The sequence below is a fragment of the Saccostrea echinata genome, unplaced genomic scaffold, assembly GCF_033153115.1.
Source record: "Saccostrea echinata isolate AGI-Se365-2 ecotype Australia unplaced genomic scaffold, CSIRO_AGI_Sech_v1 ptg000056l, whole genome shotgun sequence".
Classification (NCBI taxonomy): Eukaryota; Metazoa; Mollusca; class Bivalvia; order Ostreida; family Ostreidae; genus Saccostrea; species Saccostrea echinata.
The window spans coordinates 22,103,224-22,174,948 of NW_026889805.1; the positions used below are offsets into that span (position 1 = coordinate 22,103,224).

At 32.8% G+C, this 71,725-nt stretch overlaps 1 protein-coding gene and 2 long non-coding RNA genes across 3 annotated transcripts; 2 read left to right on the plus strand and 1 right to left on the minus strand.

Moving 5' to 3' along the window:
* Positions 1-22,057: 22,057 nt before the first annotated feature.
* Positions 22,058-23,573, plus strand: LOC133173959 (uncharacterized; the record flags this gene model as incomplete). Its single annotated transcript, XM_061309020.1, has 2 exons — positions 22,058-22,124; positions 22,940-23,573. Coding segments are annotated over 2 exons (639 nt in total), but the record flags the coding sequence as incomplete, so codon positions are not given.
* Positions 23,574-24,464: 891 nt separating this feature from the next.
* On the minus strand, positions 24,465-25,248 carry LOC133173366 (uncharacterized). Its single transcript, XR_009719032.1, has 3 exons — positions 25,068-25,248; positions 24,754-24,967; positions 24,465-24,643 (listed from the first exon to the last, which is right to left on the minus strand). It is a non-coding gene; the product is annotated as an uncharacterized LOC133173366 (long non-coding RNA).
* A 6,877-nt stretch (positions 25,249-32,125) lies between these two features.
* Positions 32,126-60,556, plus strand: LOC133173628 (uncharacterized). Its single transcript, XR_009719052.1, has 3 exons — positions 32,126-32,170; positions 52,898-53,114; positions 60,067-60,556. It is a non-coding gene; the product is annotated as an uncharacterized LOC133173628 (long non-coding RNA).
* The last annotated feature ends 11,169 nt before the right edge of the window (positions 60,557-71,725 follow it).

The window sequence follows — 71,725 nt, forward strand, 5'->3', positions numbered from 1 at the left end:
CTTTTTCTAAAAACTTATTATGTAATGATCTTTTAGAAAAAGATAACTAAACATTTTCTGGTTTAAGTATTGAAATAAATAATGAAATTGGACACAAATTAACCATTTGCCAGCGATTGAACTATATGCGGTTTTCAATAAAATATATAAAGAAAAAATAAAATTATCTTCACTTTTGGCACAGGTCTGTGTTTCTTCATTTTGTTTCCTTTGAAATTGAAGGGAGAGTAAACATTGTCTTTGATTTAAAAGTTACTTTTAAATGTATTTATTCTATTGTAGTTACTAAAAAGCTGGGATATGTCATGTGGTAGAATAAATTTTTAAAAAGAAGGGTTTATGATATACATGCATGTATACTGAAGTAAAGGTTTATTGTTTGATCTTTACATTGAAAAAAAAACCCAGTTTTATTGAAATTTCTTCATAAAAGCTGTAAATGGGAGATTGGATATTCTTCCAGAAAATCTTTTTGAAAAGCTATATAGTTGTCAAGAAATGACAAATTTCTGAAATGTCAGTTTGAAACAGATTCAAAGAACATGGACTAAAAAGCAAAATAAAAAAAAAATCAATGATTTAACAAATAAGAAAGTAAAACTAAAATTTCAACCATGTTTAAGAACATTTTCCTGTAAAATCAAAACAATATTGTACTATGTTTCCCATAAGTATTGAAATTATTTAATATGAAAATACCATGCATATACCAAAGAGGGGGTTATAATTGCCCATTTCTGTACATAACAATTTTCCCCTTTGAGTGTATTTTCATTCTTTTATATTGAAATTATACTAGTTATTTGAAGAATGGGGGAAAATGCAAATTTTTGGTTATAAAAACAGATAGCAATGGTAAACTAAATCTTTAAATTACAATTTTTTATCTTTCATTTGTTGTGAGTTGTGTGGTTGAGTTGTTCCACTGTCGATGTCACTCATTTTTCATTGATGGGTTCAATCCCCACAGAAACCACAGTGATTTTGTTTTACAACTTGATAAATATTACATAATTTTCTGTAGAAAGTACATGTATCTTTTGTTAGAATTTATTGATTAAAAAAAAAATATTGCCTGAAATATTTTTGTTTTCTTTCATTTTAATGCATTAAGCTTCAATCATTTTTCAAAACAAAACTTAATTTAGCTATATTATTACTAAGTAATCAGTTTTCAACATTTGAAAAAAAAAATATGATTTTATTTGTTTTGTGTAAATGTTTTCCTCTCAAATTTGAATATGTCCATTTTTAGCTGTACGAGTCAAAGACCAGAAGAGCTTATTCAATAGTATGGTGTTGGTCATCTGTAAACAATTTTTCAAAATGCTACTCCTCCTACAGTTTGGTATGATTTCAATATAACTTGGCATACAAGTAGACTACACTGAGATACATAATTCTGTGTATCAGTTTTTCATTTTGATGAACAGTGTTGCCAAGTTAACAAAAAATATTTCTGTAAAATATTTTCAAAATGCCACTCCTCTTACAGTTTTGGTCTGATTTCAATTTGGCAAATAAGTAGATTGCACTAAGCTACGTAATTCTGTATATCAGTTTTTGATTTCTATGAACGGTGTTATCATGGTTACTAAAAATAGAAATTTCTGTGAAATACTTCAAAACGCTACTCCTCCTACATTTTGGTCCGATTTTAAGATAACTTGGCATGCAGGTAGACTACATTATGATGCATAATTCTCTTTATTGTTTTTTGATGAACTATGTTGCCATGATTACTAAAAATAGAAATTTCTGTAAAATACTTTCAAAAGGCTACTCCTCCTACAGTTGTAGTCTGATTGGAATAAATCTTGCCACAAAAAAGACTAAACCAAGGATTATTTTTTTTCTCTTTGTTGCCATTGCAAAGTTTCAAGTTGAAGTGCTACTTTTCTCTTTTTTTGTTATCAGTACAAACCAGTAGAGCTACAGTCTCATCAGAAAATTCTGGTTTAATGATGAATTGTTGATTTGTAGATCTATATCTTGTTTTTGTGTGAAAAGTTTATAAGCTTTTAATTTTGGCTGTGTTATATAATTTTAAGCTTATTGAAAAGGGCATTGTTATGCAGTATGAATAATCTTTTGGAACCATGGTCTTTGCATATTGTAACTACTGGTACTGCCCTTTACTTATTAACAATTTTTAAATGTTAATGAGTCCCTCAATATTTAGGACTCATTGACAATTGAAAATTATCAGTAAAAGAGAGTACTACTCGTATGTAAAATTCATTCTAATCATTATTTTTTTCAATCTTCTTAATTTCATAGAGACTTGGTGCTTTTCATGAGCATATTGATATCTTTATTTCACATTCATGTTTTTTTTTCTGAATATTGAAATCTAATGTCTAGTAATCTTGAAATCTGCTGTAAATTGCTAACCAGATTAGAATATTTAATTAATTTTATAATTAATCCCTGATTTTACTGTGTTAGGTAAGCTCAAAATTGTAACAAATGTGTAAAGATGTTGAATGTATAAGCATTCTATAAAATTCCTCAATTCTGCAAATTTTTTTCTATGTTCCCAATTATTCTGTATTCAAACAAAAATATTTCAGAATAAACAGTTTTATTACATAAAACAAGTGTTTTGTTATAAGTTTGATGTCAGACAAGTTGATTCACTGCTTGATTCCATGGAGTTTGAATCACATAGTGAACAAACAGACCTTCTGGGGATGATACAATTATCAAGATAAAGTATGGAGCTTCAGCTCACAATTTTCTGAAAAAAGAAAAAAAAAAATAGGAAAAAGGTATATTTTAAGTTAATTTGTGTGTTTGGGAACAAAAAAGCATATGGAGTAGGGTGATACCATCTCATGATCAAAGAAAATTATTTTTAGATGCACATAAAATAATCATCATTTCACTATTACCTTCCCAGTATATGATGCTTTTGACTTGGCATGTTCTGAATTTGGCACATGAAATATGGAGATAACGCACAGTATTCACGCTCGAAGTCCATTTAAACAATACGAAAATTGGAAGCAGAGCATACAAAGACCCTCAAAAACATCAGAGATGGGATCAAGTGCCATGGAGGAATGAACATCCCCTGCAGACCGGTCACACCCGCCGTGTGCTCCTTGTCATGATCGGGAAAAACTGCAAAATCCGTAGACAATTCAGTGTGTAAATAATTGCCTAACAATTAGTATGAAAAATGTAAGTCAGCATTTGACTTAATGATAGGTTGTATTTGCTGACAAGGTCATCATATCGACCATAAAACTTCTGAAATGATGACTTCAGAGGAGACTGTTGATATCCTTGTTTCATCAACCTGTTTGTCAATAGCTTACCTCGTTTTAGAAATTGTTCATACGTAGAGCATGCTCTTGCGTATCAAATCAACTGGGAAACGGAAACCCCATATGCAGGTGATTAAGATATATTGCTACATAAGTAAGGGAAGTCAGCGATTGAAAAATTGAAGTCATCACATTTATCATAAAGCTTTGTTGTTAGGTCACCATTAAAGTCTTTTTCTAGTAAAATATACAAATATGAAACAGATGTGTCAGAATCTGTGGTATCTTTTATTTCAAGTTCACTGGGAGTAATGGAAGTAACTGGAAGTAAATATTGTTAATTGAGAATATGTCGTCGATATATCTAAATGTCGAGTTGAAGGCCATAGCAAGTGTTTTCTTCTTCTCATGTAGAAGTTTTTGAATAAATTCTGCTTCTTATGAATACAAAAATAGGTCTGCTAATAAGGGGGTGCAATTGGTACTCATGGAAATCCCAACAGATTGTTGGAAGACCTGATCTCCAAAAACTACTTGGATATTGTCAATCAGAAACTCAAGCATCTTTTTAATATCAGCTTCAGAGTACTTGTGTGTATAATCAGAATGCTTTTTAAAGTAATTTTGCAAATGACCGTTGAAAAGGTAGGTATGTTACGAGTTCCATTTTTATTGAAAAAGCAGCTATAACGGAAGCGTATTAGTGCCACATATTTTTTTTTTTTAAGTTGTTAATTTCAACTTTTAAGTTGGCTTTTCCAGCTTTAAAGTTGGTAATTCCAACTTCAATCTATGCTTTTTCAACTTAAAAGTTGGAAATTCCAACTTTAAAGTTGGTATTTCCAACTTTAAAGCTGAACACGACTCATAAATAGGCATGCTATTTTTAGCTCTTCTGAGCCAAAGGCTCAAAGAGCTAATGCTATGGCCATTTGTGCAGTGTGCTGTGTGCGTAAACTTTTTAGAATATGGGCCATAACTCAAGAACCCCTTGGCCAATTATTTTCAAATGATGACCTCTGGGATAGGGAGGAGCCACAATGGGTGATCAAATTTTTACAAAGGAATATATGGGAAATTTTTTTTTAAAATCCTTTCAAGTACAACAAAGCCATTTGTTATATTGACATGGAAGCATCATCAGGTAGTTTAAAATTCAAGCCCCCCCCCCCTCCCCCTGTAATCTTTTCAATACTGTACTGATTTGTGCTTTTGCCTTGCCAATGTGCTCAGGTGAGCGATGTGGCCCATGGGCCTCTTGTTTACTTTGCAGGCATTTAATTTCAAAGCGTTTTAGAGGCATAATTTGGACATTTTAAGGCCTATGATCATAAAACTTTGTAAGTTGATGCATCTTGGATCCTCAAAAAACGTCAACTGAAAAGTAGGTCACTGTGACCTATTTTTGAAATTTTATGGCTTTATTTAAATATTTAAGTACTATTTGGCATAGAATCATCAAACTTTGTCAGTTGATGCATCTTGTGTCCTTGGAGTACGACAACTGAAAAGTAGGTCACCATGACCTACTTTTGCAATTTTATGGCTGTATTTAATATTTTTGGGTACTATTTGGCTTACAATCATCAAAATTTGTCAGTTGATGTATCTTCGGTCCTCGAAGTAGGTTGACTGAAAAGTAGGTCACTGTGACGTATTTTTCAATTTATATGGCTATGATTAAATATTTCAGGTACTAATTGGCTAAGAATCATCAAACTTTGTCAGTTGATGGATCTTGGGTCCTCAGAGAAAAAAACAACCGAAAAGTAGGTTACTGTAACCTACTTTTGAAAATTTATAGCTTTAATTAAATATTTCATGTACTCATTGGCTTAGAATCTTCAATTTTTGTTCAGTTGATGCGTCTTGGGTCCTAGGGGTACAACAACTGAAAAGTAGGTCATCATGTCCTACTTTTGAAATTTTATTGCTTTATTTAAATACTTTTAGATACTAATTGGCTTAGAATCATCAAACTCAAAGTCTGTCATCTGAAAAGTAGGTCACTGTGACCTACTTTTGAAATTTTATGGTTATATTTTTTAAAATATTTTAGGTATTAATTGGCTTAGAATCATCAAACTTAGTTGATGTATTTGATCCTCAGAGAATGAAAAGTGATAAGTAGGTCTCGATGACCTACTCTCAGGTACTAATTGGCTTAGAGTGTTTTATCTAAATTGTAGGTCATGATGACTTACCTTTGGAATTTCAAGGTTTTATCTAAATATACAGGATACTTAGAGGCTTCAAATAGAAGTGATAGGTTGTACAGTTTATCAGAAGAGCGATTCAATGCCCTTGGGCCTCTTGTCGATATTACTATCTACAATATCAGCACCGGGGTATACTCTTCGCATTCGTTACACCTGACTGCTTTATTGTCACAGGTATCGGCTAGATCTGACATAGATTTTCCACATGAGTGACCAGGTTAAGATTTTGGAGCAGGTCTATTCCCAAGTAACTATAAGCCCTACCTAGACCAAATTTCCATGGATGATGTTTCTAGGGATGTACACTAACCAACCTGCTTTGGATGCTGGATGCGACCTAAATTTTCCACATGAGTGAATTTTAGCCATATTTTTACCAAATTAGCATGGATGATGTACGTATCTAGGGATAGACACTTCCAGACTTGCTTTGGATTCTGAATCTGACCTACATTTTCCAGATGAGTGACCAGGGTAATGCTTTTGGAGCAGCTATGTAATATTTTGGCCTGTTATGATTAAAGTTGCATATTTGGTGCATCTGAGGATAAAATCTTCCAGACTTGCTTTGGATGTTGGAACTGACCAAAATTTTTCTTGATTAGTAAACAGTTTAAAAGTTTTTTGAGCAGGTCTATTTCCAAGTAACTATAAGTTCTACTTAAACCAGACTTGCATGAATATTGATCTTGGGATGTACACTAACAAGAAAAAAAATATTATGTGAGATTTGCCTTACTTATAGATAACATTTATCATCGAGGTCACCTTCGTAACCTTTGATTACCTATGTTTTAACTTGGTGTTATATCTTGGTATAGATATGTCAAGATTAATCAAAAGAAAGGAGGCGTACAAGGCGAGGACAATCGCCTGCTCTGAAAAAAGGCATTTCTCAATTCTAAAAGTTATAATTTTTCAAAAAATTGTATTGTCAATATCATCTTTTAGACATTTGTTTCTTTATTTTATTGAATACCTTATTGATAAATAATACATTTTTATGCCCCCCCCCTTTCGAGGGAGGGAGGGCACATTTCTTTGCTGCTGTCTGTCGGTCGGTCTGTCTGTTGGTCCACCAAAAGTTTCCGTTCATTTTCTTCGCAGAGGTTGCACATACTGAAATGAAATTTGGTAAACAAATTTATCATAAGAGTATCTAGCTCAAGTTGTTCTGTTTTGGGTACAATCGAATAATTTTTGACAGAGTTATGCCCCTTGGACTTCGAAAAATTCCAATTATTTGCAGTTTCCGTTCATTTTCTTCGCAGAGGTTGAACATACTGAAATGAAATTTGGTATACAGATTTATCATAATATCTAGGTCAAGTTCTGTTTGGGGTACCATCGAGCAATTTTTGACAGAGTTATGCCCCTTGGACTTAGAAAAATTCCAATTATGGGCCGGGGGGGGGGGGGGGGGCAGAAGTGTTTCACAAACATCTCTTGTACACATGTGTTTTAAGGCATGTGAAAAGAAAAAAAAGCTTCATACATGATTCGAAAATTATTATCTTGAAGAGGATTTAGTTCTAAAGGTTCAATGCTAAGGCACATGTTGTTTTCTTAAGTATACAGTCACGTAATATTTAGACAAGTATACACGGTAAGGAACCCCCCCCCCCCCAAAAAAAAAAAATCCGGAATATGACAAAATTTTGCGTTTTGTTGCTTTATAGGGGTAATATTTTTATTTGGCATTTTACATCATGAATTTTTTAATATATTTGACTTAATAAAGGACATGATCTCATCTGTATCTGAAGCATATAATTAATCTACATGATGTCATACATGTTTAAAATTCATATTTTTTTTTATTTGTTCATAATTTAAGACTCGTTAGACAACTTTCCTATGATTTATCCCGAGTTTTCGTGTTTCAACATATACATATATATGCTTGACGATTATGGCATTTGGGCAATTTTTAGGGGCCTCACCTGCTATCACAAGGGATCTCTATATACCGGTCTCATCCAAAGGATGGACAACAGGATACTATCTATCTATCTATCGATCGATCGATCGTAAACTCGTAAATTAATTCTGGCTATTACATATTCAGTCGTGAGGATTTGGGAGTAGAAAAATTTTGAACTTGTAGTTGCAATTATATGAAGTGGGTTAAAGAGAGCATTGTTTAAATTAATGAAGTAATGCATTTGCTAGAGCTCTTATTTGTCTACTTCCGTCTATATGACTTTAGAAGGATGTGTTTCGTTAGAAAAGCAGAATAGAATCTTTGTGATAGCGCTAACTAAAAATTTAAGATAACCATTCTTTAAAAGACACTTCCAGAGTAGAAACTTTGTATTAAAGCTAACTAAAGATTTAAGATGGCAATCTTTAAGAGATACATCAGACTTGTTGAATCAATAAACTGTGCAAAATGTTTCACGAAGTAATATACACTTGCATAACTTCATGTAGTTTGCGGCCTTTTCATCTGCATACTTGAAACTTCATTTTTGAATTTGAAAAAATGGGACTGTTGTTTAAATAGCCTTTGTCATTTTTTTTTTTCGAAATAGGAAACATCAAAAAAACTTTCTTATGCCAAAACAAACCGCTGTTTATATCGATGAGCACTGGTGGATTGTTTTTCTCCTCCTACTCCATGAGATTCATATCTACCTCTGAGTCTGTTTTTTTTCTGTGAAGATTTAATTTTATTCCATTGTATAGGAGGCAGGCGCGGATCCAGGAGAAAGAAAAAATTAAACTCCTCTCCCAAACGTATCCACCCCATTCCCAAAAATGCTGGACAAGCATGAAGGAAAAAAACCTAAACTCCCTTCCTAAACGTGAAAGAACTATTTCTTAACAAAGAGGTTCACGTTTTCGGGAGGGGGGGGGGGGTCCAAAGTCATTTTTTATTTGCTTCAGTATATACATTTAATTAATAACTCTGCAAATTCCAGAGGGTCTGGACCTCCCGACCCACCCATCCCTCTAGATCCGCGCATGGGAGAATGGGTACTTCAATGATATATAAAGAATAAAGTCCATGTTTTGCAATGGGAAACCCCGAATATCTTTACGATGGAAACGTAAAATAGCAGGCGCAAAATGGCTATATGTAATAAAGATTCTGTACATGCATGATCTTTATGACATATATGACGTTTTCCAGGCGTTTTCCCAGGATTCTGAGATTTAACGTGCCAGAAAAATCTATTTCTATAATTATAATTCTTTTCTGGGCTTCAACGGCTCCATACCATTGTATGTCTAGAATAGTTATTGCCTTCATAGATTTTTTGTAAATTTGTTAGTTATCAAGATTCTGAAGTTAAAAAATATGATTATTAACAAGGTCATTATAATGACTCAGTAATTTTCAAAATTCCTACTTTGATAGATGCTGTTGAAAGCCCTGTAACATCAACTTATTTGTCAGTATCTGCCTTTGTTTTAAAATTGTTCTACTCAGGCCATGTTCTAGCGTACCGAATAAGTTGCGAGTCATAAACACCATATGTAGGCGATAGTGGAATATTTCTACATAAATAAATGTAAGACGATGAAAAAGCTGTTTGTTAGTTGGCCATAAACTTCTGTAATCAATAAAATATCGTAATATGAAACAATTGATAAAAAAAAAAAAAGATTAAGACTAGAATGTATACTATTGCAAACAACAGACATTCACAATGATCCATATACTAGTATAATGATCACCTGACGTAGATTTTCTACCTTCCTGAAGGAAAAAACTCAAAATATACACTAACGTTATTATTAACTCGTTCGTTGCGTGAAAAAGTTTGTCCAACCGTTTCCATGGCAGTTTTAAAATTCTTAAATGTAAATGCATTTGTGAAGTTTCATAAAGATTGTACAATCCAACCGTGAGAACATTCGTCGACAATTTTAATTTTTTTCCATGGCAGCGGTGGTCAGTTTGAAAAATCAAAATATTTAATCAGGGATCTATATACTATGTAAGAAAATAGGTCCTTGATTTAATGAACATCTAGAGATGCTGATTGTCATTTCTTTAAGTTTTAATTCCTTTTAAGTTCTTTAAGTTTATCCAAGTCAACTCCGAGAAAATGTTCAGATAAAGTAATAGGTCAAGCGATTTCTATATGTCGTCTTGACTTAAGTTCTGGCGGACACAACAGCTTTCTACCGTCAGGTGATCATTATGTATGGATCATTGTGTATGTCTATTGTTTGCAAGTAACCTACTACAGTAACTTTTTTAAATTCAGAGGTTACCTTGTAGAGAATAATTTCGGCAAACAACATAAAAGACTAACCTCTATAAAGTACTTCAAAATTGCTGGTTTATTGAAGCAAAATTAACATCAGAAATTTATTATAATTATCAAAAGTTGAATTAAACTTCAATAATCAACAGTGATTAAAATGGAGTATAAATTTAATTGAATTAAAAAAAAAACTACTAAGAAGTTGTTTTTTAATGACTAGCAATGAAAATGTATTTAAAGAACCATTAATTCAAGTGTTTTTAGCTCACCTGAGCTGAAAGCACAAGTGAGTTTTTCTGATAACCCGTTGTCCGTCCGTCCGACTGTAAACTTTTCACAATTTTAACTTCTTCTCAAGAACCACTGGGCCAATTTTAACCAAAATTGGTACAAAACATCTTTATATGAAGGGGAGATTAAATTGTTAAAATGAAGGACCAAGCCTCCTTCCAAGGGGAGATAATCAAGAAAAGACAAAAATAGGGGGGTCATTAAAAAATCTTCTCTGTGGCGGGGCCACAGTAAGGAATCCAAATTTTACTTTGAAATATGTAGAAAATTTTTTTAAAAATCTTCTTAAGAACCACTGGGCCAGAGAAGCTGAAACTGATGTGGAAGCATCCTGGGGTAGTGTAAATTCTAAATTGAACAAATCATGACCCCTGGGGGTAGGGCGGGGCCACAATGGGGAATCCAATTTTCACATTGAAATATATATTGCACAATGGCATATTGGTGAGATAATTATGCATTCGCATTCAAAAGTATCTGCATGTGAATTAAATTTTGTTGAAAAATTTAGTTGAAATATATATATATATATATATATATATATATATATATATATATATATATATATATATATATATATATATATATATATATATATATATATATATATATATTCAATTTCCTTCTCCTACTGGACTTTATAATTCTGGTGTGCGTAAAACTATATATAAAAAGAAATGCTGGCCTAAATTGTTCAAATCATGGCCCCCAATAGGGAATCCAATTTTCACATTGAAATATATAGGAAAAAGCTTTAAAAATCTTCTCAAGATTATTCAAATCATGGCCCCCGGGAGTAGGGCGCGGCCACAGTAGGTATTACAATGGGGGAAATCAGGTGAAGAACAGCAGGGCCAAAGTTACTCAGGTGAGCGTTGTGGCCCATGGGCCTCTTGTACTAAAGTACAAATCACACTCTCTGAAAGGCGCGTCGTTTCCAAAGTAATAATGCGAAAAATCAATTTTGTTTTTATGTTTTTTACAATGTAAGTTATACCCTTTGCTGTCAATATTTTTGCACGAGTTTTAACCAAATCTATTTTTAAGCCACTTTCCACATTTTTTTTTACAAAATGCTTGATGCGTTACTCAATTGTAGTATGAGACTACGTCTTTCAAAAAGAAAATAATAATAATTCAATGCTTAAATGTTAAATTTCTTTACTCATTTGTTGAAGGGGAGACATAAGGAATTTAAACGCCTAGATGCAGGATCTTTTAAAACCATATATACATGTATATCTGATATTCAGGGAAAAAAAGATAGACCTTAAATGTGCTAAATGAAGGATACGAGTTTAATACATGTATGTATTTATTTTGTGTTTTACGGGAGTCTTGGAATGATAGCAAAAAGCATATACTGCTCGCTCCATGAGATATACTACATGTAACTATGAAAATTCATGCAAAAATATGTACGTTTACTGGGAAATGCTGTTTCAGCCAACTTTGAAGGTTGATTTTAAGAAATTTAAGATTCAAAATGTAAATTTGAAAAAAAATTAGTTATGAAAACTAACTAATTAGTAATGAACATTAATAATGAAATGCGACTTTTCCCCTAAAGTTGTTCTATCCTGTAAGTCTTCTTTTGTTATATATGTATATTGAGTTATCCTTTATTTTAATTACGTCTAGGATCTTCGGATGAGACCGTATAAACCGGAGTCCCGCGTGGCAGTAGGTGTTGGGAAGAAAGTTCCGAGTATAGGCAGCCCTCCACAGGCAAGTTGTGGCGTCTCCATATGAGTGAAAAATTCTTGAGAGGGACGTAAAGCAATAAACAAACAAACAAAAATACCTCTATGTAGCATCAATAGATACATTTGAATCCGAGTTCATTTTTCATATAGCAAATTAAGGAATTTGAATCCTCTGTCGATTTTAATATCAAATTTTGCATAAATGTATAAACATGAATAAAAGGATCACACACATTTGAATCAAAACCGAGCTAGTCCATGATGCATATGTTACCAAGAGTATTTGCGCCGTCGTATTAAAATATTTTCACTTTCAATGCAGCTATTCCTAGCCGAAAGTTTGCTAAAATAATCTTTGATTCACAGCGTTTCCAAAGACACCAAAGATTTTCTAGAGCAGGCCCAAAATAAGTCCTTAATAATGACAGAGAAATGTCCCGATATACGTACTGATAATTTGCTTTGAAATGCACCTTTTTCTGGATTTTAATATTTTTCAAAAAGCCTCTGTGTACCCAAGAGATATACGAGGGTTGTTCGGAAAGTTCTTGGACTACCGTTATAACTTTTTTACTTAACGTCATATTATATCCAAATTTGAAAGAAATATTTCAACAGTAAATTCAAATGATGTGTATTAATTTTTTTTTAAAATATCTTATTTTATTTCAAACCTATTTAGACTTTAAAAATGCGAAAATCGGATCACGGAACAGGTCAAAATTTTGTAATTTACAATCAAGACACTAAATAATGTCTAAAGTCATATCTTCTATAAAATAACACAAAAACGGAAAAATTCTACACGTTCAAATTAAGAATTATTTTTATGGTTTCTGATTCCAAATTATGACTTAATATTTTGTTTTGTTGAAAAGAAATCAGTTTCAGAAGATAGGTAGTCCTCATTGAAAAAGGCAAAAAAGATGACGTCGTAGAACGTCACGGAGCAGCAGATAACCATACAATTTTGTGTTGTATTCTGGAAAACTCCATTAAAAAAAAACTCTGAAAATGCTGGCACAAGCGGTATTTGGATGATAGACTACTCTGCTTAGACGATGGTGATCTCTGAGAAAACGGATTATCTTTAAAAAATTTATCAAAAACATTTTAAAAAGTTAGTAACGTCATGCTAAGAGTTTGGCGCTTCACAGATGCTGATCTTGTGAAAGCACACTTATGCAGTGAAAAAAATATGACATTGACAAACAAAATAATGCTACTGAAACAAGTGTTAGCAAAATAAATTTCAAGTGATACAGAAACGGTTTAAAGAGTGCACTGGTATTAGGCAATACTGTGTGAAATGTACAGGGATAGTATTTTTGAGAATCTCGTGTCGGTATGTTTTTGACGTTACAGTGTTGTTGAGTTTGCTCCGTGGGTACAAAACGTGTTGATTTTAAAATTAATTAACATGAATTCTATTAAATCACATGGAATGGAACTTCACATTTATACAAAATAAATATTTTTACATATGATAATGTGTTCATTTTAAATTTCTTGAAGATAGTATAACGAAGATTGGCATAGTCCACGGACTTTCTGAACAAACCTCGTACTTAGAGATCGAATTAAAAGTGTTTGGGGACACTAATTTTATTGGGTTGAAAATATGTTATTACTAATACCCAATCTTGAAATACTGACAAAAGTAATACCTTAACTATAAATTGTTCAAATACAAGTTATGTTATCATGTGTCGATTTTCTTCAACAACATTTCACATGCTTTACCCATATATTTTTAAAAATTGCTATTTTTGTCATTTTAGAATAATTATTGGGAAATGTACGTACAGACTAATTTCAATGAAGCCAAATCGTTGTCCAATCATCTTTGATGAGACTGTACTTCTACTGATTTGTTTTTATAAATAAAAAATAAATTATAGAGGAAAGTAAAATCTAGACATCAAACACGGATTTTGTTTTCGTTTGATTTCTTTCTTTTTCTTTTCTTTTTATTTACATTGTTTTTATTGATTTTGTTTTAAGTTTCACAAGAGACATTAATAACAATAAATTATTATTTATGTTTCTGGTTTTACATTTACGTATTTATTTTTGAAGTTTTATTGAAACCAAATCAAAGCTGTAAAAGACACTATAAAAAAAATCTTCATATTATTCAATTTCAATAACCAAGGCAACTGCTCATTGAAATGAAAAACCAGTATATAAAAAATTACGAGGGATTATCAAAAAGTTAATGAACTGGTGCGACATTTTTTTTAATTAAAATCATAATATTACCTAGCCATCACATAATATCAATGTTGACATCATATATATTAATTAACAATATACAAAAATGTAATCAATGTCATTCTAATGTTTATACAGAAAATCACCTAAATCATGTTACAAACGATCAAACTTTTCAAGAAATCATTTTGAATATAAAGCATAGATTTCAGCCTAATTAGGAGATTTTTCTCAGACAATTTCTCATTTTGTAATCTACATTTCATAAATAGTGAAGCTAGTGAAGGCTAATAAATTATTAAAAGCAGGGTTTTTTTCCACTACTTTCATCATAAAATCCAAGTACAATTAATTTCCAAGTAATATCAAATTTTAGAAAAAGGCTAACTTTTCCACATATAGGCCTAAATAATTTTACAATCAAGCAGGAGATATTTCGTTTATCTTCAATTTCACAGTTTTCAGACAAAGGAGAAAAATCTTTGTTCCAATTGCTCACAGAAACATTGTTGTTCAAAATATCATGTAATAATTTATAATTAAATTCTGATATTCTCTTCTCATACATATTTATATTCTTGTTTTTATAAATATTTTTCCATCTACAACCATCCGGAATATTAAAAATTCCTTGCCATCTGTTTTCAAACAATGGTTTTGGAATTTTCATATCAATAAAAATTGAGTAGTAAAAATTACTTCAAATTTCCTTATAGATTTTACTACATTATTTTTAATTTTTGTGTGTGTATGTTTGTGAAACACTAATGCCAACGTATGGCAGCTTATGGCAAAGGTAACGGTTTCTCAAATGCAGGTCAAACTCCAAGGTTAAGAGATCAAAAATGTTGTTACCCAGAGAATGGACTTGTGACATTGGATATACCTGGTGAATATGAAAGCCCAAGCACCAACCATTCGAAAGTTATAGTCAATGTTAATGCATGTTTTCTAAAAGTGGGTCAAACTCAAAGGTCATAGAATCAAAGTTACGCAGTGGAGGACCTTGTCATAAGAAATACACATGCAAAATATAAAAGCCCTAGCACCAACTGTTCCAAAGTTATGGCGAAGGTTAAAGTTTTTCAAGTCGGTCAAACTCCAAGGTCAAAATCGTTGGTATCCAAAGGATGGTTCTTGTCACAAAGAATTTACCTGTGAAAGAACGAGGGCGCTTTTGATTGGCATTCGGCAGGAATCTTGGCGCACTTGAAAAGTGAAAATTTCATTGTTCTGTCACATGAAGTTTTAGCATTTTTTTGATGTATCGGGTTACTGTAAAATAGGAAAGGGAAATATTTTCTCTATATTGTGTTTTGATTTGCTAAAAAAATAACTTGAAAATAGGCTAGATGATTCAGTTGATACAAAATGTCACAATTTTAAAAAGCGTTTTTCTAAAAATTAGCTTTCTATGAGCCATCTCTCCATAATTTTCAAAGATTATTTATGTGCATTCTAATTCAAATAAACAAACAATCATTCGTAAAAAATGGAGAGAAGACCCAGAGACCATAAAAAATGAACTTTTTCTAAAACAATTCCAATGTGTAAATGCAGCGCTTCATTGTCGTTTTAAAATCCAAGTTATATGGATGATAGCTCAGTTGTATGCGTTATCCGTCCAGTGCAATAGATTCGATAATTTTTTTGGTTCGCTCCTCGCATGGAGCGTTAGTATTTTATTTAAATGCAAACAATCAATTCTTTTGTCAGTTTTATTATTAATTTTTTGTACTGATTTATTTTAAAATGGATAAATTCTGGTTCTGTTGCATAGAAAGCGAAAGCAATTCTCCCAACCTACTGATACTTTAATATACACATGTGATTGCATTTAACTATACCCTTATCATGTAGGTGTTTATTATTTATGTGAAAGATTATTCTGTTATAGTTTTGATTATTAAGATAAGTGGACATAAATATTACAATTGGACATGTTATTTCAAACTAAATGTAACATTTTCCTGTGTGCGTAACTTTGTAAAGCCTGTCCAGCTGTGGTCAGCCGACCAAATCGTGGACATTTAAACTAAAAATGTTTCGTACACATGATTCCTGAAGATCACACGCATAATACACCCATCTTCTTTGAAAGCCTTAGTACTAACTGTTCAAAAGTTATGGCCAAGGTTAAAGTTTTTTGAAAGTGGGTTTAATTCTAAGGTCAATGTCTAAAAGTCAAAAATATTTACACCCATGGAAAGATCTTAATTGTCATGGTGAATACACATGTGAAATTTGAAAGCCCTTGCACCAACTGTTCAGAAGTTATTGCCAAGGTTAAAGTTGGGTAATTTTTTGCAAAAGTGGGCCAAACTCCAAGGTCATGAGGTCAAATATGTTGGTACCCAAAGGAAGGTCTTGTCACAAGAAGTACACATGTGAAATATGAAAGGCATAGCTCCATTCAATCAAAAGTTATGGGCAAGGTTAAAGTTTTTGCGGACAAACAGACAGTTAGACAGACGGACAGACAGGGCAAAAACTATATACCCCGAATCTTTGATTTATCTGTGATTAAAACCCTTCACGTTAGCTCAGTCGGTAGAGCGCTTGCTCCGTGATCGGGAGGTCGTGAGTTCGAATCTCGGCCGTGACTGACCTAAGTCGATAAAAAAAATGGGTAGCAAATGTTCCTTCGCCATTCGAACGGCACTTTGAAGTGAAAGTTGCGGGTCCTTCGGATGAAACCTTGAAAACCGAGGCCCCGTGTCACGGTAGGCGATGGCACGATAAAGATCCCTCACTGCTCAATGGCCCTAAGTGCCGAGTAAAGGTCAAAATTTAAAGCCGTTCACCGGTATATGGTGACGTCTGTATATGAGTGAAAAATTCTCGAATGGGACGTAAACCAACATACATCAATCAATCAATCTTTGTTTAATGTACTTTTTTTTTTTACTTCTCGTACTTAGCATATGAACAATCTGATTACGAGGGTTGTTCGGAAAGTTTGTGGACTATGTCAATCTTCTTTACACTATCTTCAAGAAATTTAAAATGAGCACATTTTCACATGTAAAAATATTTATTTTATTTAAGTGTAAAGTTTCATTCCATGTGATTTAGTAGAATTCATGTTATTTAATTTTAAAATGAACACGGTTTGTAATCACGGCGCAAACTCAACACACACTGTAACATCAAAAACTTACCGATTTGAGGTTCTCAAAAATACTATCCCTATACATTTCACACAGTATTGCCCAATACCAGTGCACTCATTAAAAACGTTTCTCTATCACTTGAAATCTAGTTTGCTAACATTTGTTTTAGTAGCATCATTTTGTTTGTCAATGTTATATTTTTTTTCACTGCATAAGTTTGCTTTTACAAGTTAAGAGGGCTGGGTGGTCGTGGCCATTTTTAGACTATATTGATCTCCTTTAGAAGAAGAGCTCCATATAAAGATATACAAAAATGATCAAATTTTAAAACTAAAATGTATGATTTTTTTCTTTGCCAAATGACAGTTGACAGCTTAAGACATCATATCTAAAAAAAAAAATAAGTTATATCTGATGGTTAATTTGTTGACCCCCCAGCCTCCTTAAGCATATGTGAAGTGTCGAACTCTTAGCATGACGTTACGAACTTTTCAATGTTTTTGTTAAGATTTTTACAGATAATCCGCTTTTCTCACAGATCACCATCGTCTAAGCAGAGTAGTCTGTCATTCAAATACCTCTTGTACCACGTACACAGACATGCATGGCTCCCTTTTGACATATTTCCTACTTCCTCTGGCATTTTCAGTTTTTTTTTTCTGAAGTTTTTCAGAGTACAACACAAAATTGTTTGGTTAACTGCTGCTCCGTAACGTTCTACGACGTCATCTTTTTTTGCCTTTTTCAATGAGGACTACCTATCTTCAGAAACTGATTTCTTTTCAACGAAGCAAAATATTAAGTCATAATTTGGAATCAGAAAGATGAAACAATTCTCAATTCGAACGTATAGAATTTGTCCGTTTTTATGTCATTTTACAGACGATATGACTTCAGACATTATTTAGTGTCTTGATTGTAAATTACAAAACTTTGAACTGCTCCGTGATCCGATTTTCGCATTTTTTTAAAAGTCTAAATGAGTTTGATATAAACCACGATATTTTGAAAATTTTTAATACACATCATTTGAATTTACTGTTGAAATATTTCCTCTAAATTGGATATAATATGACGTTAGGTAAAAAAGTTATGACGGTAGTCCACGAACTTTCCGAACAACCCTCGTATATGCTTTAACAGCTTTTCGAAGCATTAACTTTATGCCCCCGTAATCGGAGATTCGGGGTACATGTATATAGTTTTTGCCTTGTCCGTCCGTCGGTCGGTCTGTCTGTCTGTCTGTCTGCAAAAACTTTAACCCTCCCTCAACTTTTGATTGGTTGAAGCTATGACCTTCATATTTCACATGTGTATTCCTCGTGAGACCTTTCTTAAGGTACCATCATATTTGACCTTAGAGTTTGAACCACTTTTGCAAAATTTTATTAACTTTTAAACTTGGTCATAACATTTGAGCGCTTGGTGCTAGGGCTTTCATGCTTCACTTGTGTATTCCTTATGAGAAGATATATCTTCAGGTACAAGTATTTTTGACTTTGACCTTGGAGTTTGACATACTTTTGAAAAACTTTTACCTTGACCATAACTTTTGAACAGTAAGTGCTAGGGCTTTCATACTTCACATATATATTTCTTGTGACAAGACTTTCCCTTGGGTGCCAACAATTTTGACCTAGACCTTGGAGTTTGACCTACATTTTAAAAACGTTATCCTTGGCCATAAATTTTCAACTGTTGGTGCTAGGGCTTTCATATTTCTTGTGACAAGACCTTCCATAGAGTACCAACATTTTGACCTTTTGTCATTGACCTTGGAGTTTGACCTACTTTTGAAAAACTTTAAAGGGGCTGGGACACAGATTTGATGCTCATATTTCAAGAAAGAAGATCGGCGTTAAGGGCGAGCAAAGTGCCTATAGTGTGACAAATATGAAGGTGAAAAATTAAAGTATACTTTATGTAAAATATCCACAATTTGCAAAAATCTCACATATATTGAAAATATTTGCCTATGAAATAACATACACACACTAAAGAGGGCAAAAAGGATCATTTCCTCATATTATAACACAATTTTTCGATATGAGTGGGTTTTCGCTCCATTGTTTTGAAAGTTTGTCCTCAAAGTTTGCGTAAAAAGATTCATTTTTTGTTTAACAAAAACATGGAGCCAAGACCGACAATACCTTAAAAATACAATTTTATGACACAACATTCGCATTATCCGAGAAATACTTGGTCCATTTAGTCAAGGGTCATATCACAAACATGATTTAAATGACACTCTTCGTCAGGAGCTGTGTAGCGTAGTGGTTAGGGTGTTAGTCGCAAAGGAAATTGATACTCAGGATTTTTATTGCTAGGGTTCGAACCCCACGAATATCATATTATTTTTTTTGATAAACCTCAGAAAAGTTTTGTTTATCATAAATTCATCAACTGTAATAAAGAGAACTTTACTCCAAATACTAAATTCACTAATTGAATATGAATTTTACATATCTTTGCACTCGTGAAAATATCAAAATATCAAAAAAATCCTGTCCCACTCGTGAAATAAATTCCAAATTCATCTACAAAACATTGAATTTTCTGTTTATTTATCGAATAAAAGTGATATTCTCTCACAGTGTGAAAGCTAGGATAACAAAGTGATATTCTCTCACTGTGTGAAAGGATATCAAAGTAAGTAAAAAATAATTTCTGGCCTATTATAAGATGAAGATGGTAACTAAACCACCTTGAAAGAGAGTAAAACTGCCATTCTAATGCAATTGTTTTGTAAAACACATTTTGATTGGCTAATACACTGATGTTCGAGGCAGTAAAACCAGCATTAACGAGAATGAAAGCTTTTTCATTGAGACAACATAAATAGAAGGACGCAAAAACACAATGCTCCATGACGAATTTTTATAACAAAATCCAAGAAAATAAGACAAGAACATCAAACAAAATGCTTATATTGCATTAGAATGGGAATATCTATCTTTTTATTTGGTATTTGCGATCGTTAATGCTGATTTAACGGTCGCAAACATCCGTTTTACCGACTCTGCTTACGCGTCGCCGGTAAAACTCAATTTGCGACCATTAAATCAGCATTAACGGTTGCAAATACCAAATTAGAAGGTAATTATTGCCTACATTTCTTCCCAAATATGTTGCTAAAATCCATGTTACAATGTTTTCAATAAGCTATGACGTCTCAACCGCTCAACTATGACGTCACAGCCTATGACACTTGGGGCGCTTTCCATTAAACAGGCAACGCCGGATTTGCCGGTGTTGCCGTCGACGCCGGATAATGGAACGCGCGTTGAATGCAAAATTTTGCATGTCCAGGTATACAATACAGGTAAATCAGATCTAATCTATTGTTGTGCAGAGGTATGTGTATATGTATTACATAATACTTCCTGTCTGTGTCAGTGCCAAGATTCTGACTGTGCGTAGATCTACTACAAACTCGAATCTAGCCCAGGGGCACATAGAACCTTCTGTTCCAATTGTATTTTATCAGTGTAAATTAAATTTCAAAATCGAATGTTGGATATTTGCACATGCTGTAACATCCTCTGAGCTATTAATATTGTTTTTTGCCTGTAATTGAAGGTAAATAAATTTAAAAAAAAACCGTAAATTCAGGGAGGGGTATCACATAAATGAGGATAATGTATGATGCCAAGAGCATGGAAAGGCAGTCACTAGGGTAACCGTCACTAGAAAACAATCAACGAATGAAAACTTAAACTAACTTTGAATCAATTTTGATTTTTTGAAGTATTAGTTGATTATGGACCGAAAATTAATTAAATTTTCAAATCAAATTAGGGTGAAGCTTGCTATTTACGAATAAACATGTATCTAAAGTAAATTGAAGTTTGAATGATAATATTTATAAACAGGATAGATATTTTTAAATGATATTTTACACCCGAATCATAGTTTGGTTGTAATACCTGTATAAATACCGTACAAAGCGCACTAGATTAGAAGTCATGAAAAAAAGTCTAGTATACATGTTGCACGTTCATACGTACTTTTTCAAGTTTAAATTTTTCAAGGAAACTTGAATTACGAATAAGGAATACAGAAAAAATATCCATTCCTTTGAAGATTTTATTCTGAGCGCCTTTTTTTTTTAAATATTGCGACTATTTTACTTATTTAAAATGGTTAAATGAAGGAAAAGTTGTTATCATTTGACAATTAAATCATTGAATTATCGGATGATCAATAACTGTGATCTACAAAATTAATGCATATGTATAATTACGGATAAGTTAAGAACAATAAATGAGCACACAGTATATACATGTATATATATATTTAGTTGTCTCCATATCATGCATTCTTCCTTTCCTTTTCTTTCTTTCTTTTTTTTTTATTTTTGAAAGAGGCGTGAAATAAAAAGATAAATTAATCACATATAAAAAGGAGACCTAAATAACTGCCAAGACTGGTTTTATCCTTTTAATTTTTTTTTACTTCTCTGTTGTTTTTCTTTTTCTTGTCGGGGGAGGTAACTCGCGTTTATGAAGAGAATAATTTTTTCACCTGAGACGGATAACGCAAACCGCGATGGTGTGGATTAGTTGAGGACCTGTACCACGAGAACACGCGGTTTTACCTGAGTTACCTGTGTTAAACCGCGATCAATTTCACACCGCGAGGACTCGCGGTAAATACGGAAACCGCGTTGACTGTAGTGTATTTGAATATTAATCTATGAGAAATATTGCTGATTTCTGAAAAAAGTTTGTTTGTGTTATTTGTCCTTAATATACATTGTTTTGCAATTCTAAATAAGTGTTCAGAGAATATATTCTCAATTTATTAAAAAAAAAAGTAACTCATGCCAAAAGTGTGCACAATAATTGATACATATGTTGTTTACCAATTACTGAATTATAAAATTTTGCTATGTATTCATTATATGAATTGCAAATAATTCAATAATTAATTAACAAACATGTATGCCATTGAAAGTTGAATGAAATGATCAGAATAGATTGCATTTTTATTAAATAGCATATAAATTTCTAATAAATATTTTTTGTATCAACAGGGGAAGAAAATGAAACAACTGTCACAGAAATTTCTCCTGCCACACCTGTGCAAGGTACATCATTTCTTGTTGTATAATCTATTAGATAAAATTTTGAAAAATGCTTTTGAAATCTGTTTGTACAGAATGAAAACTTAATGGATTCCATATTTAAAAAGAAAACATACAGCTTCCTAAATAAAATGTATATTCCATACCCCCTGGGACAGAGTTTTAGGCACTAAATTTGGACTCTTCTATTTATATCAGTACATATACTATTAATATGATAAACATTTTCTTTCTCACTGATATCATTGTCCCCTCCCCCCCCCCCCTTTCGCTAAAGCAAGGGGACATTAAATCTCATTCGTCTGTCAGCCTGTCCGTCTGTCAGTCAGTCCGTCTGTCTTAAAAACTTTAACCTTGGTCATAACTATTGATAAAAGATAGGGCTTTCATATTACAAATGTATATTAACTGTGGTAAAACCTTTCTAAATATACCATGATTTTTGACCCAGCTACCTTGACAGTGATGTTTGACCTACTTTTCAAAAATGTTATCTTTCCTTATAATTTTGATTGAGAAGAGATGGAGCTTTCATATTTGACAAGTACACTACTGGTGACAAAAAGTTTCCAAGCACGCTATGATTTTTTGCCCCTTGACCTTGACTATCATGCTTGCCCTAATTTTCAAAAATTTTAACTTTGGTGATTACTTTAGAATGACATATGATAGGGCGTTCATATTTGACACGATATGACATAAATAATAGCATCCCATCTACTAAGACACCGAAAGCGGGGGACCACAATTCTTTGAATTTGCTTGTTGAATTTAATTTTCATGCATTATAAGAGATTATAAAATTGTCTATTTTGTAGATGCAAAGCAAACGTGGACCAACTGTCTCACGAAAGGCCTCATCAATTTAAGAGGCGAGTTGGATGCAGAGTTTGCCTCAAAGAAGAAGACCCATAAAGCTCTGTGGAAAGAAATTGCAGCCAAATTGAAGGAAGAGTATGGGTTTACTGGTGACTGGCTTCAGTGCCAATCAAAATTCAACAAGCTTACTGCCAAGTATAAGGCAGTAGAGGATGCGAATAAGAAGTCTGGTGAGAGACGGCGGTCCATGGAGTTCTATGAAGAAATGATGGAGGTTATGGGTGATGATCCAAAAATAACGCAATTAAAAACAATATCTGTTGGTGTGGGTAAGGGGTTAAGTATTATTAGTGGTGACAAGGGGGAGAAAGTGGAGGGGCATGAGAGAGTGAGTGTTAAAGTAGGGTGTGAGAAAGTGAAGAACGTGTCTAAGCGTAAGAGGGAGGATGAGTTGATAGATTTGTTGACTGAGGTGAGGGATGACAGGAGAAAGTTTCAGGAGGAGCAGATGAGAGTGAATGAAAGAAAGCTGGTGCTTATGGAGAAATTAGTGTCTTTGCTTGAAAAATAAGTTTATTGTGTTTTCTGATATCATAGATCAAATAAGTAAATACATGACCCCAAGACCATAAATTGAGAACTGATCAAAGTCAAAATTTTGCTTTTTAATATTTTTAGTTTTATTGAATGTATTTGCTTAAAAATTTTCAATTTTGTCTAACATTTTAATTCAAACATATGTTGAATATTTTGCTTCATTTGTTTCATTATCAAAATTATTTCAAAAGATATATTGGTTTGAAATTTTGACTAAAGTTTATATTCTCAGTTTATGGTCTTTAGCCCTGAAGAGAATGTTTATCTCACTTCTTCAAAACAATGCAATTTTGTGTAATATTCAAAAACAAAGACATACTGAAAATTTTGTTATGTTTTCATGCATCAAGAGCCATCCATATTTTTTTAATGTACTCTGACCATCATTTTTCAAGGTGTGTTGGTAGATAGTTTTGTTTTTTTTTCTTTTTAAGTTACAAGTACTTTTGATAATTATCTTAAAACTCACACTTTAAATAATTTATTAATGTTCTCATTATGCGAAGGACTGCTATACAGATAATATTTGTGACAGGTTGTACATCAAACAAATCATTTTTTATTGTTCAAGTAGGTACATTAATTTGAAATTTTGACCTTAGTATGTAAGTAGTTTATGGTCTAGAGGCATGTGAGTATTGAAGTTGTTACCCAATAATTACCCTTTGTTTATTGATAGTGTAGACAAGTCCATTCAATTTACGTCAACACATGTAAATATTGATGTTAATCTACTATTAGTTGTTCATTGATACATGTATGTATATGCATTCATTGATGATAATTAAGGATTTTTCAACCCAAAAATTGGATTGGATTTAACTTAATAGCTACAATTTCAGGAGGCATCATCCTGATTATGGAAAAGTTTTAATGTAAATGTTACATAAAAAGCTTTTTTCTTAAATTGTAATAAAAAAGGAAACATTTGTAAATTTAGCATTGTTTTCTTTATTTCGTTGAATTTAATATCGGTTGGTAGACCAGAAATACTGGGCTAGGGCATTCCGTTTTACTGATCCACTCTGGTTCAAAGGCTCACTCACAGCTGGAGCATCAGGAAAGGTACTGGTATCACTGCACATGTCCAGGTCATTCTCATTGTTCTGTAAAAAAAAAAAAAGAAATCAAGTAAGAGCAAGATTCATTTTTACATGTGTTTCGTATGCCAAAATTCACGATGATTTTTTTTTCAAAGTTTGTGGGGGGGGGATACCTCTATGCACATATTGTGAAGTGTACAGGCTGCTGTTATAACACATGGGGCATCTTCAAGTTTGGTCATCTCCAGGAATCTCAGCCTCCTCCATTTTCCTTTCAACAAACCAAAGGCTCTTTCAATCGTTTGGCGAGTGTTGGCATGTATGGAGTTATATCTTTTCTGACACTCTGCCAGATTCCCCGTATCTTTGTACGGTGTTAAAATCCAACTGAAATGTAATACAAATAACTTGAACATAAATGATGTACATGGTTTTCAAAAAAGTATAATCTGCCCATTTCTTTAAATAAATGTCAATTTTTATTAACCTTTGCAGTGGATATGCTGCATCTCCAACAATATGTGTATCGCCAGGAAAAAGGTTTTCACTGCAGCTGGCTTCATAAAGGGGTGAATTTTTGAAGACTCTTGCGTCATGTACAGACCCAGGCCATCCGGATAGAATGTCCGTGAACCGTAAAGTATGATCACATACAGCCTAAAAAGTAAATGAATGAATTAAATCACAGGAATCATGGAGGCGATTAAGAAGTGCTGTTGTTTGCCTTATAGTATTTTTAAACCGAATTGTATGTTCACCTGTAATATTATATAAATAGTGCACGTTTTTGAGGGTAACAGTTGAAATTGACACCCCAAGGAAAACCATTGTCAACCGACGCGTCAGCGGAGGTTGACAATGGTTTTCCGAGGGGTGTCAATTTCAACTGTTACCCTCAAAAACGTGCACTATTTATTTTATTATACTGAATGTCTTATTGATTTCGGATGTCATTAAAAAATTCGGAGATCGTCGTTAACTTCACGCTTAGAGAGCTTTCAAACTCTCCGCTTCTATTTTTCTCAATAGGAAAGCTTCGTAAAAGATTTACCAACCTCTTTATTATTTGTTTGCTACTCAAAAAGTCCTTTATCACCTAAAGTTTGCACTCGCAAGGATGTTTCGTCTGTCGTTTGTCTTTTTCAAGTAAGCTACATCGGACGCAAGCTTTTATTGACGTCGTTTATTCGGCTTCTTTCAAACGCACAACCGACGTTTTGAGAATTCTACGGTGAACCGTATGCGCATGATTTGAACGCATGTGATATTTTCGTAATGTTACCCGTTGTCAAGTGTGTTTCTAACGCTGAGGGTAATATTACGGATTGTTAAATGTGTCTAAACCAATCAGATTTTAGTATTTAACATGAAAGTATAATAAAACCGAATAGTCCCGTTTCCTGTTCAGATAAGACATGGGATGGTATTTTTCTTGTGGAGCTCTTATCTGTATGTGGCATCCGTCGACAGCCCCTAAAACTCGAGGGAAACCCATGATCTTTTCAAAGCTTTCAATGACTTCATTTGCCCTAGCACCTGTAACGATATAAATTCCAGGTTTTTTTTTTTACTGAATTATTTAAATTATATATATATATATATATATATATATATATATATATATATATATATATATATATATATATATATATATATATATATATATATATATATATATATATATATATATATATGAATGCAGATCATGGTATAAAGACCTTATAATTTTTAGATATATTGTATATACTACAGAAAAGAAAGCTACTTTTTCATTTTGTCCCCTAAATAATAATGCCATATTTTTGTGAGGAATTTTTGCTTGGCACCCCCCCCCCCCCTTATTAAAAAAATTGAAAGTGAATTAAGCTTATAAATGAACACTTTTTATTTCACACACACACACACACACACAAATGCACTAACCAGTAGGCCACTTGATTTTTTCTGCAGACAGGCATTGTAGAGCTGTACAAGTCCGCATGAAGCATCTGTACACAGAAGAATAAGTGACGTTAAATCTGTCACTTATTTGCCTGTACCCTTCCATGTTGGCCAGCATCCATATCGAAATCATTATTTGTTTGGAAGGTTCGATGATTTCTCTGCCATGAACCTGTTCTTTTGGAATGTAGCCTGTTGACAGTATCTGTTGATTCAATAAATAAAGTATACACTTCGATGATATATTGGATAATGTTTGCGCGTACCCCCCCCCCCCTCCACCGTATTTGTACACATAAACCATATACGAATTCTATAACCGGATATTCATTTTTTTAATAACATATGTACATTTCACTTTTTTAGGGGGGTGGGGTAAATATTTATTCATAATTATAGCGTGTTCAAAACTGAAATGCAGCAATTGAATAATTAAATTTATCAATATACGCCGCCGTGTTCGTGTATAAACTTAAATATAATCAAAGTATAAATAATCCTCATAAAAATCAACCCGTTTCTTTATTCGACTGAACATAACATGATATTGAAAATTTAATTTTACTTCAGTTAATTTAAAATATATGTAGTGCTTGTAATTCTGCTCTTCTATGGTACTCTAAAAGGAGCGCAATTTTAAAGATTTTTTTTTTTTTTTTTTTTTTTACATAGAAGATTTTGTGAATAGTCCTTAAAAATATAATAACATATCGAACAAAGAATTTACAGAGTTATAAAATTCTAATCTTATTATGAAAAGGTGCATTTTCTTATGTTATTTATTAATAATTTAAAATATACCTGTCTACAGACTTCCTCGAAAGTCTCTCTACGCATTCGAAAATGTGAGGAGAACTCATCTGGGGAGTATGCTGGTACGGTAACGTTAAAATATTCAGCAATACGCTGTCGGCTTCTTTTTTCTGTCAATAAACGACGAATAACATCTGGCGTAACATCGTCGTCACAATCATTCATGTCACTGTCTTCAAATACTTGAAGCAGAAATATTTTTAATATGCGAGTGCTTCGTTTTAATTCGTAGTCCTCCATATTTGGTAATTGTGACGTTACCAACCGTTCCATTAACGTCACCGTTTCCAGATGACGTCGCCGGAAAGGCAACGTTAATGGAAAGCGCCCTTGGTTAAAAAAACTGAGGCAAAGGGAAAATGGGAAAATCAATAAACAGAAAATTCAATGTTTTGTAGTTGGATATGGAATTTATTTCACTCGTGAGACAGGAATTTTTTTTTTATATTTTCACTCATGGTTCGCACTCGTGAAAATATCAAAAAACCCTATCCCATTCATGAAATAAATTCCATATCACAAAACAAAACATTGAATATCCTCTATGTATCCAATTTTTAAAACACAGGGGTTTTGAATCAAATTGAAAACAGTTTATTAGTCCATAAACATTCACCTGAAAATTTGCCCCTCTTTAAATTATTGGTATTTCTTTGCATTTTACATCTGTTAACATTCTTTGTGCCGCGGGCCTATTTTGGGCCTATTTTCAAAAACTACGTTAAGTGCCATAGGCCTATTTTGGGCCTACTGTTAACTCATTACGTCACAGGTAAAACTGATTATGACGTTCCGTCATCATTCTGAGTTTCGCGCCATTTTGGCCTCTTGTTAAAGAAAACAATCAATCATTTTACCATTCTATTACTGAAAAATTATCTGAAAAAAAGGAATTTTAAACGGGTATTTCATTTGTCTTGATCTTTAGAAAATGTAAACAATGCATTCTGATTTGAAATTAAGCAATTTTATCAATATTTTCAATCCTTGTCTGAACGATACAAGCAATCAAAGTTCCAATGGTAGAAAAAAAATATTTATCTTAAACACGAGAATAATTTACCATCACCTACAAGAACTTAGTGGTTTGATCGTGGAAATACTATTAATGCAATATCATATTGTAATTTTTGTAAATATTTTTTTTTATCTTAAATTGGCATTATATAGTATACAGTTTAACAATGTAACAGTTAAGCCTTGAAGAGCCTTTTGAACGACTTTAAAAAGTTTTAACCTCAGGAGCATAACAAGGAGTTTATTTTACACAGGTAAATGTTAAACGAGCATAGCAAAGAGTTTATTTTATACGGAGAAATGCAGTTTACAACAGATTACATGTCACATAATCAAAGAAATTCGGCAAAGATACAAGGAACTTTACAGATAAACCTTCAATTCTAGAATACATGTAGTCAGTGCATGACATTGCCAATTGCCGGAGAAGACTGCTTATGTCCATTGAGCAATTGCGGCTCTTATTTCTGCAAAAAACGACTGCGACATAGAACCTCTGCATGTTTATATGTTCTCATCCAATTAATTCCATACATTCTGTTTGTTCAAATGACCAATACAGGTTTTCTTTTAGGCGCGAATTACTGATTTTAACTGCCGGGGGGGGGGGGGGTATTAGCTGGGTCATACTTTTTTACTTGCATCTCGTGTCATATTATTAAATTAATGCAAGAATTGTGGTAGGTATTTACAATCAGAGGATAGGCAAAATATCTTGTCGGTCGAAATTGGGCAAGTACCCCCCCCCCTCGGCAAATACCCCTAATATCTTGATTTCCTCTCAACGTAACTTAAGTTAGTAGTAATATGTTACTTTATTTTCTAACAGCTAAGCGCGGCATTTCTAATAAATTAGATATGTCAATTAACGTTTCCCTTTGCTCAAAAGTTCATCACCTCTCCGTTGTAATTTTGAAAAATCATAATATACTTATATATACAGTAGTAACCTTGTCCGTTATTTATCTACCATGTTATTTCAGTTGTAGGATCGCACATTAAGTGATGCCGATCGGCAAAATGTTTGGCATGATCGTGTACTCTGTTTGAAAAACATATGAAAACTTATACTTTTTAAGGTCAATTACTACTCATTGTAAGTTACATGTTGACGGAATATTTAGTTTTAACAAATGAAATGCTTCTTAATTTTTTAAGGACCTTGAAGTTGTTTATATATCTAGCACTAAATTCAAAGCACAGGCACTTGTTTCTGTGATATATTTTTTTAACCCATAGCATAAAAATAACATTATTACACTATGGGTCAAAAAATTACTACAGAAACAAAGCCTGTGATTCAAGTCATAACACTGTAGAAAAATGTTGTAATAAAATCACAATAAAGGACAAACTAAGTTTTAATAAATCAAAGTCTTTTCATTTGATTGACTTGAACAATCCACAGATTGCATCCGAGTTGCCGTTCAAGAGTGGTAAGAACGAAGAAAACTTACCATTGGAAGTAACGTACGTCTTAGTCGGTGTATTCCATATTATTATTTATAACACGATTACAAAATGTGACAGGAAAAGATCAACATATTAACGTTTGAACAAATATAAAATAGTAATAATTTAAAATAATACAAGTGGTTCAGGGAAGGGTGTGAGTGTGCACAGGCCCGTATAACGCGCGGGGGGAGGGGGGACCTTTTTTCTGAGTAAAATTTTTTAATATTAAATCTTTATTTGATGCTGCCCCCACATACCTAACCCCCCCCCCCCCCCCACACACACACACACATACGAAATAAGATTTTTGCATTCGGAACGTTTTTTTTGTTGGCTTGTCAGATTTTTTGTGAAGATCCCCACTGTCTTTTAAATCTATTGCTACGGGCCTGGTGCATGTGATAATATGTAAGGTCTACCTTCAAGAATATGTATACGGTGTACGAACCGAAATTAACTTTTTTCAAATCCGATAGAATTTCCATGGTTAAGAACACTTTCACTGATACACGTAGATCCCTAAAACTTATAAGTAGTTATTTATGAATCACTGTTTCAATTACACTGCATTTGTATATTTTTAACTTTACTCGTGTTGCGATCATTATATTATGCAGTATATACTTGATCCACGGGTACTTGACGTTACATATTGTTCTAATCTAAAAAAAAAATATATATATATAACCCCCTACCTAATCTACTAAAAATATTATCTGAGCATAAATTTTGTGTGTTCTGTAAATGTATTTTTTTTTCTGAGAGGCCTGTCGTTGTAGAATTTGTTCTTTTATAATGTCTCTATTTTAACGATTTTCTGCAGAGGCGAAAAATCATTTATACCTAAGTTACCTACATTGTTTGTGACGTCACAGTTACGTTACATCATAGATTCAACGTAATAGAAAACTGTCACGGCAATGTACGTAATTTGAACTGGAAATATGTACGGCAGCAAAAGGGTTAAACGCTGTAAACACATTACCGTAAAACTTTGGCAGATTTATCATTTTAAAAAACTCGGATTCTATAAAGTTATACTCACTAGTTTTGAAAATATCAAATACTGAAATATTGTTTTGTTGCAAAATATTACTAAGAATTTGATGTGTAACACCTAGATTAACTACTAGTATTCTGCTAATTTATGATGCTTTTGCAGCAGAGAATTTGCTTTCAACATCAACGATTCCAATCCCACGGTACTTAATTTACCAATGAGACATTTCTTTTATTCTTATCTCTATTTTTTCCATAAAAAATTTATGAAATTTTTTGAAAAAAAATCGACATTTGGATTTTGTAATATGAAGGCATTATACGATATCTTGGAAATCGTTTATGTGTTTATGGATGTACATTTTCCATTACCTGTCACAAGTTTTTGGTTTTGGACCTTTTGACCACAAACTTAAAGTTAATCCTACATGTACAGTTCTTTTCAATTTTTTTTTACATTGGTAAAAACTTTTGAAAGAGAAAAGATAAGGCTTTTATATTTTATATATACATTACCTGTGACAACATCTTTCAGAAAGCACTATCATTTTTTACTTCATGACCTTGACCTAGAAGTTTTACATACTTATCTTAGATTTTAACTTTCGCCGTAACTTTTGCTTCAGAAGAGACAGGGCTTTCATTTTTTTTTTTCACATTTGCATTTCTTGTGACAAGACCTTTAAAGTTTGATGCGTTTTAAGATCTTTGCCCTAGCTTTTATTCATTAAAAAAAAACTACATCGTTCTTTGTACTATGAACAGACAAGACATCCTCACAGACAGGACAATTACAATATGCCATAAATAATTGCATTCCAACCACTTAGATACCGAAAGCGGGGATTCGTAATTCTTTGAATCTGCTTGTATATTTTAAAGGGGCAGCGTACCTCGTGAGTATATGACGGTGTTCCGATTAGTTTTGAAAACTAAAAAAAAAAAATCATATTCATAAAAACTTGAACCCGCGACCTACCTTAATAAAGGACATTATAAATTCGATAGATCATGATGTTCAAAGTCAAATCGGTTCATATTGTAATTTATAATAGGCCTAGACTACATGTTTTATCTTATTCCATTTGTATTGTATATTAAACAAATATAGTACATGCAATAATTCTTAAAGTATTAGTGATTTCATTGTAATTAAAATAACTTGTCTGCTATTAGACTTCCAGATATCGAGACCCCCTCTCCTCCTTCAAATCATATTTTAATAATATAATTTAAGGGGAAAACATACAGTCATGTAATAAAATGGTGAAAAAGGAAATATTTGCAGTCATATGATGGAAGATGGCGCATGCGTCAGACAATACCTCTGTTCTTGGATGGTGACTAGGATTTTTCTTCTTTCATGTAAGTAAAAAAAAAGATAGGGTGTACAGTAATGTAATAGATAGATAAAAAATCCATAATTGCACATGTAAGCTCTGTATTGATTATAATTGAAATGTATGAAGTCGTAATATTTTCTTGCCTTTCTGTCAGACTTTTTTTTACATGAAGGTATACATCATGCAGCTATATTCTGGCGTGAATTGTTTTTTTTTCTTTTTGTTTTTTTAAATAATTGCAAAAACAGTTTTACAATAAAGTAAACACCGTAATTTATTAATCTGAGATTTTTTTCCCATAGTAATATTATGAAGTCTTTGATCGCCACTTCACGGTGAATTGTACAGGTAAAAAAAAAAAAAGAAAGAACCCTTGCGACATTAAGCTGTTTGCATATCAATATAGTTTAATGTAGCCCTGCTTCTCTCGAAAAGATATCTTTTAACTTTTCCTCAAATACCCATTTAAACTTTGAGTTCCTTTTAAGACCCAGCCTAGCCCTGTGATAGATATAAAAATAAGAATCTACACTATATTCAAATGCTTGGAAATGACTAATTGTGACCCTGCTGTTTTTTAAAAGAATATTTTTAATTATTTTCCCAATATATTCTATGTTTATATATCTTTATCTTATTTTGGCCTCATACTTTTCCCACGGCTAAATTTTTTGTTTCAAATATGTATTTTTCTCCATATTCCATATTTATATTTTATCTTATTTTAGCCCTAAGCTATTCCATGGCAAAATTTTGAGTAAAAAATATACTTTTAGGTCTGGGGCTGCATGCATAGAGATATGATTTATATTTTTGCCCTGCTATCGAGTCTTCTTGATAAGATTTCCTGCACATTCCCATGTATAAAAAAAACAAAACAAAACAAAAAACAAAAAAACTAATACCCTATTATGGTTGCTGATGCTTATTATTTATGACTGAATACGCCCCTTCTGTTTTTGAGAAGATTTCTAAAGATTCCCTTTATTTATTCCCTTGTAGTTATAATCCCTGCTAGACCTTAATGTCCCTACCCTGAGTGAATGATTTGAACAAAATAGAATCTACACTCAATAAGTAAGCTTCCAAATATGTCACATTGTTTTCTGGCCCTATTGTTCTTAAGAATAATTTTCAATGATCCTAGCCCCCTTTTTTCTATCGTCTTGAAACAATATGTAGCCCTCCTTTGGGCAGATATCGATAGGGCCGCTCAGCGGCCCACTTATTTTCATACAAATAAATTTCAATTTACTTTTTTTTCAAAATTAGTTTAGAATTCAAGATAAATATGATAACTTTTGTTACTTATATTCAAAAAAATAATTTGAGACAAATTCACACCGTAGTTGACACATGTACCTTCAACGCGTTAACATTGAGCATATGGGAAAATATAGAGGGGCATTCATCAGTTGATGTTTAGAATATGAAGAGCATGAGGGACACTCGCCCAATTTTGCCCAGTAACTAGATATAGACACTGCACAAAAGTCTTAAAATATGATGAATGTCGACTGCGCACTTCATATCCCAAAAATGAAAATTGTGTAAAATTTGCATAAAATTAAGGTCAGACAACACGTTCCTCGAATATCTCTTCATAATATATATAAAAATATTCATAGTTTTCATTATTCGTGATTTTTAAACTGTGTTTAAAATGTCTTTAAATATAAAATCACCAAAATATTTGATATTGACAATTCTAGAGATTTCCAATAGGGTTATATAGAATACAACATCATCTAGTATCTTGCAAAAATGCCTGGTAAGGTACCTCGATTTTTTGTGAGGAGTGCTGTTTTTAAAAGTGGTAATACTTCAATGACAAATTCTTAGGAAAATTATATATTATTGAGGAACGTGTCGTCTGACCTTAAATCGTTCCTAGTTACATGATCTGACTCAGCGTTATACATAGTCAAAATTAGATTTTTTTTAAATTTAATGGAGTTTTCGAAAATTTTAAAACAGAAAATTTGAAGTATCCTGTCTTGATTTCGATACCTAATTCATCGCAAGTGCATAAATTTTAGCCCACCTCAACGAAGTTATGGGAGCTTATGTAATATATGGCGTCAATGTTGTCATCGGATTCCCAGGTATAAGTTTTTGGAGCAGATTTATTTATTTCAAAATGTTAAAGTATGTGTTTTATTTTGACATCACAAACATTGAACGTCGTAGATGTACAACGTCATAAGCGACAATCAAAATTCACGCTCACATCGAATAGAAGCTGTTGCAAGGATTCTTCCATTAATTGTAACTTACCCGAAAGATAATTCAGGGATTTTGAATTTTGGGATCAAAGTTTTACATAGAAATATATGGGGGAAAATCTTTAACAGTCTTCTTTTCAAGAACAGTAAGGCCACGATTAGTCATATTCATATGGAAGCATCTTGAGGTAGTGTAGATTCAAGTTTGCTCAGATCATGACCCCCGGAGGTAGAGTGGACTGCAATGGGGATCAAACTTTTACAGAGGAATATAAAGTTTGAAAAACAGCAAAGCTATGAGTAGTCGTATTGTTATGGTGGTGTGTTACGAGGGTTGTTCGGAAAGTTCGTGGACCATATACCAATCTTCGTTATACTATCTTCAAGAAATTTAAAATGAGCACATTATTATATGTAAAAGTATGTATTCTGTTGATTTGAGAAGTTTCATTCTATGTGATTTAATAGAAGTCATGATGTTATTTAATTTTAAAATCAACATGTTTGGTAACCACGGAGCAAACTCAACAACACTGTAACGTCAACAAGCTAATTCAGAGAATTTGTGTCCCCCGCTTAGGGAAAAAAGACAAGCATGTGCATTTCGGGGAGGGGTGGATCGGACTCCCCCCCCCCCCCTGGATTTTGTAGAATTATTAAATGTATACATGTATATTGAAGCAAATAAAAAATGCCAATATGGATATAAAGATTTGATTGCTTATTCTTTAATATGTGTATAGAAGATTCTTTTTATATAGAATATATATCACACTGTAATAATGATCCGGGGGTCATGATCTAAGCAAACTTGAATCTACACTACCTCAAGATGCTTCTATATGAATATGACTAATCGTGGCCTTACTGTTCTTGAAAAGAAGACTGTTAAAGATTTTCCCCCATACATTTCTATGTAAAACAACACAAAATTGTATCGTTAACTGCTGCTCTGTAACGGTCAACGACGTCATCTTTTTTTTGTCCCCCGCTTTCACTGAAAGTGGGGGATAGTAATTTGGGTCTGTCTGTCCGTCCGTCCGTCTGTATTTCTGTCTGTCTGTAACATTTTCGTTTCCGCGCGATATCTCGAGAACCCTTTGAGCTTTCGCAATGAAATTTTGCATAGCAACTCCCTATGGCCTAGAGAAGAAACCTATTGATTTTGAGGTCAAAAGGTCAAAGGTCAAGGTCATCAATTCATAAATTCCGTCTGTTTTAACACTTTCGTTTCCGCACGATATCTCGCGAAAACTTTGAGCTTTTGCAATGAAATTTTACATACCAACTCCCTGTGGCCTAAGGAAGACCCCTATTGATTTGAGGTCAAAAGGTCAAAGTTCAAGGTCGTAAATTCATAAATTCCGTCTGTGTGTAACACTTTCGTTTCCGGGCGATATCTCAAGAAGGTTTTGAGCTTTTGCAATGAAATTTTATACCATAACTCCCTATGGCCGCTCTTGCCCCTCTCAAAGTGTCCCGCCCCGTTTTTTTTTTATTCATTGTATTAAAAGTCGCTTGGCACTATTTTAGCACAGGGGCATGTCGAGAGTTATAACGTATAATACGGGTTGTCGGCGGACTTTATATTCTAATTACATCGATTAGAACTGTTTAGTAAAGGCTAAATTAGACAACATTTATTGTGTAAAATTTTGGCAATATCAAACTTGAATATAAACATTATATGTGACTTCATGTTTGCATTTCATATGCTGTATAATCTGGTCTAGTGGTATGTTGCTCGCTTAGCAAGCGAGAAGCCCGGGTTCAATCCCCGGGCGATTCTCTCTCTCTCTCTTTTTTTTAATTTACTAAATGATACTATTCAACATGTGAAATGAAAAAGTTATGATGTCTGGTACAAACTCATAAGATCATTAAACAGTGTGATAAATATTCTGTATATAATAAATAATCTTCTATACACATATTAAAGAATAAGCAATCAAATCTTTATATCCATATTGGCATTTTTTAAAATTTGCTTCAATATACATGTATACATTTAATGATTCTACAAATACAGGGGGCAGGTTGACCCCCCCCCCCCCGGAACTGCGCATGCTCTTCTTTTTTTCCCCTAAGCGGGGGACACAAATTCTCTGAATTAGCTTGTTACGTATATTACAGGTTGTCGGCGAACTTTATATTCTTATTACATCGATTAGAACTGTTTAGTAAAGGCTAAATTAGACACCATGTATTGTGTAAAATTTTGACAATATCGAACATGAATATAACCATTATGTGACCTACTGTTTGCATTTATTTGTTCTAGATTCAAGTGCCTCCGTGGTCAATTGGTATGACTCTTGCTTAGCATGTAAGAGGTGCCAGGTTCAAATCCCGGTCGATCCTTTTTTGGGGGAGAAATTTTTTTTGGACTTACTCAATGATAGTATTCGGCATGTGAAATGAAAAAGTTATGACGTCTGGCTTGTATAAAATCATTATTACAGTGTGATAAATATTCTATATAAAAAGAATCTTCTATACACATATTAAAGAATAAGCAATCAAACCTTTATATCCATATTGACATTTTTTATTTGCTTCAATATACATGTATACATTTAATAATTCTACAAATCCAGGGGGGGGGGGGATCCGACCCCCCCCTCCCGAACTGAACTACTCTTCTTTCTTCCCTAAGCGGGGGACACAAATTCTCTGAATTAGCTTGTATGCCTTTTTTCAATGAGGACTACCTATCTTCTAAAATAGATTTCTTTTCAACGAAGCAAAATATTAAGTCATAATTTGGAATATGAAACGATGTAACAGTTCTTAATTTGAACGTCAAAAATTTTTCTGTTTTTGCGCCATTTGACAGAGGATGTGACTACAGACATTATTTAGTGTGTTGATTGTAAATTACGAAATTTTGACCTGCGCCGCGATCCGATTTTCGCATTTTTTAACTCCAAATAAGTTTCAAATAAATCACGATATTTTAACATTTTTTCATACACATCATTTGAATTTTTTGTTGAAATATTTCTAAAAAAGTTATGACAGTTGTCCACTAACTTTCCGAACAACCCACGTTGTATGTAGACATAAATAAATACAATGAATGATATTTACAGGTAGTGCAAACTCTATTTTTTCCAAATCATGAAACCCAAGTGTATGATGTGGCCACAATGGGGAATCAAATATTTACATAGGAATATACGGGGAAAACTCAGTTGAGCGTTGTAGCCCATGGGCCTCTTGTTTGATGTTGGTCTCGGACTCTAAATCACAGAAATTAAAGACCTACAGTATAACCACTGTGCAACGAAAATATTTACTAAGACAATTTCCTCAATCTTGAGATAGTTATGAGAAAAATTGATGAAATTTTTTCATCATTTTTAAAATAAAGATCACCTTTAACTAAAATTATTCAAATTTAATTAAGTGCAGTCAAGCCAAAATGAAATATTTCAAAAGTTGTTTTTCTGGATATGAGTGGTCTTTTGTAACAGTTTATCAATTTTTTGCACTCGTCTCGATACTCTGTATTCACTCCATAAAAACTGGATGATATATCGTATAAGGGACCTATTGACATTTAACTATCATTATTGTGTAATGTGAGTTAACATGATTCTTTAACAGAATATTGGTAAAGAATTGTGTTTAAGAAATCACTAGTGTAGGCAAATATGCCTACCAAATGTGCTATAGCTCTTTGTTTTAAATTCTTTTTAAAGGCCACTTCACAAGTAGAGTGCAGTAAAAAGGGTGAAGGCAAACATCCCGTAATCAGTAAGAATTCCGGCCCTATCGACCAGTCACACCAGTCGTAACCTGGTCAGATAAACGGAGTAATCTAGGAAAGGAATGCATGTGTCACCTGCTTTATAGTGTCATTAAAGATGATAAAATCTAAGAGTGGTCACCTATGAATTAGCTACTAGCCTTATAGTTCATGCATCTGCCTGCAACTAGAAGAAAAATTCAAGGGTAGTAAGACTGCAATAGAATCTGACCATGAAAGCTAAAATTATTTATCATTTTATGAAAAGGTATTTTCAACAATCCTCCAAAGGAGATTTCAGTCTGTCTTTACTGCAATTGTCTGTAAACATGGTATTTTACAAAAGCCATAGTACAAGCAATATATATATTCAAATTATCATATTAGTCATATCTCTTATAGTTCTGGATATAATATAAGGTGTGACAGACGGACAGACAGACGCCAAGTAAAGTCGTTCCATTCCGCAGGCGACAAAAATATAATGACCTAGCAATTGGTGTAAGTCATCTTTAAATCAGATTGTAAAAAGCCCTGTAACACCAACTTATTTTTCAGTAGCATACCTCGGTTTTTTAAATTAAACGAACTTGGAACATGCTCAAGCGAATCAGCTAGGAGACAAAAACACCATTTGCAGATATTCCTGGAATATTAATATAACATATCATAAAGTGCCCATCAGAATTCCTCTAGAATGTTGAGATTAATATAGATAAGTTTAACTTCATATTGTCTAAAATTTTAATATAACAAACACCTTCGATTAATGGCGCCTCTATTTGTCGTACACTTCTGATATTATTTCTTGAATTATATGCGTTTCCCTGCTAAAAGCATGGTATCCATTAATTAACCATATGTTTTACTTCTCGACTTATTATTTTATTTACCTTTCAACGGTGCCAAACAGCCCTAAGCGGAATTAGAAAGTGTTTAAAAATATTCGCATTCCGACATCAATGTTTGGGTCATGTTGTTTGAGAGTCCGGTTATTTGGATGAGAGCAACTGACTTTTACTGAGGTCCCGTGTCACAAAAGGTGCTGGCACGAAAAGGATTCCTCGCAGCTAATTATAAGGGGTCTTAAAGTGCAACCTTTCACGGGCAGTTGATGGCATCCCAGCATGAGTGAAATATTCTCAGAGAGAAGCAAACAACCAACCAACCAACTTATCTGAGTCAAGGCTCAAATTATCTTTCTGATTGAAGAGTGTCGGGCGTTCGTCTGTCATGTGTTGTAAAATTTTCATATTTTTATTTTTTCAACACCGTCTCAACAATCACAACGCAAATTTCAAACAAACTTGCTACAAGGCATTTTTATTTGAAGAGGATTCAGATTTCATCAAATGAATGGCCATGTTTTGTTTTAAAGGGAGATAAGTAGAAAAATGTGAAAATTTGGAGGCATCGTCAAAAAAATCTTCTTTCCAAGAACTACCAGACCAGAAAAGACAAAACTTGTGTGAATTCGTGCTGTTAAGTATAGATTCAATTTTTTTCTCAGATCATAACCATTTGGGTTAGAGTGGGACCATAGTTGGGAGTCAAATTAATAAAAATAAAGTTAAAAAAAAAATCAAAAAAAAAATCAAAGGATCGTAATTGCTGTGGGGACATATTGTATACAGAAATGAATTGACATTCATAAGAAGAACATGCCGGCAGTTTGTTTGTTTTGTATGTTGTTTAACGTCCCTCTCGAGAATTTTTCAATCATTTGGAGACGCCACCACTTGCCGGTGGAGAGCTGCATGCAAATTTTGTCCTATACTCGGCACCTACGGCCATTGAGCAGTGAGGGATCTTTTTCGTGCCAGCACTTACTGCGACACGGGACCTCGGTTTATACGGTCTCATCCGAAGGACCGGTCTCCATGTCCCACAGTGGGATTCGAACCCGCGACGTAAGGATCAACTCCTTACTTCGCGACTCTAGAGCAGACGCTCTAACCACTGCGCCGCGCGGGCGACCCGGCAGTTTGTAAAATTCAAATTAGTGATCATATGAAATCACGGACTTTAATTCGATAACTAAAATAAGGAGTTTTATTTATTCATCATCAAATATGAATGGTAACACGGGTGAACATTGGTGCCCATGGGCCACTAAATAGATAAGACTTTTGTAAACCCAGAACAAACAAGCAATTAAAACAATCAAAACAAAAAAAAAAACCCACAAATTAAAAAAAAAAGAAATGGATACATCCGCCACAAAACAGTCCAATAAAAAAGGGAATGGAAACAAGGGTAAAGCATATTTGAAACTGGTTGTTTGTTATCTCGTCATTTGATAAGCTTAATTTATTAGACAAGTGTTAAAAAAGGAGTCTGTCTTCTCCGACCAAACAATCGAGTCAAAACTGTGTAGTTTTTTTTTATTGATCCATGTAGCGACAGGGAAGGTTTCCAGTTAAGACAAGGAAGCTTTTTATATATTAAAAAAATCTTAATACTATTGACTTCCTCACGGAAGGCTTAGTTCGGCATTTCTGTCGTGGATCTACTTTAAGCTGTGCTCAAGTTAGGCAAAAAAGAGTAAGAAATATCATCCTCACGGAAGGCTTAGTTCGGCATTTCTGTAGTGGATCTACAAGTTAGGCAAACAGAACAAGAAATATCATCAGTGTTACCCTTAAATCATCTCTTTATAATATGCCAGGAAGTTGAATTTCTATTCTTGGTTCAGAACAATTTATGTCTTATTTTCTTCCTCATTCTTATATTACATAATACATATATAAGTACATAATGTATGGCTAGTTTGAAGCATGTTCTTCCTTCCATGTATATGTACTCAAGTAAAGAGATTTCCAAAATAATGTGCAATATGTTTAGTGAAAATGTTTACATAGTGGAATAATTTTTAACGCTGTAGACGAATTTTGCAAAGCCCTCTCTCCCCCACCCCCATATTTTGCTTTGGAAGATGCCTCCTTAGTTTGAGGGTGTTAAACCGAAGTTTTTTGGTCTAGAAAATTAAGAAAAACATTTTGAACCCGAGAGAGACTGCCAATCCTTCAGTAATCAGTTGCTAGGGCATATAAAAATTGACTACTTTAAAGGTTACTCGAGCGATGATTGATCGGCGTCCGTCTGTCCTCTGTAATCTTTTCAAATGTTCGTCTTTTCCAGAATTACTGGACCAATTTTAACCAAACTTGCCTTAAAGTAACATTGGATAAAGGGAAATTCATATTTCTTCAAATAAAGAGCAACGCCTCTTTCAAGCTGAAGGATCGTTTGCGGGCCACAGTGATTAGATTCACGTAGTAAGGAGTTGTTCCTTACGTCGCAGGTTTGAATCCCGTTGAGGGACGTGGAGACCTTTCAACCGAGGTCACGTTTCACAGTACATATTGGCTCGAAAAGGATCTAGCTCTCAATACTCAATGGCCATATGAGCCGAGTACAAGTCTAAAGTCTTGAGTCCTCATATAATTTTCGAAGCAAGCAAACAATAACAACCCTTTTAAGAGAGTTAAAACGTAATCGAAAGCTTTGACATATTGTAGATTTAAGTTTGTTCAAGAAGTAGTTGGGCGCAGAATAGGGAATCAATGTTTGACAAGGCAATGTTTAGGAAATAAAATCTTCAATATTCTTCACAAGAACAGCTAGGTCATGATTAGTCATATTAATATGTATAATTATCCTCAGGTAGTAGAGTAAGGATCGGGCCATATAAAGTAAGGGTGTGGCTACAAATAGGGGTTTAGGTTTTATATTGGAATATATAAAGAAAATCTTCTAACGAATTAAAGAACATGACCATGATTAGTCAACCTCAGGTAGTGAAGATCCACAAATTTGTTCAGATCATCCCCCTTCCTCCGAGGTAGGTTGTGACCACAACAAAGTATCAAAGTTAACTTTATAATATTTAAGAAAAAGATGAATATTTTCAAGGGCAGAAAGGCCATGCTTAGATCATATAAATGTGGAAGTAAAAGATGAAAACTTGCAATAATCCTCCCAGAAATAACTGAGTCATGGTAGTCATATATATTGATGCTGAAGCATCCTCGCGAAGAGTGGATTCTAGTTTGAATATGACATGACACCTGGGGGATAGGAGGGGCCACAATATGAGATCAACATTTTTCATGGGAATAAGAGAATTTTTGTTGAAAATTTTCATCAGATCGACTCAGGTGAGCCTTGCGATCCATGGGCCTATTTTTTTTTCTAACTACAAGCAACTGATTGATTACTCAGTCAGATAAGTAAGTTATTTAATAACAAATAATGGTAAAGTCATTTCTTTTTTTAGATCAATCAGACAAATCTTTAAATAGCTTTTTAATCATGCTGAGTGCATGGATACTTTCGATCTGATGCAGATCTGCGATTCCGGAAAGTATTTTAAAGGGGAGATTCTCGATTACGTATACATATATTTCATAGGAATAAAAAAAAGAAATTCTTTGAATATTACTTTGAATAAACGAAAAAAAATATTAGAAATAAATTCAAACGGGTTCGGTGTTTATAAATTGTCAAATACAGGAAGAAATTTGGGTTAGGCAAAAGTCCAATAAAGTTCGGCAGAAGCATCTGAGAACTGTAAATAAACGACTTAAAATCTTATCAGATATTTTCCGTATAAAGGAAGTTAAAAGGGGACTGTCATTTTGAAAATCTTTATTTTATGAAAACAAGAATAATATTACTGTTAATACAATTTAATATACATAAAACGAACGAACGAACAAACAAATAAAACGTAATAGGCATTACAAACACATGAAAAAGAACACCTCCCTAGTTTCGTTTACATTTGTTACATTTAATTTGTTAATTCAGTGTTAGCATTGATCAATAAAAATTAAATGGAGAAAAGAGATGGGAAGGAATTACGTCCCATTAAAACAAACTTGCAAAATGAACAAATAGTTGAACATAAGACATATGGAGGACCACAGGCTGAAGCTGCACCTTTCAGTCAACTGAATGGTGACTGAAAGGTCTGGAAAGGTCACTGAATGTGAGAGCTCTGCCATTCAGTCACATTTTAGCAATTTTTCAGTCACCTTTCAGTTAACTGAATGGGAGAGTTTCATCCTGTGGACAGACAAAAAATAGAAGTTATATATAATAAGGATTAAAAATATCATATATAATATAAATGTCATAATTGCATGAATATTTGAATAGATATTTTTAAACGGTTAACTTTAATACTACATGATGTAGAATAAACTAATTGTAATGTGTCAGTGGCACAAATATACATTTTCTATGCAAAATTGTATTTGACAATTAAATGTCGTAGATAAAAATGTCAAGACACTGCTCCAACGCGGAAAGCCGATAACACCGAAAAGGAAGTGAAACAAAAATGTACTTAGTTCGGCATTTTTGTCTACATATTCTTGAACGGTAGCCAGAAAGTTAGGCATTTTGCGCAAGGTATATATATGCGTGTTAAAAAATACATGTATTTTCTTCCTGGTTAAAAACTGGCTTGCACAAGTATGTAAATAAGAATGTCACTGGGCTATCTCTCGATATGGCAGTGTTCAAACTTTGTCCAAGATAAACTTTCAAGAACATATACACCTATGTGTAAATACAATGAAATATATATGAAAGTTTTAAAAGGCTTAATTTATTCTTTAATTGACGCAGTGTTATTTATTCATTAGTTGGAAATATTTACATTCAGTTAAAGAGTTATATATATATATATATATATATATATATATATATATATATATATATATATATATATATATATATATATATATATATATACACATACATATATATATATATATTTCCGTACCACATAATATCATGTAATAATACGACCAGTGAGTAATTATTTAGCTTACATACATACATGCAGGAACGTAGCATCGTTTTTGCAAGTAGAGGGGGGGGGGGAGGGGGGGGGGCAGCCAGAGAAAAAAATTCCAGATAATCTCAAAAATCCTATTTCGTCGGTGGGTTGGGGTTAGGGGGAGGGTGGGGCTGGGTGGGCATTCCAACTTCTTTCAGCTTACAGTGCCAAATTTTATTCATACACTACTACATTATCCTTCTTTGAATGTAGCAACAAACGGTGAGGGGGAGGGGGGACAACCGACCTTGCAAATAACATTTCCAATTGTAAAAAGTTATGTTTGGACAGAAGTGGGGGAGGGGGGAGCCTCCCCCTTCGATGTTACGCGCCTACATACATGTATCTGCTAAACCAATTTCCTCTTTCTAATTTTCTTAACTTTCTGAGAACCATTAGTTATTTTTTTCCATGCTTCAAAAATCTAATTTTATTCTACGCGCCTACATACATGTATCTGCTAAACCAATTTCCTCTTTCTAATTTTCTTAACTTTCTGAGAACCATTAGTTATTTTTTCCATGCTTCAAAAATCTAATTTTATTCTTATTTTCACAAATGGCTTATAAATTTTCTTTAGGAAATCCTGTAAGCCTTTGATTGTTTAAATGTGAGAAGTGAATTCATGTATTCTATATAAAAATTGTATTTTAAAACAGAAAATGTGAAATGTTTCTACGGCGCTTTTCCGTTAAAAAATTAATTCCTGTTTGATTAAAAATATGCAGGTATTTTTTTTAATGCATAAAGTGAGTTATGTTGATCGATTAAATTAAGTTCAATTTTACAATTTCACATTTCCCCCCAAGAATATACTAGGCACTAATACTGTATTCGGCAGTGATGAGTAAAATTTGAATGTGCCATCACCTGCCGTTTAGAAATGAAATGTTTAAATCAAAGTAGTTTAGTATAACCCTTTTGTACATTTAAAAGTGCAAATTAAAAAAGAAAACTTTTCTGTTTGTCGTTCCTTATGTATTTGTTTTATTTTCATATCATGCTTGTTAACATGTTAAGGGACAGGAAGATTTTCACATTATATATATACAAACGAACAGTATTATACCCAATAATATTGTCAATCTAGGTCTGTAAGATTTATGAGGAAGATTTAGTTCGGCGGTCCTACCCTAAACACCTTCTTCGTGTACAATCAAGTTCGGCAAACAGACCAGAGAAGTAAATTACATGATCAGTTCTTGGCAATATGCCGGAAAGTTGAATGTCTTTTCTTGGTACTCGAACAATAACAGTGACGGTCGTGTTAACTTCCTGTTTCTTGCGTTGTACAAAATCTGAAGAAGATAATTTGTATGACTATTGGCTTCTTCTTCCTTATAGGAAATTTACACTCACATGCAAGACTTGCTGTCGAGTACATTTTTGAATGAAAGAAAATAAATAAAATGAAAAATAGTATGGTAAATCACTACATAAAAGTACAAAGATTTCAAACTACATGTATACGGTCAGATCCTTACATCACGAGTTCGAATCCCAGTCCATGGACGTAGAGACCGGTCCTTCGGATGAGACCTTATGAACCGAGGTCCCTTGTGGCAGTAGGTACTGGCAAGAAAAGATCCCTCATTGCTCAAAGGCCCTAAGTGCTGAGTACGGGTCTAAATTTGCAGCCCTCTACCGGCAAGTGTTGGTGTCTCGATATGACTGAAAAATTCTCGAAATGACGTTAAACAAACAAACAAACAAACGGTCAATTATAGGTACAAATAGGTTTTAAAAAATTAAATGTGATTTCACAGATATCACAGAATGATTATGATACATTTAAATAGATATTACCCTGTAATAACTGTATTAAACATCGTCCTCATGGATCATTTGATTAAAATGGTTTTGAGAGAATAAATAAACTTGAAAGACTGCTGTCTTCAAATCATTTGACTATTTTGAAACTGACAGTTATTGTTAGATAGATCTAATGGAAAAGATTTCTGTAGGAACAAATATCAAGAACTCAAATCAAACGGTAATTTTCCAATGACATTACATGCTTACTACATGTATATTGATGAAATCAACATCTACATATTAAAATTTTTGCCACTGTTTAAATCTTAAATTTTGTTGAAATTTTTCTTAAGCTAAATAAATTATATTCGCATTGAGAGGGAATAAAAATTGAGTTTTATGAACCTTCTTAAAACAGTACTGATTATCCTAAAAAAAACCCATCAAATAACAGCAATTAACCTTATATCAAAAAATATCTTGCAATTAAAATATGTAATGGGGAAAAGATAACAGCGGAGGTACAATAGGAGTAAAACGTGGTTCAGGTGAGCTACACCTAACCAATGCACAATACTTCTACATGTAAATCATATACGGAACCAATTTTGATGCACCAGATGCGCATTTCGACACATTATGTCTCTTCAGTGATGTTCAGGCCGAAACGTTGGAAATCCGAAATATGTCAATAGAGCTGAAATAGGGGATGCCAAAGTTTGGAGACAACTACGTCGAAGGATCAGAGCTATGCATGAGGGAGATAATCCTTTATTTTGAAATAAATTTCTAAATTTTACCACAGCAATAAAATACATATCCGTATTTCCAAGCTAGTACCGAAGTATTTAGCTACTGGGCTGTAGCTCTACCGTTTCAAGTTCAATGATTATCTCAAACCACGAAATGGTATATGAGGCTCTGTGTACAATACACGTGAAAAATGGCGCAAATACATAGAAGTCAAGTAACGGAAGTAATTATGGAGGAGAGACTTTATATATATATATAATTTTGATATGTAACTGCAAAATTCAATTGATATACTAGTATTAGAGTATACATGTAAAAATAAGGAGGGATTCTCGTCAGGTTTCTAACTGAATTGGATATTCTGAGTGTGTTTGATTATATGTCTTCTAAATTTAGATAGAAAGGATTTAAAAGATCATATTTTTCTTTCCTCCTCATAGTTCTACAACTTTTAATAGAAATGGTTAAATGAGTTTGAATTCTAGCAGTGACTAATTTTTGGCAGAACGGTGGCGTATGAAAATAACTCCTTTCCTGCTTCTTAAAATTACTACAGATCGATAAATTTAATTAAAATTTTTAAATAATCAAAGATTAAAGGAATTTTCTTTCTTACTAAAATGAATAATAAAGAGCTAAAGTTTTAAAATATATAACATAAATATTGATTTTCTAAAAAAAAAAAAAAAACAATCTTGTTAGCTTTTTAAAGTTTCCGATCTAGGTACAGATTTGAGCAAAAGATCGGTAAAAAGTCTAGTATTTTTCACTCTCAGAAAACAGTCAAAACCTTTTGCTTTTGTATCATTTTGTATACGAAGTGCATAAATATAACTAATATTCCTAAAAATTCAAGAAAAATAGAGGGAATTCGGATAGGCCAATATCTCTTTCCAAAAGATAAATTACTTATGACAACTTAGTAGTATCATCTGATAGGCATTATATGGTAACATTTTTGGACACAAGAAGAAAACATTTTATTTTAGTAGGCATCACATGACTGCAACAAAATTATTTTTTTTATTCTTAATATCAAGGAAAAAGATAATGATCTGGACATGACCTTGCTTCTGAAATAAAACAGTCAAATCTAATCTTGTTAAAACAATCACTAAGTGATATTATCTTCTTGAATCTATGAACATTTCATTATTTTTTACATACAATATATATGAGGAGAATCCCCTCTTTAGACGTTGTTCACTATTGTAATTTACAAACACGTGTTTATTCCATACGTTTGTGTACCCACAAAGATCAAGCTTAAGTATATTTTGAATACATGAAATTTAGGGAGTTCATATGACTTCTAGTACGAAACTGCTAGTACGAAACTGCTCATATATACTGTACATGTGAATATCATATACAGTCTTATTTTCAGGCAGTAATATTTTATCATGCAGTAATAACACTTTATATGACATATAGAGAGAAACGTCCTAGTGTGCTCGGTTTGTTCTTTTTAGATTTAAAATATATTTTTTAAAAATTAAGATGAGTTCAATAACATCATTATTCTCAAAACCCATGTTTCACATCCATACAAACAACCTTATCGGACAAATCAAGCTGACATTCTACTGGTAAATTGAATTGTTTCAATTTTTGATAATGCCATACACATATAGCTTTTTGGGCTTGCAAACTGTATAATAATAACATACCAAATTAAAAAGATTACAACACAAAGAAGGTAGTCATTCTGACTTAAGTTCCTTACTCAGATGAACTAATTACAAGCTAGGAAATATAGAAATCTCGTATGATTTATGTTTCGTACATTACATTGAATATATACTGTCACTGATGTATTTCCGTAGGTTGTCAACCAGTTTAACGTTAAAACCGAAAGAGGAAGTAATGTGTACCTAGTTCGGCAGATTTTTCTTCGTTTCTTTCATATAGTTAAGAAGTTAGGCATTTTGAATGAGAAGTATATCTTTTATCTCTTTAAATAAGATGCATTGGGTATTTTATTCAGGACAATATCCGTCCCGGTGTACACAGTACATTCTAATGTAAGATTATGATACTAAAAACAGAACACTTAAAAAGATGAGAGATTCAAGTCTAAATTTTTAAAATAACAGGATAGCTAGAGCCTGCTGTAAATAGTGTCCATATGATAGTACACGACAAAAAATAAACTGTACTTATGCAGTGGAGAAACATATTTATATCATAAAAAATGCTACCTCAGTTTCCGACGCACAAATACTTAGACATAAAGATTGTATTTCAGGTTCTTGGTTGGAATTTTCACCCCCACCCCCCACCTCCCAGGAAAAAAAAATCTAAAATTATCTTAAACTGCTTTTAAGTGGACCGAATGAAATACCGTATTCTAAATTTTAATGGATGAAATGAGCTAGTGTATTTACAGCAAAATTTTAAAATTAATAACAGGAACATTTTCATATGCATATATTGAATGCGTATGGTGATATATTTAGGACACACATTTTTTTTTTAATTCAAAGATACTAGGAAAAAATTATCTCATAGTATCTCGTGCGCATGACATAATCAATATTGACTTAACCTTAAAATTTTGCATTTTCCCCGAACTCTTTCACATAGCATATTTGTTGAAAATAAATGTTTTACAGATTGTTGATGGGTATTCAGCGAATTTGTTTAAAATTTTAAAATGAAAATTTTAATAACAGTAAACACTACTAAAATGTATGTTCCTGTTACAAGATTATAGCAATTTATGACAGGTATACTTTACATTTGGCCAAGGATGGGGCAATTATGTAGGTCTGACAGATGAGACTATTGTTTGAATTTTACATTGTATAGCCAAGGAGCTGTAGTTTCTATATACATGTACTAAATAGTCTCTATATTTTCTATATGATCGCTGACCTGGGCAAATTTATCATTGGAAATTAAATATACCAGAAAAAGTTTAACTAATTGGTCAAAGCTATGGTTTTATCCACATTTTCACTCTCAAAGAAAAATACGAATTAAATGCCAAAAGAAAAATATCAATTAAATGCCACGAGTATTTGGCTTTTGATCATCATTCTTGAATTTGGACTGTGTCCTGAATTTATTTACAGCCCCCCCCCCCCCCCCCTGTTTAAATCCCTGTTGAAAGAAATCCCTAGTGACCACTTCCCTTGTAATATACGATCTACTTCCATATAAGAAAAGCGCCTTAAAACTCAATCAAAGAAATAATAAATCATAGGTCATGCGCACGAGATATTATGTCGTGCCAATGAGATAATATGTTATATAACATTTTTGAAGAAATTTTCCCATTATATCACAAATATGATATTTTTATCCATATGCCCTGAAAAACTGCTGAATCACGCCGGATATAGTTATATTACACCGGAAACAGTTATATTGCCCTCCCGAACACCGTTATATTCCCTCGCGTGCAGTCATTCTGCATATTGATTAAGTCGGGTTCGAAATTCACAGAGGCAGTACGTCTGCGTTTTTTTTTTATGTTCATTTAAATTCAGAGGAACTAGATAGTTTGATTGGGGAGAAAATTCCGTAAATACAACAAAAATTATAAACACAAATGTCAGCGTGCTGAAAACATTCTGCAATGAAACAAGACGGAATATTTCGGAATTATTTATAAAGGAAGAGAAATCGGCCTTCATAACTTTCAGCCGTCCCCCGTTATCATTTTAACAACAATAGTGTTAATATTCCTTAGCATTATTATCGAAACTATTAGAATCCACCAATCAGCTATGATGATTTGCATGTTTTTTTCTAGATATTTACACAGGTCCATACATGTATATAGTCGTCAATAAATATGTCCGATTTTGGTTTTTTAAAAATGTTATATACCATATATTACATGACTTCTCGGGCAACAATACCAGAATATTTGCCCCTCGGTAACAGGAAAGCCCTGGAGTGTTATGTCGCCCTCTGCCTTCGGCATCGGGCGACATAACACTCCAGGGCTTTCCTGTCACCTCGGGGGCAAATATTCTGGTATGTTGCCCTCGAAGCCATGTAATATATGTATAATGTCGTGTCAGAGATATGTCTCTGGTCGTGTGCACGAGATAGTATGTCTTGCGCTCGAGATAATTTTTGAGAAAAAAAAAACCCTGTGTCCTAAATGTACCGCCGTAAAAGCGAGATCCGGCTTCAAATTGGTGAGCAATCGTCACATGTCGGCGAACTCCGTCTGCCTCGTCATCGTGACGGAATTATACGAAGTTTCCGGTTATTTTCTAAGAAAACCTGGTTAGGTAAAACGTAAAAAAAAGAAAACAAAAGACGATGCTACAGTTAGGCATTTTTAAAAATTTCCTTTATTCAAATTGCTAGTTATTTTGATACTTGATAATTAAACATATCTTCAACTGTTCAACTGAATAAAAGAGATCAACAGAGAGGCTGAGCAATTAGTCCACTACATTGTTGAGCTCGAGAGTTAAATTAATGAGCACACTAATAGATGAGAGCATTTGAATTAATGCGGGAATCAAACCAATTATTGTGCTCATCAATTTAATTGATGCATTCATCTATAAAATGTTATTTCTAAAATATATAGGTCTACTACTTCAATTGAAACATCGGTAGGTTCAAATCGAGTGGAAAAATAAATTAATTAATTTAAAAAATCCCCAAAATGAAAACATTAAGAATATATTCTGCGAATTATTCCATGTTCAATTACTCACAAGTCTGATTTAAAAATTGTATTATCATTCATTTATTGATTAACAGCGGGATCGGGGTTCAAAAAACAAGGTTAGGCAACTAATTCTTGCTTTCTTACGAGTTAGGCAGAAACTGCTCCCCTCGACTATCTTTTTACTTCCTAAGTACCTTGCGAAAAAAGTTTATCTTTATACATAACTTAACGGTCATGTGTACTCAGTTTTGTGAAGTGTATCTTATGTAAATGTAAACTTTATATGCGGAAGGAAAATAAACTTTAAATAAATGCACCTTGACTCACTTTCCTATACACTGTATATATACATGTAAAATTAGTTTTTGATTGCAAATAAGTAGTAAATGTTTCTTAATATAAAACTTACGGTTTTTTTTAAACAAACTCTTCCTCAGGGGAAAAGATGCTTTCAGAAAAAAGGTTTTTATTATAAAATTGTATGATGTATCTTGTAAATAGGCATAATTTCTTTTTGATACTATGATTCAACCTATATTGTTTTATGGTTCAGAGCTATAGGGTTTTGAAATTTCAAAATGTATTGAAAATGTACACTACATGTACATCTAAGATTTTGTAAGAAAATATTAAAATTACCGCGGTACTAAGTGATTTAGGTAGATATCTTCTCTATATATATAATTTCAAGAAGAAAAAAAGAAAATTTATTGGCTTCATTTGTATTCATTACTTTTATTACGTTAAATGATGCTGAAAAAAAGGAAAATGGGCAACTGGGAATAAGAAATTTCTTGCATAGAAATCGAGATCGATGTTTGTATTGTATCCCCATTTTTACGAAAGTCTTTACTATTGCCAAGATATGCAAGATCGGAACTGCTGACGATTTACAGTAAACTTGGTTTTATGGTACATAAACATTTAAAACACCTTTGAACATTAAAAGCTATAGGTACATGTAAGCACTGTGTACTGATAGGGTCATCTTTAAAAAAAAAATGTTTGTTTACCCTCTCTCGACCGACTGGCTAAAAATGGCCCGACTCAAAACTTTTTTTTCTAACCTGCACGAAACGATATTTTTTCTTTTTATATCTAAATCATTTTCTCATTCCGTCAATATATATGTTGAAATTTTCCAGGAAATAAATGTTCCTACCTACCGACCCATATTCCTTTACCTTGAGTCGGGAGAGGGCAAACAACATTATTTTAAAGATGGCCAAGATAAATAATATCTAAACCTAGTCATGATCTTTAAATTAGATGTGACAGGCATAGAGATATTCAAAGAACTTACAGAGTATGTAAATATTGTTTAAAATTGTATTTTATCCGTAATTGAAAATGAAGTCCTCTCTATCATATACTCTGGACTCTATAGAAAAAAAACTAAATTATCAAAATATGTACATGTGTTCTCTAAATATCAAAAACAAAATATTTATTTCAATATGGAGGAAACAATACCTTAAATGCCTTGGCAAAATGGCAAAGTATGTTGTTTTTAGCGGCTTTAAAAAAAAAGACAAACAAAACAAAACAAAACAAAAAAAAAAAAAAAAAAAAAAAAAAAAAAAAAAAAACAGTTTTATGAAGTTTCAAGAAGGTTGATGCAATACTTGTATACTAACTTGTAAAAATAAAATTGCTACATGATTTTTAAACCTGAAAATGTAAATACATGTGGCTTGTAATTATTTAATACGCGTATTTCGTTTTTTTTTTTTCATTTTGAATTGAATTTTTTTTTTTAATTTTTCTTTCAGTTTGAAGTCCAGCCTTTGTTTTCATCCGTGTAAGGATCCTTGGATGAGTAGAGTGACCAGTTATGACTCTTTTTGGCGACCTGGTCCTTCATCTTCCCTGTGGTGAAAAGTAAAAACATAACAACAGGCTAAAACGAATCCATCGTCATACTCACATCGAAGACTGTTGGATATTTTATCTGCATAACCGTCGATTTTGAAGTTTTCAGGCCACATTGTAATCAGATTCCAAAATAATGACCAGATTCTATTTTACTGTGAAGAATAGCATTAATACCTTCTCAAAATATTCCTTCTATTAAGTTTTTTCCTCTGATTTTCTGAAAAGATTACAGTTTATGATAATCATAATCTGGTCATTAATATCCAAAAAATCTTAGCATAAGACCATTTGTATGTGTGCATCATTAAAACATAAACATATTTGTTGTCTCTTAACATAATAATGATCTTCTGACTTGTCTGGTTGTCTTTGCATTAGGTCCATTGCATGGAGAAATTATCCTCACTTATAGAAAACATTGGCATAATCGCACTGTCATAAGCAAATACTACATGTGATTACTCAATGACTGTTGTCTACTAATGGTTTGTTTTTTTTCAGTTGCAATGCTGTCAATCGGATTTTTTGTGAGACACAAATAGGTGTAAATAGTGATTTACCGATTAATCGATTATCTAATCGAAATGACCCCCGATTATAGAAAATCGATTATAATTTTGATAATCGATGTATCAAAATATTAGGTAAAAGCAAGTTATTCCTTTGATTTTTGAGTCATTCTTCTTTGAGTTTAACTACATTTTAATATCTAATAAATGAATCCAATGATACAAAATGCATCAAACATGTACTCTAGAAATCACTCAAGAATTTTTAACCACTTTATTCTTCATTCAAAAAATGAACAAATTTAATACTTGAGATCAATCGATTATTAATCAGTTATTGTGCATCCGATTATTCCGATAATTATGAAAAATATTCCGATTTCCCATCACTAGGTGTAAAGCACATTTATTTTCCGATAGCCCAAATATCTCAATAAATAAACAAACAAATAAAATATGTTTTAAAAATAGGGAAAAAATGAAAGAAACTAAATTGGTTTTGAATATTTTGTTCTTTTTACAAACCACCGAAGGGAGGTTGAACTGTAAAATCCGAATTTGTAAAATTCAAAACTCAAGATGGTAGATACCTAACTGACTTTGAAAAGTTATTTTAAGTTATGAAAGGACAAGGTATGGTAACGGCCGAATCTGGCCCCTTATTTGGTGTAAAAATCAGAACACAGTTAAAATTGTGAGTGTTTGTAGTTTAAAACTTAAAATGGCGCTTGTTTTTAAACCAGCACTATTTTTGATTCAAAGCTAATATGGAGACCACAAGAGGGTGCAGAAGTAGGGCATTTTCCCGAATTTTCTCAGTTCTGGTGAAATTTCGTCAAATTTGAGAATTTTTTTCTTCAATAATAAAGAACTAAAGTTTTAAAATATATAAAATAAATATTGATTTTCCAAACAAACCACAATCTTGTTAGCTTTTTACAGTTTCCGATCTAGATACAGATTTGAGCAAAAGATCGGTAAAAAGTCTAGCTTTTTTCTCTCTCAGTAAACGGTCAGATCCTTTTGGGTTTTTTAAAATCATTTTGTATACGAAGCGTAAAAATCAAGAAAAATGGAGGAAATTCGGAAAGGCCAATATCTTTTTAAGATAAATTACTTATGACAACTTGGTAGCATCATCTGATAGGCATTATATGGTAACATTTTTGGACACAAAAAGAAAACATTTTATTATAGTAGGCATCACATGACTGCAACAAAATTGATTTTTTTTAACATCAAGGAAAAAGATAATGATCTGGACATGACCTTGCTTCTGAAATAAAACGGTCAAATCTAATCTTGTTAAAACAATCACTTAGTGATATTATTTTCTTGAATCTATGAAAATTTTATTATTTTTTAAATACAATATATATGAGAAGAATCCCCTCTTAAGACGTTGTTCACTATTTTAATTTACAAACACGTGTTCATTCCATACGTTTGTGTACCCACAAAGATCAAGCTTAAGTATATATTTAATACACGAAATTTAGGGGGGGTAATATGACTTCTTGTACGAAACTGCGCATATATACTGCACATGTGAATATCATACAAAAACCGATCTTATTTTCAGGCAGTGATATATTACAGTAATAACACTTTATATAACATATAGAGAGAAACGTTTTCGTGTGCTCGGTTGTTCTTTTCAGATTTAAAATATATTTAAAAACAATTTTAAAGATTAGTTCAATAACGTCATTATTCTTAAAACCCATGTTTCACATTCATACAAACAACCTTATCGGACAAATCAAGCTGACATTCTACTGGTAAATTAAATAGTCTCAATTTTTGATACATATGGAGAAATGGCGTGCAGTTTATTCATGAGATTGTTGCCACGTGATTAAATTCTTATTAATATTCATAAGATCCTGCATTAACTCAGAATTCCATTTCTTTAAATTTTTATATTAAAACCTGCAAGCCCGTTTCGTTTTGTTTTTTCTTCAAACCTCCGCAATAGTTATATGGGTAGAATTTTGTGTGATTAACGGCTGAAGACTATGATAACGTTTTTCTGATAATAAGTAGGTCACAAAATGCAAGAAAATTGCTGTTTTTAAATTAAAAAGGCGGTCGTAACTCTTCATAAAATGGTAAATCATTTGTATTTTATAAAAAATAGGCTCTCTCCTGCTCCTATTAATCGGCGGAAGAACTCTGTCAACTTGCAATAAACACTTACATTTCATCATCAAAAATGATAAAAACACCAATTTTGTACTCTTTCCTTCAATAAAGCAATATACTCTCGCTTCGAATTTTCAAATCAAAAAGGCGGTCGCAACTTTCACTTTCGTATCAACAATCTTGTCATTTCCGGTAGAAGATATTAAGAAGAATCAAATCATCGGCGGAAGAACTTTATCCGAAATAGTTAGTATATTAAAAATTGCGATTTATTGTATTTTCTTTATATAAACCTTTATGGAATCTGCCGCCATTATATCTCTAATATGGCCGATATGCAAATGAGCAGAATGAACACCATTTCTCCATATGAATGTCATACACATATTGCCTTTTTAGCTTGCAAACTGTATACTAATAACATACCAAAATGAAAAGCTTACAACACAAAGAAAGTATATGAATTAAAGGTCAGAGGGAATCTCACTGAAGTTCCTTACTCTGATGAACTAATTACAAGCTAAAATATAGAAATCTCGTATGATTCATGTTTCGTACATTACATTGAATATTCTGTCACTGATGTATTTCCGTAGGTTGTCAACCAGTTTAAAGCCGAAAGAGGAAGTAACGTGTACCGAGTTCGGCAGATTTTTCTTCGTTCCTTTCATATAGCTAAGAAGTTAGGCATTATGAATGAGAAGTATATCTTTTATCTGTTTAAATAAGATGCATTGGGTATTTTATTCAAGTCAATATCCGTCCCGGTACACATACACAGTACATTCTAATGTAAGATTATGATACTAAAAACAGAACACTTAAAAAAGAATGAAAGATTCAAGTCGAATTTTTTTTTAAAATAACAGGATGGCTAGAGCATGCAGTAAATAGTTATCAATATGATAGCGCACGACCAAAAATAAACTGTACTTATGTAGTGGAGTAACATATTTATATCGAAAAATGCTTTCACAGTTTCCGACGTACAAATCGGTGAAAATTAAACTTGAACATTAAGATTGTATTTCAGGTGCTTGGTTGGAATTTTCATAATCCCCCCCCCCCCGGAAAAAAAATCTAAAATGATCTTAAACTGCTTTTATGTGGACTGAATGAAATGCCGTATTTTAAATTTTAATGGGTGAAATTAGCCAGTGCATTTACAGCAAAATTTTAAGAATAATAACAGGAACATTTTCATTCTATCATAATTTGAAACTGTTATAGAGGTACAATTTCTCTTTGTAGTTACGAATGAAATCACCTATACATATGCATATATTGAATGGACATTGTGATATATTTAGGAGACAGATTTTTTTTTTATTTAAGGAAATTTTATTTACTAGGAAAAAATTATCTCATAGTATCTCGTGTGCACGACATATCCAATATTGACTTAACTTTAAAATTTTGCATTTTTCCCGAACTCTTTCACATAGCATATTTGTTGAAAATAAGTATTTTACAGATTGTTGATTGGTATTCAGCGAATTTGTTCTAAAATGAAAATTTTAATAACAGTAAACACTACTAAAATGTATATGTTCCTATTACAAGATTATAGCAATTTATGACAAATATAGACATTACATTTGGCCAAGAAAGGGGCATTTGTGTAGGTCTGACAGATCTAGTCTCCTTGATGAGATTATTGTTTGAATCTTGCATTGTATAGCCAAGGAGCTGTAGTTTTTATATACTAAATATTCTCTATATTTTCTATATGATCGCTAACCTGGGCAAATTTATCATTAGAAATTAAATGTACCAGAAAAAATTTAACTAATTGGTCAAAGCTTTGGTTTTATTCACATTTTCACTCTCAAAGAAAAATACGAATTAAATGCCACGAGTATTTGGCTTTTGATCATCATTCTTGAGTTTGGACTGTAGCCTGAATATATTTACAGCCCCCCCCCCCCCCCTGTTTAAATCCCTGTTGAAAGAAATCCCTAGTGACCACTTCCCTAGCACATGTACGATCTACTTCCATACAAGAAAAGCGCCTTAAAACTCAATCAAAGAAATAATAAATCATAGGTCATGCGCACAGGATATTATGTCGTGCTAACGAGATAATATGTATGTCGTTGCGCTCGAGATAATTTTTGTCTCGTATCTTTGAAGAAAAAAAAAACCCGTGTCCTAAATGTATCACCGTAAAAGCGAGATCCGGCTTCAAATTTGTGAGCAATCGTCACATTTCGGCGAACTCCGTCTGCCTCATCATCGTGACGGAATTATACGAAGCTTCTGGTTATTTTCTAAGAAAATCTGGTTAGGTAAAACGTAAAAAGTAAAAAAAAAAAAAAAAGATGATGCTACAGTTAGGCATTTTTAAAAATTTCCTTTATTCAAATTGCTAGTTATTTTGATACTTGATAATTAAACATATCTTCAACTGTTCAACTGAATAAAAGAGATCAACAGAGAGGCTGAGCAATTAGTCCACTACATTGTTGAGCTCGAGAGTTAAATTAATGAGCACACTAATAGATGAGAGCATTTGAATTAATGCGGGAATCAAATCAATTATTGTGCTCATCAATTTAATTGATGCATTCATCTATAAAATGTTATTTCTAAAGTATATACTACTTCAATTGAAATAGCGCTAGGTTCAAATCGAGTGGAAAAATAAATTAATTAATTTAACCCCAAAATGAAAGCATTAAGAATATATTCTGCGAAATATTCCATGTTCAATCACTCACAAGTCTGATTTAAAAATTGTATTATTATTCATCAATTAATTAACATTTATTGATTAACAGCGGGATCGGGGTTCAAAAAACAAGGTTAGGCAACTAATTCTTGCTTTCTTACGAGTTAGGCAGAAACTGCTCCCCTCGACTATCTTTTTACTTCCTAAGTACCTTGCGAAAAAAGTTTATCTTTATACATAACTTAACGGTCATGTGTACTCAGTTTTGTGAAGTGTATCTTATGTAAATGTAAACTTTATATGCGGAAGGAAAATAAACTTTAAATAAATGCACCTTGACTCACTTTCCTATACACTGTATATATACATGTACACTGGTTTTTGATTGCAAATAAGTAGTAAATGTTTCTTCATATAAATATCTTACGGTTTTTTTTTTAAACAAACTCTTCCTCATGGGAAAAGATGTTTTCAGAAAAAAGTTTTTTATTATAAAATTGTATGATGTATCTTGTAAATAGGCATAATTTCTTTTTGATACTATGATTCAACCTATATTGTTTTATGGTTCAGAGCTATGGGGTTTTGAATTTCAAAATGTATTGAAAATGTACACTACATGTATGTACATCTAAGATTTTGTAACAAAATATTAAAATTACCGCGGTACTAAGTGATTTAGGTAGATATCCTCTTTCTATATATTTTATTTCAAGAAGAAAAAGAGTTATTGGCTTCATTTGTATTCATTACTTTTATTACGTTTAAATGATGCCGAAAAAAGGGAAAATGGGCAACTGGGAATAAGAAATTTCCTGCATGGAAATCGAGATGTTGGTATTATATCCCCATTTTTACGAAAGTCTGTACAATTGCCAGAGATATGTATATGCAAGATCGGAACTGCTGACGATTTACAGTAAACTTGGTTTTATGGTACATAAACATTAAAAACACCTTTGAACATTAAAAGCTATAGGTACATGTAAGAACTGTGTACTGATAGGGCTATCCTTAAAAAAATGTTTGTTTACCCTCTCTCGACCGACTGGCTAAAAATGGCCCGACTCGAAACTCGAAACGATATTTTTTTTTCTTTTTATTTCCAAATTATTTTCTCATCCCGTCAATATGTATGTTGAAATTTTCCAGGAAATAAATGTTCCTACCTACCGACCCAATTCCATTACCTTGAGTCGGGAGAGGGCAAACAAACATTATTTTAAAAATGGCCGAGATAAATAATATCTAAACCTAGTCACGATCTTTAAATTAGATGTGACAGGCATAGAGATATTCAAAGAACTGACAGAGTGTATAAATATTGTTTAAAATTGTATTCTATCCGTAATTGAAAATGAAGTTCTCTCTATCATATACTGTGGACTCTATATAGATAAAAGAAAAAAAAACTAAATTATCAAAATATGTACATGTGTTCTCTAAATATCAAATTAAAACAAAATGTTTATTTCAATTTGCCTTGGCAAAATGGCAAAGTATGTTTTTCTAGCGGCTTTAAAAAAAGACCACCCCCCCCCAAAAAAAAAAAAACAAAACAAAAAAAACAAAACAAACCCAACAGTTTTATGAAGTTTCAAGAAGGTTGATGCAATACTTGTATACTAACTTTTAAAAATAAAATTGCTACATGATTTTTAAACCTGAAAATGTGAATATATGTGGCTTAACAGTAATTATTTCATACGCCAATTTCGTTTTCTTTTAAATTTTCTTTCAGTTTGAAGTCCAGCCTTTGTTAACATCCGTGTAAGGATCCTTGGATGAGAAGAGTGACCAATTATGACTCTTTTTGGAGACCTGGTCCTTCATCTTCCCCGTGGTGAAAAGTAAAAACATAACAACAGGCTAAAACGAATCCATCATTATACTCACATCGAAGACTGTTGGATATTTTATCTGCATAACCGTCGATTTTGAAGTTTTCAGGCCACATTGTAATCAGATTCCAAAATAATGACAAGATGCAATTTGACTGTGAAGAATAGCATCAATATCTTCTTAAAATATTCGTTCTATTAATTTTTTTCCTCTGATTTTCTGAAAAGATTACAGTTTATGATAATCATAATCTGGTCATTAATATCCAAAAAATCTTAGCATAAGACCATTTGTATGTGTGCATCATTAAAACATAAACATATTTGTTGTCTCTTAACATAATAATGATCTTCTGACTTGTCTGGTTGTCTTTGCATTAGGTCCATTGCATGGAGAAATTATTCTCACTTATAGAAAACATTGGCATAATCGCACTGTCATAAGCAAATACTACATGTGATTACTCAATGACTGTTGTCTACTAATGGTTTGTTTTTTTTCAGTTGCAATGCTGTCAATCGGATTTTTTGTGAGACACAAATAGGTGTAACCGTGTAAAGCACATTCATGTTTATGGACATTACCTTGTTCTCCTCTATAGCAAAGTCTTATTTGTAAGGGATTAGGGACTCTGCAAACTGGAGCTAAACGATTTCTCACCGTGGTTCTAAATTGATAAAATGAACACTCACTTATATTATTTAAGTTGAAGTCATTGGAATCACACTATTTTGACCCAATTTGTTGTGAGCAATAAAAGCACATTGCATCAACGGCTCCGACCTCAGATCGGAATACTATATTATTTAGTTTTTGAGAAAAGAGAATGATACATTTCTGACATTAAAAAAAAATCATTTTTGTCTTTTTCTTGTGTTTTAGTAACCTCAAATCAATACTCAATAACTCAGTCCAATCCTAAACAAGAAGACTTTAAAATGCAAGACTTTTTTTTTAAATACAAATTTTAGCATGCAAATTACAGATAATATCCAGAAAATACATTTTGCTGAAACCGCCCCCCCCCCCTCCAAAGAGAGAGAGAGAGAGAGAGAGAGAGAGAGAGAGAGACAGAGACAGATCTGATCTACCCAAATCATGGTAAATAATTTTGTCTCCATGTTATCATCTTTTATTGCATACTATGTACATTTAGTACTCTCAGTACTATGATTTTAAAACAGGAATAACAACTCTGCGTAGTTCGTCAGATAACCAATTTTTTTTTATATCTTTACTGCGAAGTTCGGCGTTTAAAAAGAAAGTAGATAATCACATGTAATGGGAAACTCCATGTGTTCTTTCTTCCGCAATATTTGTTGTCATGGCTATAAACACACCCTACAACTGATAAACCTTGATTCAGGAAGAATTTTATGATAGTCAGAGACGGATAAATTTTATTGACCGAAAAAAATTCAATTGGCTGAAAATAAATTTAGGCGGGATACATGTATGTATTTATGTATCAAATATTGATAAAGGTACATTTAAATAATCATTTGAGCAATAAGACAATACAGTACTATATCTTTATTGAAATATTATAATAATGATATATTATTTACGATTTCTGTATATAACAAAAATATTCTGTCAGAAAATATAAAGCAAATATATACAACAAATTTCGTACATGGTAACAATTACATGTATTATGTGAAACTGGAGATTCAGAATGCAAAATATGTAGTTGGCAACAACTTTTGCGTTTTAAAGAATTCCTGTATTCAATCTGCTCATTAAACGTTAAATATACATAGAAAAAATGCCATTCAATATTTGTTGTCGAGTTGCATAGCATTATCGATCGATTTCTCATTGTTTACATATGGCACAGATTTAAATCACAGAGTGTAATTGAAAAACCATTACCAAACACAAAATAACAGTGTCGTAACCAAGTGTGTGACCTGTGACTTAATTAGCGGTAGAACTAGATGATAGCAATTCCTCTGTGGATTTAATTAATATCCTTATTTAAATTCAGTGCTTCAATAGAACATTTAACATTCAATCCAGTTTTGGTCATTAGATTAAAAAATGATCATAAAAATGGCGGAAATCTTTTAAAAAAAAAGTTTGTCTCCCACTATCCTGGCTACGATAAAGACTTAACATGCTTTAACTTATTACGTACAATAAGAAGCCTTTACTTTTTTTCAATTTGATGTTGAAATATGCTACCATTTGGTTGGTCTTTTAATTTGAATTCAGAAATTGAACATCACAATATTACAAAGTCTGATTACGTGTACAACATTTACTCTCTATATTGATTGTACGAGAAATTACCAATAACTGAAGCAGACCCATTCTATCGAAGGAGATACTGATAAAACGCCGACTCTAAAGTTGTAATCGTACTTTTTGTGTCGCCTGCAGAGCAGAGTGCCACTAAGGGATCACTCTACCCGACGTCTGTCTGCCCGTCCGTCTAGCTGTCTGTCTGTCCGTCTGACACACCTTGTATCTCAAGAACTGTAAGAGATATGAACTTGATATTTTGCACATATATGTATATTGCCTGGCTTTTGTGAATTGCCATGGTTACCGACCTCGCGACCCTTGTCCTTGACCTTTGACCTACATGTACTTTACAAAACAGTGAATAGTTCCAATTTGCAGCATATTTTTGACATTAAAGAGGTCAGTCTATGCTATTTAGCATGTACACTGATTGTCATGAAACATCATAAAAAATACCAGCGTTACAATTAACTTGATTTTGACCTTTGACTTACTTTGCAAAAAATACCCCAAACAGTTTAGTTTAACTTAAGTCTTTTGAATTTTGAGAGGTGGGGCGTTGATAATTAGCATTTATACATGTTTATGAGCTCATGATACTATGATATTCAGTTACCACAAAAACTGATATTTAAATACTATAAAAATACATCGTCCACAATGGATTGTGTAGACTGACTTTGAAACACTTATTAGTACATGTAAAATGATAAATAATTATTTATAATATTAAATTCAACTTAATTATTCATTTTTAGAGTTGGGATCATATTTTCTTTGGTTGTCAGATTCTATCGCAGTCTTATACTATGCGTGGATGCTTATTTGCTTTTTTTCTGCATGAACTATCATGCTAGTGGTAAATAAATAGCTAACTACACTTCGATTTATTTACGTCTTTAATAAAGCTACAAAGCAGGCGACACATGTATGCGTTCCTTGGAACACTTTAGTAATAATAGAGTGCGAGTAGCAGTATTAATGCACCTCAGAGGTTTGCTTAATAATGAAGGTAAATTGATTAGGTTGTATCAGTAAAGAGTTCAAAATATATCAAAATTAAAAATACGAATATGATTATGGTAAGTTATGGAACCATTAAAATAATGGCCTAGCTTCATTTCTCTATAATTTTACGGCACAAGGATTAATTTAAAAGATTTGTGCTTTCTTGGAATATTTTTCATTCTTTTTTTCTATATCTTTCATAATTTTCGTGTTGATTTTTATGTTGTTGAACTGTAAACATTGATATCTTTAACATTACATTTATAAAATATACATGTATGTATTGTGTTAATGAAAGTTTGGGAACGGGTCGATATGTAATAAATTTTATAAAGAGAAAGATTTTGTGGGTTAATTATTGTATCTGATGAAAACAAAAATCATAATGAAATGATAATTAACACTATAAGTAGGCTTTTTTGTTTGTTCGGTCTTATAATCAAAATCTTATAAAATACAGCTTGACAATTTAAGTTTATTAAATGAATTAATGATTTAAATGTGTGTGTGTGAGGGTGTGTGAGGGTGTGTGTGTGTGTGTGTGAGTGTGTGTGTGTGTGTGTGAGAGAGAGAGAGAGAGAGAGAGAGAGAAGGCCCGCAGAAAGCAATTTCAGTTTGGGGGCACAACGAAATAATTGCAGTCGGAAGAGAGAGGCTACTAAGCAACTTCCTTGACCTGGGAAAAAGGTCATTAGGGGGCACAAGCATACAGTAGCTATGTTTTCTATAGTATACAATATATTGGCAGAGTAAAGGAGGGGGACACACATCTGGTTCTAAGGCCATGTATGTATAGAGAGAAAAATCGCAAAAGTCAGGAATCATATAGTGGACTAATATTATCAATAAACAAATGCATTATTTTTGGAGTTTCAAATGCATTTTGCTTTCCTTTAATACCATCGAAATATTCGCAAGTCTGTGTAAAAGACACGACAATCAATCATAGGTAATCTTACTTTAACAGATATATTTACTGGTCAAAAACATAATTCAACAGAGAATAAATAATATAAAATACAGGCCCGTAGCAACGGTTTCAATAGTGGCGACCCCTTCCCCCCCCCCCCCCAAAAAAAAAAAAAAAAAACAACTAAACTGACCAAAAAGTGGAGGACCAACTCTTCTTAAAATAATGTAACAAGAAAAAAAAACTAAGAAACAACTAAGAAACAGTTGGACAAGGCTTACAGCCATTATCATAAGGATAATTCGATGCGTGAGCATCTTTGTAATTCTTTCAATTGTTTACCAAGTTTCTTTTTTTATTGAGGGGCATAAAAATGTCATAAAACAGAATGTATATGTAACTCATGTTAAAGAGAGCAAAACGTAGATATTCGTGCCATGACTGACAATTCTAGAACCTTTTTTAAAATACTTGACTTTTAATTGAACGTGAGAATAATACAATCTCAACCAGGAAGATTTAAACACAAGATATTCAGGGTATAGAGGGTTCGGCATTTACACCACAAAAGTCAGGTAAAAAGCGTAACAATGACAGCACGTCATCTAAACCACCAAGAGAGGAGAGATTTAATATTAATACATTCGTTATATAGAAAGAAATAAGACTTTTTCAACTAGATTAATGCATGATTCTCGGTGTATTAATATTACACATAATATTAAAGGGAAAATGCACCTTAACAGCATGATACGACCGTCAAATCTTAACTAGTATTAATTGTAACGGGGACCGTTACTGATGTTCCCCAAACGCTCCCTAACTTCCTTTTGGTGTCTTATTCCCTGTAAGCTTCATTAAATAAGGCAATCAAGTATACTGGGTATTTTACGCATTACACGCGCGCGCACGGGCATGCATGTACAAAATGACCATGTCAACTTGTCTACACTTTTAATACATCTTTATATTCAAATTTCATTAAAAGATAAAAAAAATCGGCTATTTTAAGTATATCTGTCATTTTACACATTGCACGTGCGGGCACGTGCATGCATGTCCATGATGACCGTGTCATCTTGTCAACACTATTAATATATCTACATATTTTTGGTATCGAATCATTTCATCAAAAAGTATAAAAGTTACAGCTATATCAAGTATATTGGTCATTTTAGCATTGCATGCGCACGCACGTGCATACATATGCATATTGACAATGTCGTCTTGTCTACATTTATAATATGTCTATATATTCTGAGTATCAAAGCATTACATCAAAAAATGTAAAATTTATGGCTATATCAAGTATATTGGTCATTTTACTCACTGCACGCGCACGCACGTGCATGCAAATGCATGCATGTGCGCGCTGATCATGTCCTCTTGTCTACACTTCTAATATATATTTATATTCTGAGTTTCAAAGCAATTCATCAAAAAATATACAAGTTAAGTCTATATCATTTGTATAGGTTATTTCAATCATTGCGCATGCGCACACGTGCATGAATGTGCATTCTGACCATGTCATCTTGTCTACACTATTAATATATCCTGATATCCTGAGTATCAAAGCATTACATCAAAAGATATGAAAGTTATGCCTATATCAAGTATAATTGTCATTTTACTCATTGCACGCGCACGCACGTGCACGCACGTGCATGCATGTGTGCGCTGATCAAGTCCTCTTGTCTACACTTCTAATATATATTTATATTCTGAGTATCAAAGCAATTCATCAAAAAATGTGCGAGTTAAGTCTATATCAATTGTATTGGTTATTTCAATCAATGCGCATGCGCGCACGTGCATGCATGTGCATTCTGACCATGTCATCTTGTCTATACTATTAATATATCCTTATATTCTGAGTATCAAAGTATTTCATCAAAAGATATGAAAGTTATGGCTATATCAAGTATATTGGTCATTTTACTCATTGCACGCGCACGCACGTGCATGCACGTGCGCGCAAAATGACCTTCGTTCCGCAAATCTACATAACATTCCTATTAACCCTAAAAAGGTTTCAACTCAATCGGATGTATAGTTTCGGAGATCACTCACGGACAAAAAAGTACCCAGGAAGAAAAATAATAATAACTAGATACTCGTTGCGAGCAACAAGAGGTCTTCCGTCCGAATAACCATCCTTATATGTGATATTCTTTGCATGTAAAATCATATTTATATATGCTCGTAGTAATGACACCTAAAATATTACATGGGCCTTTCAAAATGCAAGGATATTAAAGATTTCTTTTAAAAAATGAGAATAGCGCAGAATTCACAAAGAAAAAAAGGCTCAATATCATTTATAAAGATGAAAACGTAAATTAAAGCTTAAAAATGAGAAAGAAAATTGAGACATAATTGGAATTAAACCCAGATCGCCTGCTTTAAAATTCAATATGGAAACCACTACACGATCGCAAGTTTACCATCCATCATCGATTTTTTCTTTGTATCAATGCTTGAAGTAACAAGTGTCAAGGAGGATAAAAGTTTTTTTTTTTTTAATATACGAAGGAATTATAGAATGAGAGCTAGAAAGCCAAATTTTGTGCAAGCATATTCACTTCGGAATTCGTTAGTTTAATTAGACAATAACTGTCAGCAGAAGAAACAATCTATTACTGATGAACTGATGATACTGTTTACTTCTTTTATTCTTTATATATTCAACTTTTTCCCCCATGCAATTCCATATACATGTATTTCATATCCATGTCATCTTTTTCTGCTCTTCTGTATCAGACCATTTGTCTACTATGAAAAAGGGGGGAGGGTGTTACAATACATTACATGTATTTCGCGCCAAACGTCACGAGCAAATCTTCGCGCTTTTCTTTAAAATGTATGTTCTATTGAATGGTTTCCATCATCATATATATTATTGTATGTACCGTACAAATTAATAATTTTATTCCATTTGGAGGTCACAGTATTCAAGTTTTCAAAGACAGATTATGATCTATTTCCATAATCTGCCAGATCCAATAATTCCTGTACATTTCATTGATCCTTATAAATGCTAGTTTCGTTCAACAAGACGTTCGGCTGTCTCCGTAAACTCCGACCTGCTCATGGGAGTTTACGGAGACGGCCGCCATTTTGACCCCGCTTCAAATTTTAAAATGCAAATATCTAGAGTTTGAATTTATCAATTTTAAAATAAATTATATATTAAGCATTTTTAGAAGTGCTTCTATTAACCCTAATAATATCGAGGAAAAATATTGAAAAACAAAAAAAGTTGAAAAAATCCATTTTCAAAATTAGCTTCCGGTGGTGACCGGAAGCATCGACGACGCACAAAAAATTGGTCAGAACATCTACAAGTCATGCTCTTTCATCTTTGACATGTCTCCAGTTCATATCTTTAGCCGTTTTAGAGGAGATAGGAAGACAAAAATCCAATTCAAAATCAGAAAATTGGCCATTACATGGAACCAAAAAAGAATTTTTGAATTTTCTTCTCAAATGCACAAAATTCATAGAAATGTCAATTATCCCTGAAAAAATCATTGAAAACCACTGAATAGTTTTTGAGAAAACGCGTGCACAAAATATGGGAGGAAAAATAAGAATAACAATAATAATAATAAGAAACAGTAGAATCACTATAAGGTCTTCCGTGAAGACGGAAGACCTTAACTAGAAACTCATTGCGAGCAATGAGAGGTCTTCCGTCCGATTCTGAAAAAAAAGAAAACTGTCACGACCGGAAGTAACGGCGATACAAGATTTTCTCACGATTCAAATAAACTGATGACTGACTATAAGTCCTAAAAGTTTTAGACTTCAGTCGTTTACTTTTGCCGAGCAACAGACCGGAAGTTGACGTTTTATTTCCGGTAGAATCTAACATATTTCAAAACAGCGAAAGAGATGCAATAAAGTGATGCAAGTTTTAGTTTAAAAAAGAAGGAAGAGAAATAATATGAGCGCATCCTCTGATCTAAAAATTAAAACAGTTTTTGTAATCCTCGGAAATAGTTCTATCATTTAATAGTTGCATATTTAATATCAGAGGTTACGTCCTATAATAAATATCGAAAAATAGCTTTTAAAATTGGCTGTTTTGTAGAAATTTTCAGGATACGAGGAAAATGACGCATTTAATGACGTCTTAATGCATAGGCTAGCCAGAAAATTACGTCATTTTTGATAGATACGCAGTCATCAAAAGTCTAAATGATATTTAACGCATTGTCAACTAAAACCAAGCAGTTTCAGTTTTTCTGAAATTCACAGGGCCAAAAAAGGCCCTAAGTGAACCTTGTTCTTTAATATTGAAACCACTACACTAGCGCAATGTACCAGCCATCATCGATGTTTACCTTGCACTCATTCCCTGAAGTAACGAGTGTCAGACAGGTTAATTTTGTTTTCTTATAGTGCAGAGTTATAGGATGAAAACTAGCCAGCTAAACTTTGTGCAAGTGCTAGTAGATTTACATCGGATTTGTTACTTGAGTTTTAACAATAACTGATAGCAGAGAAAATAATCTGTTACTGATAAAAACTAAAAAAAACTATTGTGTTTACTTCCTTTATTCTTTATGCATTCAACTTTCTATTCTATGCAATTCCAAATACAGACATGTTCGTGTAATCTTTTTCTGTACTTCTACACTACTGCATCAGACCATTTGTGAAAGGCGGGTCAAGATACATTATTTCGCGCCAAACGTCACGAGTAAATCTTCGCACCTTTTCTTTGAAATGTGTCTTCAATTGAATAAGTGTACGTGATAGCTTCAATGAAATTTAAAAAAAATTGTTGCTATAGCCTGATTTCCTAGCCTATGAATGTTTATTTATCACACTGTACATATAACATATCGTATACGGGCAAGTAACATAAAGGCAGCGCTAAGTTTTCTTACACATTTTATATTCCTCTTTACCCCCAAAGTGGACTATTCCAATTAGTAACACATTAATGAAAAGACTTGAATGTTTTGCAACAAAACACGTCTTGTCATATGACTCTCAAGGAATCTGATACCTATTATGTCCGGTAACTTGCATCTATAAAGGAACATAACCCTACTAAAATCGAAGAAAAATATTGAAAAACGTAAAAGTTGAAAAAATTGACTTTTTTAATTCGCTTCCGGTAGCGACCGGGTGTACTCACGACGCACGAAAAGGCAAACCCGCACATCTAGAAGTCATGTTCTATGGTCTCCAACAATTCTCCAATTCATATCTTTAGCCGTTCTTTAGATCTCGCGCGGATAAAATTTCATTTCAAAATCAGGAAATGTCCATAACTTCGAACCGGAAACGAATTTTTCCAAAATTCTTTCAAATGTAACAATGGCATTTCATAGCATTATCCCTGAAAGTTTGATGAAAAACCATTGAATAGTTCTCAAGATATTGCGTGCAAAAGATTTATCTAAAAAATCTATTTTCAAAATGTATTCCGGTAGACAATTTTAAAAAAACAAATTATATATTAAGCATTACAATAAGAGTATCTATTAACCCTATTAAAATCAAAGAAAAACGTAAAAGTTGAAAAAATTGACTTTTTAAATTCGCTTCCGGTAGCGACCGGAAGTATTCTCGACGCACGAAAAGGCAAGCCCGCACATCTAAAAGTCATGTTCTATGCTCTCCAACAAGTCTCCAGTTCATATCTTTAGCCGTTCTTTAGAACTCGCGCGGATAAAATTTCATTTTAAAATCAGAAAAATGTCCATAACTTGGAACCGGAAGCGAACTTCTCCAAAATTCTTTCAAATATAACAAAGGCATTTTATAGTGCATTATCCCTGAAAGTTTGATGAAAAACCACTGAATAGTTCTCGAGATATTGCGTGCACAAAATTTGTCTAAAAAATAAGAATAATAATAATAAGAAACAGTAGAATCACTATAAGGTCTTCTGTGAAGACGGAAGACCTTGATAACTAGTAACTCATTGCGAGCAATGAGAGGTCTTCCGTCCGATTCTGAAAAAAAAAAAACTCAAGCTGAAAAAATGATAAAAGAAATTCAGACACTCTGGAGATTTAACCCTGATCGTCAGCCTGAAAATCCAACGTGCTAACCATTAATCATTCCCTTTTTTGCATCACTTCCTGTCACGACCGTAAGTAACGGCGATACAAGATTTTCTCACGATTCAAATAAACTGATGACTGTATATCAGTCTTGAAAGTTTTAGACTTCAGTCGTTTACTTTTGCCAAGCAATAGACCGGAAGTTGACGTTTTATTTCCGGTAGAATCTAACATATTTCAAAACAGCGAAAGAGATGCAATAAAGTGATGCAAATTCTAGTTTAGAAAAGAAAGAAAAGAAATAATATGAGCGCCTCCTCTGATCTAAAAAATAAAACAGGTTTTGTAATCCTCAGAAATAGTTCTATCATTTAATAGTTGCATATTTAATATCAGAGGTTACGTCCTATATTAGATATCGAAAAATAGCTTTAAAAATTGGCTGTTTTGTAGAAATTTTCAGGATACGAGAAAATGACGCATTTCATGACGTCTTAATGCATAGGCTAGCCAGAAAATTACGTCATTTTTGAAAGATACGCAGTCATCAAAGGTCTAAATGATATTTAATGCATTGTCAACTAAAACCAAGCAGTTTCAGGTTTTCTGAAATTCACAGGGCCAAAAAAGGCCCCAAGTGAACCTTGTTCTTTAATATTGAAACCACTACACTAGCGCAATGTACCAGCCATCATCGATGGTTACCTTGCACTCATTCCCTGAAGTAACTTTATTCTTTATGCATTCAACTTTCTATTCTATGCAATTCCAAATTCAGATATTTCCGTGTAATCTTTTTCTATACTTCTAAACTACTGCATCGGGCCATTTGTGAAAGGCGGGTCAAGATAATTATTTCGCGCCAAACGTCACGAGTAAATCTTCGCGCCTTTTCTTTGGAATGTGTCTTCAATTGAATAAGTGTACGTGATAGCTTCAATGAAATTTAAAAAAAAAAAATATGTTGCTATAGCGTGACTTTCTAGCCTAAGAATGTACATGTATCACACTGTACATATAACATACCGTATAAGGACAAGTAACATAAATGCAGCGCTAAGTTTTCTTACACATTTTATATTCCTTTTTACCCCCAAGGTGGATTATTCCAATTAGTAACGCATTAATGAAAAGACTGGAATGTTTCGCAACAAAACACGTCTCGCCATATGACGCTCCAGGAATCTGACACCTATTATGTTCAGTAACTTGCATCTATAAAGGAATACTGCCCTACTAAAATCAAAGAAAAATATCATTGAAGTTTATTTTTCTCTCATTTGAAATAGCTATATGTTATTCTATCAACATGAGAAAGTAACAATTTCTACTTTCAAAATACAATTCGACAACTCTCCAATTTA